This window comes from Pagrus major, chromosome 23, assembly GCF_040436345.1.
Source record: "Pagrus major chromosome 23, Pma_NU_1.0".
NCBI lineage: Eukaryota > Metazoa > Chordata > Actinopteri > Spariformes > Sparidae > Pagrus > Pagrus major.
The window spans coordinates 21,370,472-21,442,560 of record NC_133237.1 but is presented as its reverse complement, the minus strand read 5'-3'; the positions used below and the strand labels follow the sequence as shown (position 1 = coordinate 21,442,560).

General features: G+C 40.2%; 1 protein-coding gene across 1 annotated transcript; it reads left to right on the top strand.

Moving 5' to 3' along the window:
- Window positions 1-33,935: 33,935 nt before the first annotated feature.
- elfn1a (extracellular leucine-rich repeat and fibronectin type III domain containing 1a) lies at window positions 33,936-36,308 on the top strand. Its single transcript, XM_073495166.1, has one exon. It carries the CDS (start codon window positions 33,936-33,938, stop codon window positions 36,306-36,308), a length of 2,373 nt encoding a protein of 790 aa, XP_073351267.1.
- Window positions 36,309-72,089: the final 35,781 nt, after the last annotated feature.

Here is a 72,089-nt window from a genome sequence, read left to right as displayed (position 1 = left end):
AATAAAAAGCAAAAGCAGTACGCTTTCCGCCAGGAGTTTGCTGAGTCATGACAATTCATCCTCACAGCCACTGACATTGGTGTCTTAGCGGCTGCAGAGTAAAGGCGGAGCGCTGTACTGTGATTTATTGAGTGGGCCTACTGCAGAGGGAAGCGGGGAGAATAAAGTGCTCTCACCTGGAAAGTGAGGCTCACTGTGGTCAGAGGAGATTTGCAGAGGCTTCGCTGCTCACATCACTGTAAAAGGAGCCAATGAGGTCTGAATGATTCCATATTCATGAGCAGTTTAATGAAGAGTCGCAGGAATAGAGTCTGCGGAGCAAAATTGATTCCTAACATTTATCAGTGTTGAATATATGAATGGACATGAGTGAGTGTGCAGGAGGTTGACGTGCTGACCACCTGCTTTAAATAATGAACATAAAGGGTGCGATGCAGAGGCTGTAAACTGCCTGAACACACTCTCTGTGTGAGGGCACTCTGCACGCTGCGTCTTCGCTGGCCTTGCAGGTTTCCGTGTTAACATATGTACTGCGCAGCCCCATGGGCCCGACACTCCCTCTCCCCTGAGAACACTGAGCATCGTGAGTTGAACCGGGTGAGATAACTTGTGCCATTTTTCATGTCAGATCGTGTCCCAGATATGCATCACCTACCAGGAAATGTAGGATGCGTTTCCCATCTCATGCTTGGATATTTGACATATTGCAGCCACTCAGTTCTACACAGTGAAAATTTCAATCTGCACTGGTTCAGGCATAATAATAAACTTAAACATGAGGCTTTAACAGCACTCTGTCATGCTGACAACGTCTGCGAACGACGCTAAGGCCTTAAGGCTCACCAGGGATGCAGCAATTCCAGGCTTTTACATCTCACAGTCCTCTAAGTCTCCTCTGATCCCATCAATTAAACTGCAAGCCCCTCTTTATGGAGCGCTTATACCTTTTGTCCTTTACACAGTAAAGTCCACCTTCAAAGCTATCCACATAACCTGATTGTTACTTGATCAATCTGAGCAAACTGACATGAGAGATTATATTTAAGGGTGAGGTTCACCCAGGGCGTCATGCAAGCTAGAACCGCCACTGCCAACATGGTGGCTTGTTTGAAAACTTTGTCTTTGTGACGTGTTTCTGAGGAGATTTTAGGTGGGAAATAAGCTGTGCAGTTGCAGAATCTGTCTTCATTTTAACTCAACAATGATTGGGTTTTATTGTTTTTTGGTAGATTCCAGAGGCGTCGGTCGTGCTTGATGCCCCTGATTTGCGTAAAGTAGCCAGATTTCAACTTTATGCAGATTAAGAGCAGACAGCGCAACACCTCATCTTTCGAAACACAATGTGCCATGACCAGAATGCATTGCACTGCTGCTTGAATAGACATTGAATGGGATGTGTGGAAATTGTGGACGCATACCTTGAGAATCACAGTTTAAATTCAAGTCCACTGACACCACTGATGACTCATTTTAAATGAATGCTGGAGCTGAATGCAGGAGATTTTTCTCTGCTGTATGTTTTACCTAAATCATTGCAGTGGTGCTGGATTTGTTGTGCAGTTGCTTCTTGATAGAGAAAGCCGCTGTACAGGAGCGTCAGTGCAGGGCTGTATGGCTCCATATGTCCACCCAAATGCCTCCAGCTTTCACTCACAGGAGTATCAGAGAAAGCGTATCTGATGAAGCGACCTCTTTGTAACTGCACAATTATGCGAATTACAGTAGACTTTGCGGTTACACTACACACTCAAAGACCAATTACTTGCTAACAAAGGGTCCATAGATCGTCATTAGCAGTAGCTTATTAACTCGTTCCAATTTTAAATAATCAGAGATACTGAAGATTATGAGTGCTATAAAAGGATACAGTACTGTATGTGCGTACATGTCTTGATACATCTTCAGACTGAAAGTGCACACTGTAGCATGAATCCTTTCTGTTCATGAAAAGAGCCGATGTGCATTAGTCTGTTCACAGTGTTCACATGTTCCCGACTGTTCTTCTCCTAGAAGAGCAGCACACAATGCTCTCTTTAACTGGTCCTGCCCTGAAGAAAATCAGCAGAAAGCAATAAAGGCAGTGGAGTAAAACCGAGCCGAGCCCCTGTTGTACTTGTCATCCTTATCATTCTACCCCACTTATTCCAGATAATAACAAATTACTGCCTGTGTCACTCAAGAGATCTGACTATGACCGAGAATAAAAGTCATTATGGTGCTTCACAAGATGTTCCTGATGAATAATCCTGGAGAGCGAAAACAGACATGGGAGTACATTAATGTCTTTGTCACATGCATGTGTGCGAGGCCACTCTCGGGCACAGATTGCCATTCTGCTGCTATTCATCACTATTCAGAGCTGGCCTGGAAGAAAGAGGAGTCTACGTGGCAAAGATCAGGCATTAAATGAACGATTCCCCGGGCTCAAGAAAACAGCCCCAGAGTTTGTGCCACTTAATAGCTTTCCTGCTTCTGTGCCCCACGGTCCAGTCTGTTCACCAAGCACAGAAATGGCTCGAACAAAAGATTATGAATGCACCTCTGAAATGAAGTGTCAACAGTAGGGTTTCCTTTAGTGTGGCAAAGGTTAACTGTACAGCTTTTATATGTTAAAACAACCCAAGAGGTACCATGCTGAGAGAGTCAGGTCAGACAGAAAACTATATATGTAATAAAAATCCTGACAAGAAGCATTGTGCTGCACGGTACATTTTAAATATGATGATAAATACCACCAGGAAAAATCTAAAGCAGTGTAGTGAAACAGCAGGAGCAGCAAGTGTTTAATAAATAATGTGCTGTTGGTTATTTGTTTTTCCTCAGTGAGCTGCTCTCAAGTTCAGGGTCTCCGTCCGCAAAAATGTGCCAATTTATGAATCTGAAAGGCTTTACATTTTATCCACGTTACACTGGAGTGAATAAAAAACAGTATTCCTTTTAAAGGTGCAATATGTAAGGACAGGTGTCTTGTCAAATTCATACTCAAAAAAATTAGGGGCCAGCATACCACCAGAATAACCGCTAAATGCAGCTACCATTGGCTAGTTAGCTTAGTTAGCCATGCAGCAAGCAGTCCAGAGTGGGAGCTCTGAGCCCCGGGGAAGTGTTGGTGTTTGCACCGCTAGCACAGAACCTTTGGACTGAGACGAGTTGAGGCTAGCTGGTTAGCATGCTAACCTCAGAAGATATCTCTGCAACACAAAACTGTTATTTCCTAACATTCTGTTGATCATTTTTAGAAAATGTTGAATGTTTTTGGCTAAAATTTATATATATTTCACCTTTAATTAACAATTTAGAAAATCTTTGTTTCTTTCTCTAAGTGGTAATGGCAGGTGTCTTTTTTGGACCTCACTTCCTGCAGATCCAAATAGTGCCACCTATGTGGCATCTTTGGATTTGTTGTTTTAAAAGTTTCATCATCTGTGGTCATCAATCTTTTCTTTGTTTGTCCGGCCGTGCAAAGACCAGAAAAAAACGTTCACAAAAACAGTACATAAATAGAAGAGCGAGTCTGTTGCGGTAGCTCTGCCTTGCGTCTCTGGTGGACCAACCACTGCTTGGTGATGGAAAACCATCACTAACCACTTGTGATTTTTCCCAGGAAATGTTGCCACAGGCACCCAGTTCGTAAAATTGCAAAGGCAAGGGCTTTCATCAGTTGGCAATATAGGCTCATTTGGTGATAAATAGTGATTTAACAGACATTCATTTAAGTGAAAATCTTTAAAGGTTTTTCCTCAGAACTACAGAGTGAGAAGATGAGAACAGACCTTTGTGGTTTTATGTTAAGATTTGTTATCAAACAAAAATACAAAATAGTAACATTAAAAAGATGGTCCTCATGTGCTTACAGGATGCAGGGTGAGGTGAAAATCTTACAATGAACGAACCCTTCAGCACAGAGCTGCCTGTTAATCTCCATTTTGTTATATTTTCCATAAACAACACAATTATTTTTGAAATATTAGAGGGATGGTATTGCAGTTTATCTCTATAAATATTAGTAACGCTTGGGAGAGTCTCACTTTTTAATACAATTAAATATAATATCCAGCATCCCTCACCACTGCAATAATTGTCATGCAGTCCTTTATTTCTAAATGAGAATAAAACTTCTAATCTTGAATACATCTTACAAGAATACGCAATCATACAGTATATACATGATTATTAGGTTCCAAGTTACATTAACTCTTGTTACAACATCTAAGATAGTTGAACCACTGCAATGTGCCTTTCAGCTGAATATTTCATCCGTTTTATTTAATTTTAGATAGGGTAGCATGCACAATTTAGCTTGAGACGTTGTTAGACATTAACCTTTACATGACAAAGTGGCAATTTCTTGCATAAGCTTTTGTTTAATCTAAACGCACATTTTCCTTCATGTAACAATACCTTAAAATGTTCCATTTGTTGTAAAGCGTCCACACACTCACATTTTGTACTTTAGCACGGACGTCTGCGACCAGCCATGTTCTATTTTTCTGTCGAGCCATTACAACATCATTATGTGTGCTCTAGAAAGCATGCAATGCTGCTTTAATATTGAATGAGTGAAGGAATAGCACACCAGTATCTTGCTTTCATGAAGCTATCAGGAAACCCATTCTGTCTCCAAATGTGTTTTTTTTTTTTACTGTCGATAGCATTTGCTATGGTTGAGGGTACAGTAAGTATTACTGCATGTCTATTTATAGAAAGGCAATTTCAAAGTTTACTGTGTGCATAGGCATGCACACCGGCAAGTGTTTATATGCAAGTATCCTTGTGTGTGTGTGTGTGTGTGTGTGCTGTGCATGTGTGGATGGTGCTTTGCTCAAGGCTTGTTGTTTGTGTGTTCAACAGGCAGCACATACTCTCATATTCTCCATAGGGGAAACTAGCTGTGTTGCTCCATTTCCATACCTCCAGGCTCAGCTGAGACTGAGTCACTCAGATGTAAAATCAAGAACTTAACAAGTTGAGTATTAGAAAATAATATGTAAATCAAATAACTTTATAATAACCCCCCAGTTCAGCTACTTTTTGGTCAGAAAAGCCTGACTGCTGAAATAAACTGCATTTAGAATCCATCCCAAAGAGGGACAGGACAGGAATATTTTGCAATACTTTCTCTTCTAACACGTTATTGATACACCAGTGGCAAAAATTCAATTTTTTTATTTAAAAGTTAACCAGAATCATCAACAGAATGTAAATAAATAACAGTTTTGACTTTATGTCAAAGACATCTTTTGAAGTAAGCATGCTAACCAGCTAACCCTAGGCCTGTTAACCTCTTTCTCCCAGCAATCAAAAGCTAGCTGCACAGCTAAGCTAACGAGCTAACAGTTGCTACAGTCATGGATGTTTAAACAGAATACAGTTAGCAGCAGTTAGTAATACGCTGGCCCAATTTGTTGGGAGCAGGAATTCAAGGTGGCCAATTATTACGTATTGCACCTTTAACATGCAGGCTTAGGTGTTAAATAGGCACTATGCCCAGACTTATTGTCTCATCTCAGCTGTCAAATTATGTGGAACTGGCACCACAATATGCACAATATACCAATATTGATGGTAATTGTGATATTAAAAAAATTAAATATTGATATTGTGTTAATAATACACATATGATAATATTGTGTAAACGATCCAGCACCTCTTAAATCATATCTTCTTTTTTTTTTTCCATTCTCACTTAATCATAGAAGGTGGCAGGAATGCACCTTGACACAGGTCGATACCTGCTAGAAAAAGGGGGAAAAAAACAAAGAAGACAACACAGTGAGCTACCACCACCGCATGTGACTACCACTGCTACACAAAATCATCACCATGTTAGCTACTGTTGCTCTCTGTTAGCGGAGCGGAGAGAGGCACTGAGACAAGGCAAGTCCAGCAGCATTAAACAATTTAAACAATCATCCACAGGCTTGTATAGGCAACCGAGAGAGAAGGGGAAGGTCTCATTGTTCACTTTAGGTTATAATCTGCTCACATATGGCCAATAAAAAAGTGGTTAATACATGTAAATTACTACAAATTGTTACATAGAGCCCCATTAAAGAAGAAAAAGCACTTTGATTAGTAAGGTTGGAGGAGTCAGTAACATTTCTGCAGAGTTGAGGTAATTTAAATGCAGTTTGTAAATCAGTGTCTCGCCATCGTTCAATAAGTGAATTCCTGCTGTCTGCTTTTTAAGGGGTATTTTTTCCTTCTTCAGTTATCGTATCATGAGTAATTCTGTATCCTCACCCCTCAATCCAGCACAACCCATTGAGATTCTTTCCACTGTGTTCAAGAGAAAATACATTCTTTAAAATTCAAAAATGTTGCCAGTTGTGACGCCGCCGACCGAGATTCAGAAACCAACTTAACAAAACTGACCCACCCAGCAGCGTTCATGACACTCCTTTCACACACTTCATGGAGATACTTTTAGCCGGTCTGCTGCTCACTCTGTGCAGTCTGTTGCTTGTGACTGTGCTACAAAGATTTGTTCTGCTTTCATACGCCCTCCTCCACCCCAGCTGCCACACTTTTTAAGCACTGCAAAGTGAGGTGCTCCTTGATTGGCAGCACAGGCTCAGTGAAGTACATAACAGGAGATGTATTCACCACCTTAACCTCGTCATCCTGCCAAGACCAAAAATTGTCTAATTTAATACATGTTACTCTGACTCAAATGTACCAGTCAGGGAGCAAGCCATGTGAACAGTGTTGTCCTCTGTCATTTCCTCACACTGAGATTTATTTCTGCCGTTTGGCCACCGGCCATTGAAAGTTAATACATAGCGTTACGAGATAATGTGAGCCTGTCAGCGTGATGTCGGCTTATGCAACCTGGTTTTATAATCATGAAAGACAGAGATAAGAAATCAAATTGAATGATGTGTTTTGACATAGAGCAGAGCACACTCTCCATTTCAAGCAGGTTACCAATCAATGTGATTAATGCTTTTCTTTTTTACAAAATGGATTTGGATTTAGATGCATTTTGAAGCCACAGGAAGCCGTCTACATCCCGACATAGCCCATGGTACCAGGGTCAATACATTTTAAAGGGCACTTTCTCTAAATTGCTGTTGGTTGTTGGTAACACCTGATGCCTGCAGGGTTCACCCAGGAGAGCAATACTTGAAATGAGTCCCACTGAGGCAGAGGGAGAGCTGAAGTCACATGTGTATCTAAACATTTTGCACCAGCTTTATAGATGCTTCCAGTGAAATTATAACTCTTTCATTTTCAAAATTGTTTCTTCAAAGCTGGGCTCAAAATGTTTATTCCTCTGAAGAAATGTATGAGTATGTGGCTGCTACCCTCTGCAAAAGATAATTCAAATGTGCGTGAGGTGCATTGATTAACCTTATAAGAGCTCAAGAGTACAAGACATTTATAGTTTATCTACTGACATGGTAGATCAACAGAACATTAATCAACAGCCATTTAGATATTGAGCCAAAATGCCAAATATTTTACGACTCGGCTTGTCAAGTAACTTAAATTATATTAATTTAAAAGTGTTTTACTGTTGATCAGATAAAACAAGACATCTGATGACGTCAACTTGCAACAGCTAGTGGCCAGGTAATGAAGCAGTGTTTTATTTGATTTGATTGATAGCGTGAGGTTGCAAATGTCTTTGTGATATTACCAGAGAAATCAGCAAAACTGAAGATTTTGGAGATTTCAGCCACTACCCCCCTCTTTGACTCTCTTCCACTGTCCTGAGAGGCAAGGGGGCACTTGAAACTGAGGGGTAGGGGTAAAAACTAGGAATGGGATTGGGCTTTCGTTGTTTTAGTACAAAAGGAAGTGCTACAACTAGCCCAGTAAAGATGGATTGGTTCATGCTGATGGCCAAAATGACCCATGTACGTATTGTTGAATACACAGTATGTCACATGTGGGACAGAGGAATGGCCAATTGTTGATTTTTGAACACTTAAATGTAATTTTCATTTAGAAAATCTCACTCGCTCCCATCTTAAAGAGGCCTTTACTCTGAGAACCACTTAAGCACGCTAATCTCTTCGATTAATGAACAGGCACAACTAGATGATTTGCCTTTTCCTCACAGGAAGATGAGAAGGGCACAGATGATTTGACTCAGGGTCGCTTATTTTATGAATATTTGAACTGCTTTCTTTATTCAGATAGATTATACAACACTAGTCTTGAATAGCAAATCTCCACTCAAGGCAGTTATACCACAAATTAAAATGAAATTAGCTAAAACATCCTTTAAATATTGCTACACTGTGATCCTCTCATAGAAAGTTGACGTGGGACAGAATAAATTGGCACTGATTTAAATTCCAAACAGTTGCGTCAAGCTGTGGACCGCAGCAAGCTATTTTTGTCCTCATATCCATGTGCGCTCCTCTGCACGTCAGCAGCTGAGCAGAATCAGTCAGATCGGTGCCAGTGCTCAACCTTTCAGTGCTCTGGGTCAGCATCCTGGAGTTATGCCAGGGATTCCAGCTCCTCAGGACCATATGGGGTCTGTTTCTTCTCACCACCTCTACCATTCTTCCCCTCCTGCAGTCCTGCCTCTGAGGCCACAACCTGACCCACCCTCACGTGCATCATGTCTTATGAAAAGCAACACAAAGGATCAGTGTCTGTGGACCACAAGAGAGCGAGAGAGACCTCGATGGATACTGCTCCAGTTCTCCAGAAGAAACCATCAATACTTCACAGAAAAGGGATATTATAGATTCACTGTATATGTTTAGTTCGTCGAAGGAATCAACGCAAGAAAACAGTTGTCTCAAGAAGATGCATTTAATAAGATCAATTCACTTAAAATTCCAGATGTTGGTCTGAAAATCTCCAACATTATTTTTTCTGTAGTACATTGGCATCATTTTTTTTAGTGTGTAGGATTCAAGGAGCTTTAGGAGCAGAATGTGATTTTTATTAAATATAATTATATTTTTATTAGTGTATCATTACCTGAAACTAAGAATCATTGTGTTTCCATTACCTCAGAATGAGCCTTTTGTATCTACAGACACAGTGGGTCCTCTTCCACACAGTCTGCAATGTTGCACTGCCATGTTTCTACAGTAGCCCAGAATGGACAAACTAAAGACCTGCACTAGAGAGGGTCTTTTGCATTTTCAGGGGCTACCGTGAGGAAGGAGGCGAGGGATGTTCAGCTGGTTGCAATCTATCACCACACTGCTAAATGCCACTAAGTCATACACACTGCATAAATGATAATATAAAAGCTCATCCAATAATAATATTTAAAACGGGCAGTTATCACTTATTATCTTCAAAACATGTTTGGACTATATATGTATATGCATATGTATAAGGTATCTGTTAATCTGGACTTCAGTGAGCTTCAGTTGAAATGTTAGAAGAAGAAAAAACAGCAGCATAACAAAACAGTAACTGATTTTTTATCTTAAATGATGTTGGACCGATGTTATTTACATACCTACAAGCTTCTAAGTGTCTCCGTCATGGTGGGTTCCAATGTGACAGACTGATCATTATCTCAATGCTGAACAACATTCATGAAGAAAAATCATTTTCTTCCATATAATGAGCTCTACCTTAAATTCCCTTATGGAGTCACTTTGAGCTCATCCTTCATTTATGGCGATGGAGCCCGTGTGAACACGTGTGAATGTCTTCTGTGAGAAATTCTTGAGCAACCTGTCTGTTAAAGCCTGGTGGGGGGAAATAAATAAAGTTCCCTCTTGGTTGAAGCATGGCAGGCAGGGGCAGCTGCAGGACTGACCCTGCCAAGGACAGAGAGCTTCCCATGCCTGCTCAATGCCGTAAAATGGGTCATTGAACAGCTAAATGGAGTCATTATGACGAGTAATTAAAAGAATACTGCTGAAGACTCCCAAACTCCCCTTTTCTTTTGGTTCCGCTGCTTTCTGTGTTGTCACGGGCCTTTGCTGAAAGGCAGCTGCCTTGGGCCACTTAAACTATCACCCCTTTCACTGGAATGCAAATAGCTGCCTTAGCAGCTAATTGAATTGCATTATCTATTGTCCTCTCATTTACTGGAAATCTAGCCATTTTGCAGATTTCCATTACTGATTGTTGGAGATTGAATTTTGCCCGTGCTTTTCATCTGATACAGCATGTCATACACTCTGAATCACAAGGGATGAGAGCACAGAATTGTTTCATTAGAGGAAGAACAGTAATGTGAATACTGATTGTGGAGTAATCTGGAGCTCGTCTTGTGCAGATATTAATATGCATGTAGGTGGGAATATTGCAGCTTTGCGTTGCTGCATTGCTGAAAAGACTCGGTAAACAAAATCATAAAAGCAAGGATGGAGCGCGGATAAGAGAAGGAGAAATCATGTTTCATTTTTATTTCACTTATTGTAGTGAATACAAAAACATCAATCTCCCTTTAGTTCAAAGCCTCACCTTCTCTTTATTTTAACTTCCAATAAAAATGCATGAAGATTTGCCCATGCAGCTTCCCCCTGGGCTGTGTGTGCAGCGCATTCTCATTCACTTTACGGGGAGTCATTAAGATGATAGGGGGGGAACTGATGTTTTGATTAATTAGTAAAACTAACTTTGGCAAGACCGGAAACTGAAACAGAGGATTTCATTAGCTTGTGCTTGTTAGATAAGGTTAATGAGGTGGTTCTGATTCTTGAAAAAAAGGAGAGAAAAAAAGAACATTCATGCTGCTGAATTCATTTCGGAGACTGCAATGCCAAAAGAAGGTTATCCTCTGAAGAAGCATCCTTTTATTACATGCCCCCTTAAGAGTGGCCTTCATGGACTGGATTTAACATGTTGACGTGCATGTTATATGAAAATGTTAAAGGTCCCATATTACAGAAAGGGAGATTTTCCTGTCTGTTTTATTGTAAAGCAGGTTTAGGCGCTAAATAAATACTGTGATAGTATCACAATTCTCAATCCCCGTATTCAGAAACTGTGCCTTTAAACGAGCCATCAGGACTTCTGTACGGTTGCGATGTCACAACTATACAGTCACCACCCTCAGCCACGCCCCCAACATGGCTGTGGTGGTAAAAATACCAGCAGAGTTGTTGCTGAAGCACAGGGGGCGGTGCTTGTACTTTCGAGGAGGGGGGGCCTTAAAGAGACAGGGGCTTAAACGGAGCGTTCAGACAGGGGGTGAATAGAGGTGCTACAGTAGTGGGCAGCATGAGAAAAATGATGTGTTTTTGAACATTAAAGCATGTAAACAATGCTAGTAGACACCAAAAATAAAATATGAACCTGAAAATGAGCATCTTTTGGGACCTTTAAGTCCTTTGTATACCAGTCAACATACAAATACATATCAATAACTATCTCTCTCCTTTATATCTTCCCTCAGAGTTCAAGAAGAGACATCAGTGAACATCTGCACTGCTGGAGGACACCAGGGATGCTCTCTCACACTGTGGACTTCAACCTAGATTACAGAGGTAAGTGTAGTTATGTGGTACAGCCTGAGTCAACTGCATCTCTTCATGAGCAAACGCCCCCTAAGAGGATCACAGAGAATCCATCGCTAATCTCCTGGTCAATACAAGTACAGTGCCAAAGACAAGTCGTTCAAAGGACACGCCAACCTGAGGATGGTCAGTCTTTACATCACTCTATGTTCATTAGTGTTGTGTTCAGGTTTCTCTGTTTCCAACTCCTCTTTTTCATTTAAATCAGCATGTTGGCACCAGGAACTACAATGTTTATTATAGGATTAAGAAGGCAATATGGAGTCTATAAAAAATTAGTAGGAGAGTTAAAATGAAATGCCACTTTCAACAACCTCACCGGAGGACAAATCACTTTGAAGCCCAAATTAATTGCTGAAAATGAATGAAAAGCCTAAAAACCAAAATGTCAGTATTTCAGTCAATTATAATTGGTTCAAGTTTATCATCACAGTAAGCAGTACCTCGGCAGTTAGCTCCAAGGCCTTCAAATAGGAGTAAGAACTTCTTGTAAACACAGATTTTTAAAGGATAATTGATTAAACAGATTTATAACCATTTGACCATAAATGGTAAAACAACTGCTTTATAAATAAAAAAAGTATGTATTTCTTCATGAATAATACTGTTTCATAATAAGTAGGAATGTGTTTATCGCAGCATAAATGTGAACTAAAATGTTAAGCTTTCATATAAAAGAAAAGAGTACCTAACGAATTACCGCTAAAGGTCCAGTGTGTAGGATTTAGTATCTAGTGGTGAAGTTGAACCAACAGATCATCCCTCGTCTCACCCTCCCGTACAGAGGCCGCTAAAAATGTGAAAAACATGAAAGGCAGTCTTTAGAGCCGATGTTTTGTTTGTCTGCTCTGGGCTACTGTAGGAACACGGTGCTGCAATATGGCGAACTCTCAGACGAAGACTTGCTCCCTCTAGATTTAAAAGGTAACAAAAACACAATTCTTAGTTTCAGGTGATTATACACTGATGAAAATATATACTTATGAATAATACGTTCAATTACTGCCAATATTCTAATACATTTCTGCCCATAAAGTCAACTTAATCCTACTCACTGGATCTTTTTAAAGATACTTCTGGTTCTGTCTCCTTTTCTTCCCACCTGTGATGAAGCAACAAATGAGTAGGCTCTACAGTGACAGGAAGAGCATGTGAACTGCACTGAGCTGTGTTACATGTTATCAGGAAGCCAATCACATAAGGGACATGGCCTTCAAATTTCATCATTGACTCACTTTCTCAAAATACATTTTCCTAATGCATGCCCACAACCTTTTCTATTTGACTGACTCATGAGTTACTCAACCAGTCTGTCAGGTAAGGCAGAGCGGATGAGAAGTGGCCCATGGCTTCATTAAAAGCCAGTAAACACAACATATCAAGGCACTGCTCCCTTACACAAGAGTTGTTACATCAATGTTAACAGTACCTGCCAGCCATTTTAGAGGGTCCACTTTCAGCTGCATTTAAGAAAATGCAGAGATAAAAGTGTTAGATTTAGAACACCTACCTCTGCTGGCATGAGAATAACTTAAAAAATACATTTCAGTTTTGTAGTCATATGTATACATACAGCCATTCCCATCTGAGATGTATTTTAAGAAGCAATTTGTCAGCTATATGGCCAGAATTTTAGTTTCAAACATTCAGTAAACAACAGAGTGTGAAGAAACAACAGTATTGACACTATGTCAAATATGTCTTATGTCCTGTTGTGCAGAGATATCTACAGAAGTCATAGAAGCAATAGTCTGATTGTTGTTTCAGCAGAGATATAAAAGTGGCAAGCTTGCTCCTCTGCCACCTCATGCCTCTTCTGTCCCTGCCTGCTGCGTCTTCTCGTCCCCCGAGTCAGGGCCTCTGTAAATCGCCTCCATACTGCATCTCCTGTCTTCGAACTGGCATCTGTTGGTCTCAAAGGCTGTGCTCGGTCCCAGTCTTGGGAGGCCAGTTGACTGAGCCCAGTTGCTCGCAGTCACTCCCCCTATCATCCGAGGTTGCGGTGCAGGCAGACTTTCGCATTATTGGCTCCACAGCTAACTGAGCTACTTGCTAACAGTAGCTAGTCGCTGCAGTCAAACATAGCTAAAACAAAGAGGAGCAAGTCCAGCGTAGTGAACAGCAGTAAGCAGTCATGCAGCCCCCAGAGTTTTGGCGCAACCATCGAAAATGTACTATTTCTTATGAATTATACCTTTAAATAAAATTCATAGCATGTAGCATGTCCACTTGTCCAATTTTTTAACTCCTCTCAGAGTTTTTATGTATGTTTAAAGTTTACATAGAATCTTTTTTTTCATCTTTAAGTTTCTCTACAGCTACAACTTTATGAACAGGTGTGAAAGGAACAATACAATCTCTGGGAATGCTGACGTAGCTATAAACCTCTGTCTCTTGTCCAAACTAAAGCCCCAGTGCCCTTTAAACTAAAATAGAAACTACATTAAACAAAGAGTTGCAATCTCAAAGAGGGCCCAAAAGAGGAATCTATACTAATAATGATAATGCTGTATGGGAAGCTACGTAGAAATAATAAAGAATCAGTTTTTCACTTGGCAGATAATGTATCATTGGTTCATGTTTTATTCTATCAGCTTGCAACAAGACAGCGTATGAGATCTGCCTGAGGCCTTAAATGGATATTGGATCTGCTGTTTTAGTGTCATCACTAACCAAAGAAATCCTCTTTAATGTATTTTTTATGCGTTTGTGTTATAAATCTTTGGATTTCATGTTTACATAATTTCCAGTTTTTTGTTTCAAATGGGAGCAGCTACTTCTTTGATTGTTATTTAAACTACAAGTTGAAAGACAATCAGCCTTTGTTTGTACGAACATTTGTATTATTTCTTGTCAGTCATATAAGGGAAATCATACTTGGAAAGACTCCAAACATCAAATCCCTATTGGACACATCAGAAATGTCTTTGACTGCTGGATCAATTGAATGACTTTGATTTAATCCACGCTGCCTTTCAAATATGGCCAGAGGGATTTTTCTCATGTCCAGAAATATTTCTACACCAGTTCTTTGGGTATAAATATAAAACCACATTATGCATAGGGAGCACAACGAGCCAATATACGCGCACTATTTATTGCAATCCTAAAACAAGTTCTGGCAGCCTGTGAAAGAGTGGTGCAGTGTAGGTTTTTAACCACTGCCATTAAAGCTGACGATGAAGTGCTGCTGCTGATGAGGTTGAAGTCGCGAGTCTGTGGGTTCAGAGCAGGAGAGGGACCACAAAAATCCCAGTTTAATTATTTTATTTTTAAAAAGAGTGTCCAGAGCAATATTCTTTGAGGGGACCTATATTTCAAAGTTTCCCTACAGAGATAATGTGCTTTTAGTTCACTGATTTGTGCAAGATGTGAAGGGAAGGTCCTGCCAACACTGGGTCTGTCTATCGATTTTTATCCTACATCTCTCTAACTGTCTTCTGTAAGGCTTGTTAGTGCAAGTGTTCTAAGTCAGAACGACTGAATAGGTTGATTGCTCCCAAACGACATGGCCGTAATACACCCCAATCGCCAGAGTGAATGTTAGCCAAGTGAGTTTCTGCAAAACCACAGATACGTTAAGACTTAACTCTATGTTGCTACTTAGGTTCAACTTTCTATTTCTCTCTCATCACAACGCTGTGCTTATGGTCTGCTTAGGTTTAGGCACAAAAAACACTTGGTTAGGGTTAGAAAAACACAATGGCTGGAGGTGGTCCATCTACCCGTGAAAAATGGCTGGCTTTGGTTGCCAAAAAAAAAAAACTGCTAGAAATCTCCCCACAGAGTTGAACTGCGGTTGCTCACTTGGCAGCCTTGTGGCTTGTAATAACCTGGCCTGGTCAGCGATCATTACAACAATCGATGCCCCTAAAAATCTCACAAATAATGCTACCCCTTTCTCTTCATCTGTGTGACAAGTTTCACTCACAAAGATTTCACCAAAGAGCAGAAAGAAGGATTTCATACTGCAGTGTTTCAGGTCCTGCTGCCAGAAATCAGCGGACCAACAGAAAATGTAGTGGTGTCAGAAGGGGTGTTGAAGGACCTGAAACTATTTGAACTAACATGAATAGTTCAACCGCCAATGACATATCATCAAAGCAGCGCTCAGCCTCTGATAGTCTCTTTGACTTATTTTGTTTGAGTGTGTGTGTGTGTGTGTGTGTGTGTGTGTGTGTGTGTGTGTGTGTGTGTGCGTTTAAATTTTTTATCAATAAAATCAGTAGAAGTAAAGAGGTTGGCCTTGGGGTCAGAATATCACAAAGTCATTGATCACTACAATGATTGTTCTTACGTCCAGGTCACGGCTGCTTTAAGCTTTAGCCCAAACATGCCGTATGGTGCCAGCTCCTTTGGTCAACTTGGATTCCTAATTGATGGCACTAGAGAAGAGTTATTTGAATGGATTACCGTAAAGAGCATCATGGATTAGCCTGTGAGAGACATGGATCCTGGGGGAGCCTTAAATTGGTCACATAAAGTGATTATAAAACATCCGTATGGCTGGCCATTATTGGGCTCCTTTCTGATCACAGGAATTAGACCCTTCCTCATCGTTCGCTCAATGCATCGTTATCATTCTGGCCTGTGCGACCTCACGTTGGCTGCCATGTGCATGTTGGCTGCTGTGGTGTTTGTCGGTGCCCAGATGATCAAAGCCTGCAGGATGGATGGAACTGGCTGTAAATATAGCATTGCTTTATGTTGCATTACGTTGGGGAGTTAGCTATCAGGATGTCAGTAACACATGGTGACTATATAAAACCAGCCTGTCTTTTTTTAGGCAAGATCAGTGCAGCATACCACCACTCTTCATGGCAGCACAATCCATATTTAAAGGCTAAATGACTGGTTTACACATCTTGATTAATGATTCATGTGATCACATTATTACTGGGAGCTGCGGTGCTCAATCAGAATAAAGAAAATCCGACACTGTGCCTCCTCAGTGGTTCTGCTGAGGTTCTGTATTCCCAGAATTGAACTCATCCAATTGCCTCGCTGTCATCAGTCCTAATGTACCGTAATTTTTAGTGATCACTTTATTCACTTGATGCTCCCTCAGTCCATTAATTTCTTGATGAGAGTGACTTCTATCAGAAATATGGCCACCAGAAGATTTAAGGCTCTGCCCTGTGAAAGATGAGCGGAACCGAATCGCAGAGAATATGCCTTCAGTAAACATCCCGCGCAATTAAACTGCAGAAAATCTGACAAAGGCTGAAAAAAGTGATTCGTTTTTGGCTTTCCTGGTACTGTCGCCAATAAGATTAGACATTTTCTAGACATCTCATTTAAAATATCCAGTTATGTTGGGACTAACAGCTGGTAAATGTTTCAAAGTCTTGATGAACATTTCTTGTGGTTATATGCTACAATCCTTTTGTTTTTGTTTGTTTTTTTACAGTGGCTTTAGTCTCACATTATTTGGGGTTTCAGAGACCCAAATTCTGTATGTGTGCAAATAATAATCTACCTTTTTTGAAATATATATCAGAAATTTTATTCTGCCCTTGTTTAAACCCATATGTAGATAAGTATTCAACCCTTTCACAAACTGGGCCTAAACAATACAGAAATGACCATAAAGCATTATTACACCAAGAACAGAACTGTTTTATGTTTCAGTCGCTATGTGTGCAATGCATTAATAAATATATATTCCTTTGTTGATGAAATAGGTTTTCACAGACAAAGAAATGAACAGCGTGTTATCCTGCACAACAACGGTACTTTTGTTTTCAGACAACGAAATTCAGACAACGAACACTACAAATACACTTATTTAGGAGGGCTATGCTGTGTAAAATGTACAGAAGTAATGCCTAAAATCATGTTCATACACAATTGTCATAAAAACGGAGAGGGTCTCAAGAACCCCAGACTGAACATTAGAGGGTAACCCTTTACAGTAACCATTAATAAATTGTAAATTCATAGTTAAACTATGAAATGCTTTATAAACCATTTATTAAGCAATTTTAAGGTTTATTAACATCAGTGGAAACTTTAAATGCCATCCCAATACTGTTTATAGATGAACTACACAGAATTTATTAACAAAGTGTTATAAACATAAGTTGCCATTTACAATAAACAATTGCTTGATAATTGATTTATAAAGCATTTCATTGTTTGTTAACAGTCAAAAAACTATTAACTAACATTTAATTAACTACAACTTTACCATTTATTAATTGTGGCTATTATAAAATGTTGCCAATAAGGGTTAAGTTACAGTAAGAAAAGATTACAGCCCACGTGAATTATCACACAATGAATACACGTAAAATAAACTAAAACTACACTCCCATGATAGTGCAACTCAAACAAACCTTAAGCAAGTTAACCCAGGGCTACATCTTATAATGTCATCTCCATGACTTTAATCAAACTTTGTTAATGAAGACCTGCACCGGCAGCCAAGTTGTGACTTCGCAATGAGAAAGGCAATCATGGAGAAAATGAATGAAAGCTTGCAAAAAGAGGCGGCTCACTTTTGACAGACAGCTGTCAGCCACTCATTACAGACTCCCTAATGATTTTTCTTCCACACCACTGATAAACTGCTGTGGCACCTTTTCTCAGCACGACAGGAGACTCTTCTCAAATCATGACACCTCAATTCTTCCCTCTTATTATACGCCAGTCAGTCAATCAGACCATAATCACTGGAGTGTAACTGTAGACTTTTAATTCAATGCACCAACAAAACAATGTTTAAAGCGTGCAGTGTTTGAACACACACACACACACACACGTGTTCTTGAGTGGGAAAATAGGAGATAATTAGGGATTTGGTTTATCGTTTACGGAGAAGGATTAAACACCTGAGGCCACTCACCTTTAAAGAAGGATCTCTGGCCATCTGCTTTTATGTTTCCTCTTGTTAAAAGACGTCCTTCGCTTTTGCCGTGTCACTTTAACATTTCTTTTGTAAGACACGATCTAATATGCTTTTATTATAGCCTGTAAATGAGTCTTAGATTTCATAGAGACTATAAATATACCAGAACAAATGGTGGTAGATGAATTTTATTGACATTTGAAGAGCATGTACTATTATCCGTACGTGCACTCAGTTGTTCCCCGTCTTGCATTATGTAAATGTTACGTGACTCATCGTTTTTATACGGGGGCTAAAACTGAAGTGAAAAACTGTCTCAGGTACATAAGCTTCCTATTGCACTTCAAACAAAGTTTTCTCTGGTGTGAAGTCTAAAAAGATTGCAGGAGATGTGACAGCAGGTTACTCAAATGAGAAAACTGTCACCAGCATCATTTGATGAACCATTTGCAGCTACTCAGTTTATGAGCTTTTAATCTGTCTGACTGCCGTCCTCTAACTGTATTATTTCACCCTCCCCCTGACATCACTTCTTTAAAATAATATTTATGATTTCCATTAAAACCTGCAACATTTAGTTACTTCTATTCAACAGGAAGTGGCCGAACCATTTCAGGATTGACTCGTGTTTGATGATGTGTCTTTCAGTACCTCTCCATTCCCCTCATCCCTTCTGAAAGATAGCACTAAAGCTGGAAATTGCATCGCAAATGGATTATAGATTGGTATCAGTGTCTGACTGTCCAACTTGGGTGGTAATGTGTCAGGATTGCTGCACAGCCCTGACAAACAATCACTCACCTGATGTGTTTTGAAAACCTTGATAAAGGTGCAATAAATCCCGAATCCAGCTGATATGAGTGAATCAGTCAATAACGCTGTCTTGAGTTTCATTTATCCACCATCATTTATCTCTGACTGTGAGCAATCTAGAATTACCTAGCTCTACTGTACAGCAGGTGCATTTACTTATTAATTCACCTGCAGCAAGTGAGAGGGAATGAAGTGATTAAATCAACAGCTGTAACACCCTGATACCTGTATACACACAGCTGTGGGTGATTCATGAATAAAGAAAACTGAGTGACTGAAGGGTGAGGTTACTGCGTCTAACAATAAGCAAACTGCATAAACATAAACACAAACAAAAAAAGATTTTAATTATTAGTTTACATTACGTGGTGTCATTTTGATAAATGGCTCGGTTATGAATGACAGGAGTGTAAGAAGAGGATGGGTGTTTGAAAACAGCAGTGATGAGTAACGCCTGCACATCGACTCTGAACCACAATTTAAATGTACAATAAGTTGATCATATCACATACATACCAACAGAATCCATCCTGACTCAAATCCTGAAGAACGATGATGTCAAATGACATTCATTTTGTATATTCTCAATGTATTTGAGGTTTGTTTTAACATAAAAACATATCGTATGATTGTTTCTTATTGTTTTCATCAGTGATGAAGTCAAATCATCATACTAGCAAGAAGTATTTTTCTCACTTTGTCCACTGCTTGCTATGTCACTGTACCTGGCTATTTGATTTGAGTCATCTCATTTCATGAATTTTATGATTAAGCACCATTTGCTACAGTTGATTTCAAGAAACTAACCTTGCATTGATTTCAATAGATTCTCTTTTAAACATGCAACTTTTACAAAACCACACATTCATTTAACAACTCGGTAAAATCTGAGCACGTCGGTGTAACTGACCTGACTGAAAGCAGTCAGAGCTCGGTAAAAGAACACTTTTCATCTGCAAAATGATAAATCACATCACATAAGGCGTCTGTCCAGCATGTAATATATCTTGTCATATGACCTTTTCACTTTGTTGTAGAATGATAATTGCCTCTCCCTCATCTCCTTAGTACGTTATGACACAGATGACATTTATTGACTATCCACCCTTGTACGAGTATTTTACAAGAAGTGCATAAGGCAATATAGATGAGGAGCATCTGTGATAGAGAGGTAGCTGTTTCGTGAAGAGGATTGTATTCTCTATGCCGTTGGAAACCGTTCAAGTATTTTGCTTCTTTAAATAGGAAATTATTTTTTCTAATAAAATCTCTTTCACACAGTCGGCTGGATTTTTCAACCACTGTTTAAACTACAAGATTGTTCCTTTGTGAAGAAAAATCCGCAAAGCAAATCTCCCTTTTCTCCCATGTGCTTTTGTGGAAGTAAATTCAAATGGACAACAGCAATAAAAATGCAAATTCTGACACAATGTTATCAGAGCAATTTATGTCCGTTTAGCTCCACTAATGTCCATTAGCATTTAAAGCCTTTATTTATTGCATCCTCCAACCTAACTGGGATAAAAGTCCTCCCAGTGGTCCACCTGTCATGTCGCGTTCAGATCTCCTTCAAGTCTGCAGTCGGCTATCTGTGGTGCACCAAAGACCCTTTCACTCCTTTGATAGTCAGGCACGAGCTCTCTGTTGCATCCTCTGCCCCTCATTGAGGCAGAGAGAATCTGTCCTGTCAGAAACAATAACTTTTCTTTTCAAGGCAGAGACAGTTTTATTTCTCAATAAATCTATCGCAGAAGGTGGTTGTATCCATTTGCCTCCCCCGTGTTTCCTTTCATTCCTGCACTCATCATAGATGGATCAAATTGAAGCACCGGGAAAGTCAGACTTTCTGACATCCTTGCTAGCACCGATTGATTTTTTCGGCTGTCACCTTGTGCGACTGTAACACTGCTTTTGGGTATAAAAAGGAGCTCATACTGCAGCTTCAGGATGGAACATAAAGTCATTATTCACCTCGAATCAGATGATAATCAGCTGATGTCCCTGAGCGCCAACTATACTCCCACACATCTATTCACACAATAGACTAATGTATTAAAAATCTTTTCCTGTGATTCTTTGTGGATCTGTTGCTACTATCTGCTGTCACTGTTAACCGCAAGCTTAAACTGAGCACCAATGGATGGATCACAGAACAGACAGAGATCCAAAGGCCCAGGAGGTCAGGGCCTCTGTTTGAAGTAACTGTCAACATTTGTTGTTGAAAAGTCAATCAAATGACTTCTATGTATTATATATTCTTTTCATACCAACTAGTAAGAAACACGAGATGACAACAAAACGACCAAGAGATGCAAAATGAATGCAAAAAGATGTGAAACAACTTTAACGAGATGCAAAGGACTACAAAAAGCTGGTAAATAATAACATCTGCAAACGTGAGACGAGTAAGAGATGCAAAATGAACTCAAACAGACACAAAACAACCAGAAAGAGATGTAAAATGACCAGAAAGAGATACAACATGACTACAAACAGACACAAAATGAGCTCAAAGAGAAGGAAATGACTACAGAGATGTGTAGCAACCACAAAGACACAAACAACTACTACAAAGAGATGCCAAACAACTCCAAACCACGGCAAAATGACCACAAAGAGATAACCAAAAAAAGACCAGCAACACATGCCAAATGACTACTGAAGGATGTGAAAGGACCACAAGGACACACAAAACGACTACAAAGAGATGCAAAATGACTACAAACTCATGCAAATTGACCTCAACGAGAAGCAAAGCGACTACAAAGAGATTTAAAGTAATCACAAAGACACACATTCACAAAGAGATGTGAAACAATAATTTTTGGGGGGGGGGGGGGGGGGGTGCGGGCACATTATCTCATAATCCGTCATTGGCACCACCCACCACCAATAGCCTCCAGTCACATTTTCACTTTAGGCTGCTGATGCTTTTAACTGCTAGCCATCATTATTTGGCAAGTGGCTGTCATGTATTAAACACCACCCACCACCTCAGTATTCACCTGCATTCAAATGCAGGTGGTGCTGCAGCTACTGTCTGCTAACAACTGCTGTTCATCTGTTCATCTCTTTAATCCAGGCCCATTCATGAACAAGTGGTTAACCTTATCATCATTTCTATGATACAACAGGCGTTTTAACACACTGCTCTGAATGGAGCCATTGTGTCAGGCATGGTGACAATATTTCTGGCATGAGAGTGCAGTTAAACAAATATCAGCAGACTTGACCATGGTGCCATTTTAGAATATTTAGTAGCCCAAATAGTTTGATTAATTTATCCAAACCCTAAATTTGTGGACAGATTTTTAACTCTAACATGTACAACACTTCCCCTTTGTATTCCAACCGCCTCCTGAAAATTGTACAGTCTCGATTTAATGTGTGGTTGTGACTATAAAAATGTCCATGAACAAATCTCAGACTCATTTAAACATCATGCAGAGACATGCTGGAAATAAAGGCGCAGTTATCACATGGTAAGTCATCAGGGAGACAGAGCCTCGCATTAGTTCAGGCAGGCACGGACGTCATTTTATATTCACACATTCCCGACATCCTCTATTCCTTGTTCACGACCTGCAGTATCTCTCACAATGGCCTGCCCATATTAACATTAGGTGCTCGGTCTGCATATACAACAATGCTGAGCTCTGCATCCTCGCTGCTCCTCTGCTGCCTGCTATCAAAAGTTTAACTCCCTCCACCTCCCCAGCCTCTTCCTGAGTAGCATTTCATACTATGTGAATTTGTAATGTGTTCACGTTGTAAATGTTGTATGTCTCAGGTTTTGTTAAGGGAAATGTGAGCATAGGGATGTCTGTGTCATGAGCAGAGTCACACCGCCAGACTAAAATGCATAATGCTGCAACAAATAGTTCGACACCTTGACGTCTTGATCAATGATATATTTAAAGATGGACGATGTGTGTTCATTTCCTCCAGCTGTACAAAAATGAAGACAAATTATCCTGGATATGACCACGGCCAGAATGCACTGGTGACATAATTTGGAGCCATCTTGTACTGTGTACTTTCAGGTTTTAGTTTTGCCCTTGTCCCATCGTTAACATGCAGGGGGCAGGATTTACGACCTGTACTGCAGCCAGCCACCAGGGGTTGATCAAGATGTTTGGCTTCAATTTACAGAGAATCGCTCTCCTGGCAAAAAAGCTTTAGGGTTTTCTTTTCGGTTATGCGACCCACTGAGTTTCTTCCCCACAGTTGAATTTTTGGCTGCAATACCGCAAGTGACCTCCAGGCAAAATTGGAGGGAAGACTGAATGCCACCGCTACATCCAGGTCTAAATAGTTGCTTCATTATCTTTATATACAGTAAATGATTTAACTGAAATCGGGTAAACCTGAGTAAGTAAAATTCCATGGAAATCAAGCCAACTCTCTTCAAGATGTAGATGATTTGAGTAAATCTCATCTCTCGGTCCTCTTTGAGGAGATAATCTCAGAGTGATAATGTCCTCTTCCTAAATGTGTCAGATAGCGTGTGGGGTCAGACAGATATAAACATTCAGCACGTAGAACGGCTGCTCTGCTGTTCACAGGTTGTCAATCAGAACACTGAGGCAGGTTGACCTGTCAGTCAGCAGCACGGTCCTGCAGTGGAGCGTAATTGAATTAGCTCCAGTCACTTTCTGAAGGTTAATTGGTGGGGAAACCTTGGCTGAGCATGGCGAGGTAATTGACCAAGATAAGGAGGGCTGTCTTATCACAGATTTTGTCAGCATGTGTGAACTTCCATCAATCCTCTAAATGTAATATATTAAGAATTCTAAATATAAAGATGTTGACACTCAGCAATCCTGTTAAATCCGCCTGAATCGTGAGTTTTCCATAAGTTTCTGTCACGCTCAGGGCTGCACAGCAGCCTCCACTTTAGATCCACATGTCATGAGTCAGCAGCGAGAGACATTGCTGGCAGATGCTTTGGCTCGGAGGCCAAAATAACGTGCCGAGTTGATGGTCAGTTGATGGCCTGGAAAATTGCATTTAAACCTTCAGGTGTTATTCCAAGTTGTATCTTACTCTCAAACGTACAGAATTAAATTAAACTCTACTTTGCTCCTGTCCCTTTGATAAATGCTCTCTATAGCCCAGTTCACTTCCCCCCCTGTTCAGTATGCATCCTGTGGAGCTGAACTTCTTATGGTTTTGTTACAGAACACAGTCCAGTACAGAGATCGCAGCATTAATGTTGAAAAAAGAGCTGTCGGAGGGGTGAGGGGGATGCACTTTTACTGCTTTTTGTTCTCTGCTAACTGTTAATTCTCCTACAGGGTTTCACCGTTGCATCTGTTTCTATCTGTGCAGTGTGATTCCACGCCATTTTCTATGGCTTATCATCTTTATAAGAGGTGTCACCCAAAGTAGGGCTTTTAGTTTGTAATGAGATTTTTTTGCTCTCGTCTAAGCTTGAAACGCACTAGGTCATGAGCCTGCTGAAGGACTCTTGATACACTGAAGAACAATAGAGTGAGATATTGGGAATTTACAAGAGATGGCAGGGCAGTAAGTCATTTAAAGTTTTACAAAGTATGACACCTGTGTGGAATACCAAGTAGTAAGTGGGCTGAGTGTAACTTTTCAGCAGACTGAGAGGCAATGTCTCATTCAGGATGCCTGTGCAGATCTGTATCCGCCCAACCTTTGCCTTGTGGCCTTAATTACCCAAAGGGATGTGTTATTTGACATTTAGCACTAATGTATCATCAGCATTAATTGAGATCAACCCACACTTCAGCAGTACTCAGTATCCTGGTGCTAATTTGCAGCTAATTAGCAGGTAGGCTAATTGGCAGCAAAGTTATTTTTTTTCCTTTATTGATGTCTGCAAACTTTAAATACATCTAGGATGTTAGATTACTGGACAAGATAACAAAAATAAAGGTTTATACGTATTCTTTAAGATTTGTTTCCATGACACTAATGGTACAGGCATCAAGCAGAGATGACGTGTGAGGAAAACACAGCTCACTCAGGAGGCACTTCTCTGTCCCCCTCCCATCAAAAAAAATGTTTTCTTCTTGCTTCGACAGTTGAATGTTTGAGCTTCACTGTGCAGATTTGATGTATGTGCAGAGTTTGAGACTAATGGGATGTTCTCACATTCATTGCTGGAAGTGTAAAGTTTCTCTGCACTCATTGTAAATCTGATTTTAAGGGGCGGGCCTACAGGCATGATTTATGACATCACAAATAATTTGAGCGCCAATCCTGGTCCAATATTCAGCTTACAAGCGTTATGTGGAAACTTTAACACTTACAATGGACTTTACAGTAAGGGAGGAGACATCTTGTGACCAGCAGTTAAACTTGTGAAATCCAGTGCCCTTTCTGTGCGCTGGTGCCCCCTGGCCCTCAAACATCCTGTGTACGCCACTGGCTTTAACACAATTAATAAACCAGCCTGTCAACCAAATTTATGTTTTACCGCATACATAAACACTAAACTATTAACAGCAATGCATAAATCATAAAATCACCAAGTGTGGATTTGCAGCAGCTGTGACCAGGTATGCAGAGGCATTCACATGCATACAACAGTCGACCATGATTGTAAATTTCAGCCTCATAGATAGAAGGTTGTATCTTTTAATTGTAATATCCAATGGGGTGGCACAATATGTTTTCCGGCCTTGTTCATAAGAAGCTTATTTTAAAGCACTGGAAATAAACATATCATTAGAAAGAATTGATGAGGTATTATTTGACCATAGATAAGATGTTGTCTGAACATAACAATAAAACCAATAAATTCAATGAGGTGTTGAAGTACATTTATGAAGCCTTATGAGCCTTATGAGATTAAAAGAACAATTGGTGACACGGCTGGAAAGGGAAGGGGGGAAACTGGTGGAGAATACAGGACAATGAATTAAAGTAAGGTGTATGTGTGCGTGTGTGTGTGTGTGTTGATGTCATGTTTGTAGAAGGTGGGGGGTTGGCGTAAGAGGGATGTGCTATGTGTAAGATGTATGAGCATGATATGAACGTAAATGACTCTTATGTGTTTTATGTCTTGAGTGTGTGAGTGTATTAATGTTTCATGTTATCCTGATGCCCTCCTAGGGTAGTATAAATTGCCTAATGCAATATATTATTGAATATGTTTGTTGTTAAGGGATTGTAAACAAAACCCAGTGGATGAGAGCATTAAGTTAAATAAAGAATAAAAAGAGTTGTGGTTGCTGTAGGGTGGACACAGCTTTGTGGAGCTTTATGGATCGAGTCAAGTCAATTTTATTTATTTAGCACCAAACGACAACAAACATTCTTTTCATTCAAAACGCAACACCCAGGTCAACGTGTTAATATTTGCCCCTTTTCAGGCACGATGCTACGACGTGTGTTGTAGTTAGAGATGCTGGCTTGTTAATACTTTTCCATCCTACTCTGTTCATTCAGCGTTTAAAAATCGCTCAGTCAGTGCTGAGTTTGAAAGAAAGATGAAAAAGGATGCAAGATGTCTCACTCCTTAGCAACTTCCGTTAGTAAACTAGTGAAAAATGTGTCTTAATTCAGAATTTTATTGGTTAAAACCTTTTAAAACATGTTTTAATGTGTTTGGATGTAGTCTGATCCGCTGCTGTCTACTGTTTTTCTGCTTTTCCACAAAGGCTAACCCAGCCCCATGGCAATGTGACAAAGTCAATGCTTATTGTAGCCTTTACTCAAAATCTTGTGTAAGTATGTGAATTCATTTAGAAGTTATGCACCTTTTATTATGATGAGCCCTTCCCATTACCACGCCCCCTTTTAGCCAATTGGCATGAACAAAAACACAGTCGAACATTCTCAACCGCTATGCCAAATTTTAGCCTCCTCGGACAAAAACTGTGGGGAAATGGTTGCAGCTTTAAAAAAAAATAAGCAAATTAGCGTTTTCGAATCCCCTACATTATGTGACTCCAAATACAGTCTTATCACTACATTTATCACTTTATTCCAGCCTCAGGAGGTCATATTGAGATAAATACTGTGCTGAAAGCTTCTTCTGGCTCCGTTTTATATGAGGAAGCAACTCCAATTGTCGTGTGGGAATAAAAGGCTTTGTCTGGGAAAACAAATGAATCCAGTGCATCGAGGTGGCGTACAATACTCCTCAGGATATACTAACTAAAAACTCCATCTGCTGTCTGAAAAAAGACACACCGAGTCCAAGGAATGATTTCACCCAAGCCTTAAAAAGTGCTGAACTTTTAGCAAACAGTATTCAATGAAGACAGCGTCATCAATTCTTATCCAGGCAATATTCCCTAAGTAATTAATGTATGAGTTTAATATCCTCTGATATAACCCAAGCATATGTGCCCTCGTTCTCCCTTTCTCCAAAGCAATTCGGTACCTCAATGAGCACAATGTTTTCCTTCCCCAAGAGAAGTAGTTCCATTTCAACTCAATTGATTCTCCACTTCTGGTTTCCCATCTTTACTTCTTTTTTTTCATTCTTCCCCAGCAAGAGCTGCATGCATTTTCAATGACATCAAATAAAGGGCAGTCATTGGTATGGATGAGGGGGGTCCTCGGAGATTGAGGCACCTTCACCGTCACAAAGCACAAGATAGGAAGCTCGGGGGGGAGAAACAAGAAAAAGCGGGGGCCCTCAAACTGTAAAAGCCGATCCTTTGATATCACGCTTTTGTAGACACTCGGAGATAGAACAGAAAAATATTCATTTGGTATGCACGGTGAAATTGCTTGGACAGACACGCTGACAAACAGAAGGGGACTGAGAGGGAGAGATAGCCAGACAGGGAGGTGAGGTGCATACTGGTTGGTTCGCATACAATATACGATTGTTTGAGTGGAGGGAAGATTTTTGTTGTTGTTGTTTGTTTGTCTTATTGTGTCACTCTGGAGCTTCTGTCAAAGTTTGCCTTGAAGCTCTGGCTCTTGTGGCGGGTGGAGCGGCACTCCAGAGGCTCTGAGGGAGAGAGGATGACTCTTCTGCTTCGTATTTAGAGCCACCTCAGCTAAAAGGTTCCCCTTAAAGTACTGTAACCTGTCACTATCACCTGCTTCAACCCTTTCATTTAAGGCCATTACAGCTGGCATTTGACTCTGAGTTCTTGACTTGAAATTTTGTTGCTTTATACGCTTCCACAACTCAGATGTAGACCTCAATTTCTGCACTTTTACAGCTGCGTTTGTGTTTTTCATAAGAAATGAATCAACGATTTACTGAGCTGAAGTATGAGGAGGCTCTGAGTAACTGGAAGGGGAAATACACATGGCTGTGTTTGAATCATTCTTCAGCAGCAGGGTTTCAATAGGTTATCCACAGAAGAGGAGAAGAAAAAAGCCTTCATTACCCAGTGCATAAAGCCTAAATGGAAAAGAGACTGTGGAATGGCTGCCTGTGTCTGATAGGGGAATATACTCAGCTCTGATGCCTTGGGTGTTCTGGCCTGCTGCACTCAGGGCTAGTACTGGACTATACAGATTGCTGCCATTATGGAAAGTGGGTATGTGGTGGCAAACAGACCTAAGCCCTCTTCAGGCAACATACCCAGGCTCAATTGAAGATCTGACTGTACAGTATGATGCGATTTGCATGAAAACAAAGCAGTAAAAATTAATTTTAATGTAGTTGGTTGCTTTGTTTATCCCCCCAACAACTCCACACCGCGGGCATTGTTTTTGTTGACATATGTGTGGATACGCTGGGACACGAGTGCAAGAGTTAAGACACAATGTTTGAATGCAAAATCAACATTTTGCTACAGTATGACCTCTCAGTGATATCATGTATTTGTGTTTTGCCTAACAAGGGGGAACTAGCCCGGCTGTAATTTATGCAGGGTTTTCAGTGGCGTGGCAGTGAATCAGTTGGAGGCTCACTAGAGTGAGTCACTGTGGACAAACACAACACAGCCAATGCATGCTAAATGAGAGGAGACTTCTCGGCTTTCACTTAAACTTCCATTTAGCCGCTGAAGGATCTCGCACCAGTGCCACGCTGTGAGCAAGTGGAGGTCAAGTCAGATGAGCTCAGTCTGTGCCATGCGGTATTTGCGATAAAGGTCAGAGACTGGGGAATAATAACGAGACAACGTTTTTCTTTAAGAGATCCTCGTCGTGCCAGATATTCTGCAGAGCTGTATTTTTCATATTCATTTCATGGAACATTTGATTTGGGAGCTCTTTTCCTCCCAGGGGCGTTTAGAGTGTTCTTTTCTTCAACGCTCCTCTGCCGCTGCTCTTTTGTCGTCATGAAGGTGGTTTTGTAATGGCAGCCTTTGGCATTTTGTTGCAGTGTGTCCTCCACCACAGCATTTATTTCTCCCACTTCTCTGCACTCAAATAGCTGACCAGTGCTTTTACTTGATCATCTCAGCCCAATTGCATATAATTTCTCGGTACTGTGTGAACCAGAGAGAATAACAATTAAAGGTTTTATATGCACGAAAATTGCCCTTCCCTTGGGTTCAATGCGGTCTCTTATGTGCCTCTGAATGAAACTGAGGTTGAGCACTTTTTCGTGCGTACTGGTACAGCCTTGAAGAAATCTATAGTTGTACAGGACTGAAATCTGTGACAAGGTCTGCCCTCACTTGTGGAACATTGAAAAAAACATCCTCATAAAGGACTGCCACTGCTATAAGAGTTTAATGAAATGAATGAAAGAAGACATACAAGCCTGCCCATTTAAGCAAATATAGGCTAAACTATGAGCTATAGATTTTTATATAATAATTATATGATGACTCAAATCTATTTGAAACATGAAAGTGAAAAGAGAGTTAATAAAGAGAGGTCATCTTAAACAGGAAGTGACTGCAAGCCTGCAACCAAACACAATCCTCACATGAAATCTGAAAGTAAACTGAAAGTTACTTATTGGAGTTGGAGTTGGTTTGCAACTCTTTGTCTCCTCATCCCTCTCCTCCACATCTGGCTCATGAGATAGATGTGTGAGGTATTTGTATTTTATTTGTTTTAAATGCTGGCACTCAATTTAAAAAACAAAAATTATAGGTCAACAGATTTTGCAGAATCATCCAATGTCAGCGGTTATTGACTGCAGTCATGTCTCAGAAAAAATGTGTAATGAACGTGCCTGTTCACTGACAGGGGAATTCATTTGTTTTTCCTACAGTATCTGCTAAAAGAAGCAAAAGAATGAGTTTGCCACGAGGTGTCTAAACGTAGCCTTAAAAAAACAGTTACAGTTAGGTTGAAATCGGGGTCTTGGTTAAATATTCAAGGAGTCATTTGTGATACAAAGCACATTATTAACATTTAACCAAATCCACAAACCACAACTTTTGTTGCTTAAACTCTCCGTTGTCAGAGTCCTGTTCTCTGTGCACCTGTCCTGAAAGTCTCTCCATGACCTGCACGGGGTATAAAAACAAATCATTTCCCTTTCCTCTCTTGAAGAGATGTTGCAACTGAACATACTTTGGTATGTTCCGGCGATCACCCTCAATCAAGGCACTGTCCTCAGAACTGGTGCCGGTCCCCACTTTTATCACTCCGTTGTGATGTATGACGTGGAAAACCCGCTATCCTAATGTGATTGTAACGTGATAAAATAAACTCAGAAAAAGGTCAAATGACAGCAGGAATGGTCTTTAAGGCCATGACGGCAGGTGGGGTTTCAACTTGAAGAATATTCTTTCTGCCATAAACTGTCACATTTATTCTATTCCAACAGTGATTGTCTCTGTTGTGTGGAGCCATGTCCTCTAACACGCAAAAGCACCTTCTCGCCCACCATGTCCGCCCCACAAGGCAACCTAACTGGTGAACAAAAAGACAAAAATAGATTACTACACATATCAAGACCTCTGGAGATGTTAGAGCTCTTATTGTTTACAAATTAGTGGTTATGACAAGATCACTTTTCATGATAATCCTTAATATTTCTGTGGTTGCCTCACAGTAAACATTGTTCTCTTTGATCTACTCCATAAATAATAAAAGGTCCCATATCATGCTCATTTTCAGGTTTACACTTTTATCTTGGGTGTCTACCAGAAAATGTTTTCATGCTTTGATGTTCAATAAACACATTTTTCTTTTCATTGCTGCAGCACCTTTATTCACCCTCTGTCTGAATGCTCCATTTTACTGCCCATCTCTTTAAGGCCCCTTCTCCTGAATAGCCCAGTCTGCTCTGATTGGTCAGCTCTCACAGGCCTGAGCAGGCACTGCCCACTGCATATATATTCATCAGCTCTGCCAGTGTTTTTGCAACCAAGGCTGAGCAGGTGAGGGCGGTGACTGAGTAGCTGTGACATCACAATGTTACAGGAGTACTAGTAGCTTTTTTAAAGGCACAGTTTCTGAATACCGGCTGCATTTCTCCATGGATTGAGTGTTTTGATACCTTTTATAGTATTTATATAAACACCAAGACCTGCTTTAAAATCAGAACAAGACATACAATCTCATTTTCTACAGTATGGGATCTTTAATACTGTCAGCATCACTATAAATTACACTATATAATGGCATTGAACAGAGGAAATAACTGAACAAAGTAAGGTTGTTTATATTTATGAAGGCTATTATATTCTAACAGCATAACACAATACTCAATTTGATTTCAGAGATGTAAAAAAATATAATTTCTTTTAGAGATAATGAGGTTCCATTGATTAGAACGCACTGTCTTGTAGCAGTCATATTTAATGACAAGATTTCTAGATGAAATTCTTCCTCCGACAGTCGGAACACGTCAAGTATAAACATCCCTCTTGCTGCATGTTAAAATCAATCCGACAAATTGCTTCATAAGACACGTTATTATTGCTGCAGTCTTGAAACCACCACTGCATAACTGTGCGGCAGGCGGCGTGATGTTTTTTTTAATTTCCTTAGCAGCAAGCAATACGTTGACCCTTGAACAATTAATTGCTGAAATGAAGGCTGTGATAATGAGTGATTTGGAGATGTAATAGCGTGAGGTTGTGCTCTGAATCCATCTACACAAAGAGCTATAATTTCTACACTTTTAAGCAACATTGTGTGAGTTTTGAAAGACTATATAGAACATTCATTACATTTTAGCAGCATTTACCATTATCCTGTAATTGTCACATGTGGCGGTTAAGGAAAAATTGCATAGGATCAGGGTCAGAAACACCCGCCAAGCAACAGTTTGGCGAGTAAATCGCTGAAGGCTATCTGCCACACTGGAGGGTAAATTGTTGTACTAAAATAGCCGTGTCAAAAATATATATATATGCTGAGAGTCTTTAACATGACTGCTTTTTGCTTCTGTCCTCTGCTGTGACTTTGGACATTTACACATGGGAAAAGGGGACTTCATGGGGCATTCAGGTGCATTTCATAAACTCTGAAATCTGAGATTTGTATTTAGATCATTTTATTTATTTATTTTATTCGATGTTGTGGTTTTGACAGTGGAAACACATTTTTATAAGCAAACTCAACAATATCCTGAAACAACAAGTACCTCAGCTCTAATTTTCATGTTGACTTATTGCAGCATTTCCTTACTAATTAGATGCTAAAATCATATCCAATATGCATAAATTGTGGCCGGTAAAAAAAAATATGCTTAGCTGGTCGATTCTTGGCCATTAAGTCAAGTCTTTTCGGACACTGTTTAAAACGGCTTTGGATATAATTATCTGTAAGATTTCAAAGTAAGAGAAGAAGACTGTTTTCAGCCAAGCCCAGCCACAAATGATATCACTGAGTGGATTTATTGGTACTATGTTATTGTATTGATAAGATAGGGTATGGATATTGTATGGATATGTATGAGCTTGTAAGGATGTCATATGCTGTATTTTGTATTTGACAAACAAGAAAGAAAACGAGACGCGTCAGAAAAGAAAATAATTTTATGATTTTTTTTTGCTGCTGCTGCCTCCACTGCAGATTAGAGAGCAAGAGCTGTTGCTCCCATTTTTCTAGCATGTCTCCCTTCACCAAAGATCTTAAATTAATTTGGGATAATCCAGTAATCACACCTTGTGCGTGATTTCCCTCTTTTATCTTGAAGAATAAGTGCTAAAAAAATATTTTAATAAATGCATGAAGGTTTTCAGAGGAAAATCCAACATATATTCATCCAAAGTGTCATTTTATTAGGTGATGGCTAATTGATTTAATACAGTTTTTTAACACTGGGCCTCCCTCAGATGCGCCTGACAGTCCTCAGGTTAATGGTGTGAAAATAGGGACCCTGCTTTTCCCAACCTGTCAAGTGGTAATTGGCCAACAGCTTCCCTAAATTGCAGTCTGCCACGGGGACTGCAAACACCTCTTAAATTGTGTACAAAATAATTAGTGGGACATGAACAAGGAGAGCATGCAGTACACATAAATCCAAGGCTTTGAGTGTACCTTCTTAATACAGACATGTGCAATATAAATACATTGTTTATCCTGAGAAAATGTAATTAAAGTCAACTATGTGTTCTTGTCTTTATGTTGCAGGTTATTCCTCCGTGCACATGAGAGAGACTCAGAAGGGAAGACGGTGGCAAAAACAATAAAATGAGACCATTTAATGATGGTAACCTTTAAGGAGAAAAGCACAAGCCAGCCTGAGATGGTGAAATCTCTTTCAAGCATCACCACAAGCTCCCTGCAGGCAAACCTCAATGAAAGAAACTCAGTGTAAGGGCGAGCACTCGACATTTTTCTGATTGGTACATGGGGACAACACCATCCATCGATGAAGAGGAGACAAATAAAAGGATTGTTTCTAGTCCATGAGAACAGTTGAACATCCAGCTGATTTCCCTACCGGATCACCTCAGCTGTACTGATACCAGAGCGGTATCACCTTCCTCTCATTTTTTTTGGCCCTGCACATGACTCTCAGAGAAGCACCAATGGCCTGCAGCTTAGGCATGGTGATGAGTGCCTTGTTTTGGTCTGTAGCCATTGTATATTTGACTCAAATTGGCAGAGTCAGCGGAGACTGCTGGTTAATTGAAGGTGAAAAGGGCTTTGTATGGCTTGCAATTTGTAGCCAAAACCAACCACCTTATGAGGCCATCCCCCAGCATATTAACAGCACCATTGTGGACCTTCGTCTGAATGAAAACAAAATCAAGAGTATCCATTATTCTGCCCTTAGTCGCTTTGCCAACTTGACCTACCTGAACCTGACGAAGAATGAAATCTCCTACATCGAGGACGGGGCCTTTTCTGCTCAGTTTAACTTACAAGTCCTTCAGATGGGCTTCAACAAGTTGCGGAACCTGACGGAGGGAATCCTCAGGGGTTTAGGAAAGCTGCAGTACCTCTACCTCCAGGCAAACCTGATTGAGACTGTGACACCCAATGCCTTTTGGGAATGCCCCAACATTGAGAACATTGACCTCTCCATGAACCGAATCCAGCAGTTAGACGGGTCCACGTTTACAAGTTTGAACAAACTGACCACCTGCGAGCTGTACACCAACCCCTTCAACTGCTCGTGTGAATTACTTGGTTTTGTCAAATGGCTCTCGGTTTTCCCCAACAGGACGAACGAGCGGATGGTCTGCGACTCCCCACCTGGCGTCTCTGGTTATAGTTTGCTGAGCCAGAACCCCAACAATCCAACATACCGAAATGCGCTTCACATGCTCACCACTGTGTGTACTGATGACTACGTGACACCATTCATTCCCATGCCCACCGAGTCCACGACACCCCCACCGGACTCGACAATTTGCGGGCTGGAAGACTGTCCCTCAGGCACAGAACCAGACGAGCTCATCATCAGTACAACCTACAACGATGTGGAAGTAAACCCTGTGATGAAACTGAAGCAAGTATCGAACACAGGTGCCACCATCACGGTTCAGATTCCTCATCCCTACAAGAAGATGTACATCCTGGTCCTGTACAACAACAGCTTTTTCACAGATATCCAAAACCTGAAAGATATAAAGGAGGACATTGAGCTAAAAAACCTGAAACCCCACACTAACTACACATACTGTGTCGCTTCGATACGTAATTCTCTTCGACACAACCACACTTGTCTGACAATCACGACTGGCCCTTGGAATGGAAAGGAGAGAAATGTGAATAATGCAACTGCTACTCACTACATTATGACAATTTTAGGCTGCCTCTTTAGCATGGTCATCTTTCTGGGTGTGGTCTACTATTGCTTGCGAAGGAAGCGTCAGCAAGATGAAAAGCACAAAAAAGCAGGTAGCCTGAAGAAAAATATAATGGAGCTCAAATATGGACAAGAACTGGAAGGAGGGACTATTTCTCGAATGTCACAGAAGCAGCTGTTGGCCGGGGACAGTATGGCACGTATGCCGTACTTACCATCTGCAGCTGAAATGGAGCAGTACAAATTTCAAGAGATAAGTGATACTCCGAAGATGATGAAAGGAAATTACATGGAGGTGCGGAGCATGGATCACCATGAACGCAGGGAGTGTGACATGGGAATGCCTGGGAATAGCCAGGGGTCAGTGGCAGAGATTTCCACCATTGCAAAAGAGGTGGATAAAGTCAATCAAATCATTAACAACTGTATAGATGCTCTGAAGTCAGAATCCACCTCTTTTCAAGGGGTGAAATCTGGAGCAGTGTCCACTGCAGAGCCCCAGCTTGTGCTAATATCAGAGCACCCACAGAGTAAATCGGGCCTTCTGTCCCCAGGGTATAAGGACAGCTACCACCACTCTCTGCAGAGGCATCGGTCCTCTGATGTCTCGCCAAAGAGGCCCAGTACTGCCACTGGCGGGCCAATGCGAAGCCCCAGGCCTTATCGCTCTGAATCCAAGTACATAGAGAAAACCTCCCCGACAGGAGAAACCATCCTCACTGTAACACCTGCCGCCGCCATCCTGAGGGCTGAGGCAGACAAGATCCGCCAGTACAGTGACCACCGGCACTCATACCCCGACGCTCAGATAGAGGAGCTTGAAGGACCTGACGGCCACAAGTCCTCCATGTTGGAGCCTCTTACTCACTCCCGCTCCAGAGACTTAGCATATGCCCAGCTGCCATCTCAGTACCACAATCTAAGCTACTCCTCCAGTCCCGAATACTACTGCAAACCTTCACACAGCATCTGGGAGCGATTCAAACTGCACCGGAAACGGCACAAAGATGACGAGTACATGGCTGCGGGCCATGCGCTGCGTAAGAAAGTCCAGTTTGCAAAGGATGAGGACCTGCATGATATTTTAGACTACTGGAAAGGTGTATCAGCCCAACATAAATCATAAACTCTTTAGGTGTTTTTAAAATGGACCACACATTGCAGAAATGACACAAGAACCTCATCTGACAATTGAATCAATGGATACTTCCATATTATAATCAACTACTCACTCACGTGTGTCACATTCTCTTTTGACTGTGAGGAAAATGGGGTAAAGATTCTTTAAATTTGTCATATTATGTAAAGCATTCAACGGGAAAACTTTTATCTATTAAAGAGAAAATATATTGCAAATTAATAATATATATGTTACAATGGATTATAGGTTTTATGGGTATCGCATGGCCAAGTCCTGTGACAGTGGATTTGCTGTTGTGTAATATGAAACTACTATATGAAGATATGTCTACTGAAACCTCAAGGTTTTTTGAGGAACTACCTGGACCCTTCATTCAAAAAGAACTTTGTTTTCTTCCTTCCCTGCATATATTTAATTCAACAAAACTATGTACAGATATGGGTTTCTATATTTGCAATGTTTGCTGTGTAAATGGAAAAGTATTAGTGGATGAATCAGGTTTTATCAAATGGAGCGCTGTTCATTTAGAATAACTTGTTGCTGAAGGGCAGCATATCCCACTTTAAACCTGTCAGATCATTTGTCATTTTAACCATCGCCGCCTGCTTTATTTTTTTATTCTTTTCTTTTTTAAAAAAAAGCTTTTACATGCATTTACACAAGACACAGACGGATTCAGTTTTAATGTCCCTTCAAATCACACAATGCAGTATTCAGTGGATGGACTCTGATAGACTTCATACAGGCAAGCTGCAGTGTATTCGATGCTGTAATGAAGGTCTCAGTCATCAGTTTCATAAACCATCATTTGTATCTTTAGTACCAAAGTAGAAAAAGCTGAAATGTTTACAATATTTCTGCCTGGTCTGGGAATCGTATGAATATTGAGCAGTAGGTCCATGCTGACTTTTTTTTTTCTTTTTCTTTTCTTGTATCAGTTACTCCTTCAAAAGTGAAAACATTGGGAAATGATAACATCCACATTTAGGATGTGATACTGAAAGCCTACAACTAATCACTAACATTTCAAGGGGAAGGCAGCTGCTTTCTGTCGCCTGTTGTTTAGGTAGAGACAGCTGTCTTTCCCTGCAGGAGAGCCCGATGGATGAATGTAACAGATACATATTCTGATCTGTCTATGGCAGCTTTTATGTAAGGACATATTTATTTGATGCTATTAACGACTGTGTTTTCTTTTCCTTTGCTTCAGTATTTCTTCCAGTGTATTATATTGCATTATGTCTGATCCGATAAATGCAGGAAAGTAGTTTGTTATTCGGATGGGCCTTGTTGCTTGCTGAGAGGTTTCATTTGATTTTTACCTGCTAGGCTGTTGAATCTTTTTTGTATATTATGAAAGCTACGTACCAGACGAATATCAACATGCTAGAGTAAAATTTGAGAATGTGAAACTGAATCCTCTGACTTACTGGCTGTGAATTTGTATATCATGAAATTTTTTGAGTAAATATGAAACTTAACGCTTTTTCTTTGTAAGATGTTTATGTAACTTTTTCCAAACGGGCTCATGATGTTTCATTACATATTTATGAATGAGCAATTATGCTCTTACTTATTTGAAGAATTGTAATAATGTAACTCTAAATGTAGTGTCAGTATAGGATTTGGGTTTATTAAAAAGCAGAGAACAGCTCTTTAAATTATAAGCAGTTAAGCCTCACTTCAGCTATTTTGAGGGCTGCAGAGATATTAAAAGAAATTCTCAATTGCTGTTATATAAAATCTGCTGAATTGAAAACTATTTCCCAAAGTAGCTGCAGGTCTTCTTTCCATTTTTCCTTCTGTGATCTCAGACAAGTCATTTAAATTTAGTGCAAATTTTAACCAATTTACTGCATGTGTTCATTCAATCCTGTCACACAAATTTTAGATGTTAGCTGCATTAAGATAAACAGTTGGTCACACTAATTGTCCAGTCCTGTGCCATTAAAACTCCAATTTCATCTTTTCCTAACGCTGTGCTTATGATGTGCTGTGGTTTAAGCACAGAAACACCTCTGTTAGGGTTAGGAAAACCTCATGTTTTGGCTTCAAATACCTATTTTCGTCACCACAAACACAGCTGCCGATGTGTCACCTGGAAAATGGCCCAGCATCTGCTTCAAAACATCTAGTGGTTTCACACCTACAATTGTTGAAATGCAGTTTCGAACTGCAGTCACTGGCTTGGCAGCCTTCTTGCCTGTAACTCTGCCATCATCCCCTCCACCTCTTGACGTGATAGTAGGATCGGAAACAAGTAATGAGAACGTGATAATGACACGTTTTGAAGTAATGTCAACATAGTCTGTGAAAGATAAAAATGTGAACATATTAGTGGTTTGCAGAAACTGCCAACACACCCTGGCAACTGGGCTGCGTTTTCTGGGCTGAGTTATTGCAACCTTCAGTTTAAAAATTCAGATAAACCAATTGGCACTTTATGATGTACACAGTAGTATCTCCAGATGACACACGATGATCCACTTTTTTAAGTTCTCCTCAATAACACTGGATAAACTGTTCTTTTCCATTTTGTTGCCTGCTACATTTCATCTAACTTCAATTTTGGGCACATGGCACATTTTGCACATATGAATAGCAAACACTTTTATATCGATGACTGAATTACGTGAATGCAAGACAGACGTACTCTATGTTCTGTGAGTTGAGGTGAGGAACAGAGTCTGCGATCTGATAGCAGAGCTGGCCCGAGGAAATGACTTTATCTGGTGACATATTTTTTCATCTCAACTCTTTTTCCTTCCATTAGACATCGAGTGTGTAAGTATAACTGCAGGCATTAGTTAGCCCATTTGTATTTTTTCTGTGTCATGAAGCAAAGTCCATTTCATCTAAGTGTGTCATGACGCCATTATAATTCATTAATGTGAAATGAAGCATTCATGAGCCTGATGTGTTATGTAAGCACTTTATAAAGTGTTAACTTGGTTGTCTGACTTAATATTTCAACCGCCTTAAGATTTTGGGATATGTGTACAAGTGTAAATTTTCCTTTTGTTTGATTTCAATGTTGATACTGTTGACAAGTCTCCATTTGTTGTTATTTTTATAAAAGCATTTCAGTATCTTCTGAGAGCTGTCAGGTTTCTAGTTCATTTAGCTATTTAGCAACATGTTTTTATACTGCATATTGTAGCACTTCTGTGTCTAATAAGAGTTTAAAGTGTTGATAAAACCTTTAGAAAGATCAACAGTTGTTGTTCAAGTGCATCAAAACAAACAAGAGCACAAAAATGTGTTTTTTTTATTTTATTTCTTAATACTATGTTATCTGCTTTCAGACAAAGTACTGTGAAATAAAGTTAAGGGTGCACATCAGTATACACTCGGCAATTTTTTTGATGACTTTTGGCCAGAATCACTTTAAGGCCTCTCAAACGTCCACTGAGCCCTCGATCCAGCTGTTCAAGCTCCATTCACAGCTGCCAGAGATGATGACCTCTGATACTTGACACGAACATCTTGCTCAGCACTCCTCGACCCGCTTTCTTTATGAGCCGGGTCTACTTTTTTTCAGAGGATCCACTGCTTATCAGGTTCTTCCATTGGACATAAAAACCATGATGGCACCGTGACTTAGCAAATCTTGGAACCCGTCAACTACCATCTGATGATGATTTTAGCTTCTGGGTCTGAGGTCATTGTTTTGGGGTTTCCGGTATAGTCAGCAGATATCCGGATAATGGATATCGGGGCCAAGACATCTTATGTTCGCCGGTCGTTGTTTACAATCCGATTAGCAACTTAAGACACGAGAATGAAGTTGAAGAATGAAGTTGAAGACTTTTAACTTATCTGCATATGAATGATGATATTTTCTCAAATAAGCTACTTAAAAAAAAGCTAAATTGCATTTCGGTCAATGCGTTCTGCTTTTTTTGTTCCCCACACTGACTTTCTTACCTTCATGTAGCGTGATTGGTCAATACTAGTCAGACTTCAAATGCACTACAAACATAAACCAGAATGCTTCCGATACCAAAATCTCATCAACAGATTCTGCATACTGTACATTTCTGCTTATAAAGATTATGACTAAGCTAAATCCCAACCAGAACATGACACGGTGGACCTTTGTTAGGAGGCTATACCTCAGCAAAGTATGTACTTTTTATTCAAACCATTAAAAACAACATTATGATCGCCGGTTGAATAAAATATTTTATGGTAATGAGCAAAAAGAAAAATACAGACCTCCTATGGAAATCTACCCGTTGACATAGCAAAGGAGAATATGTCAAGACCTGCCCTGACATTTTTCTGCATTAATTCACAGCTTTATGCGGCAAGGTGCTCCTTGCATCTGCCCGAATGCCTCTAAGTTTCAACCGTTGCCATGGTAATCAACGTCGAAACCGGAATCCGAATGCTTCGGATTTTTTGAGGAAGTTGACACCATAAAAAAGAGGCAAAGGACGGATAAAGACTAAACGAGAAAGTGCATGCACATGATATGAGCACACATCTGCGAGTAGCAAAACCTCCTCACGAGGGAGCATTTACGCCCCAACATGCTGTGATGGGCATGAGCTTGACCCTCGACCCTCCCTATGTGCCCGCTCAATAATGATGTCTCCCCTCCTGTCCTCCTCCATCATTAGACTCCAAAAGGATGTAAGTATATAATGATAGCTGCTGTTGCAGCCTCTCTACTCCCCGCAAAGCTTACAATATTTGCAATTCTTACTGAAGCTTTGAAGCCACAAAAATGATATCCGGAAGTCCGAGTGCATCTACTCTCTAGATCCAGCCTCTGTCGTAAGCATGAACCTTGTTGTTCTTGAGTTATTTAACCACATTTTCTGGTGTATTCATTATGTGAGCTTGCAAGGGAGGTGGAGTTTTTCACCCCATCCATTTGGGATTTTGCGGCTCATCATCATATGTGCTTTAAAGATGACTTTTAATACAAATCAGTTAAGCTTGCACCAATATAAACCACCAAAAAGATGGCATCATATCCTTTCATGTACGTTACGCCTGCCAGTCTCATTTTGATGTAAACTCTGAACCAGCAGACTCGTTTCCATGCACACCTCGTCATACATTTTAATGTGATTAGGTTGATAATGCAAGCAAGTACTGAACAATTGGATTAGGATCCTATTTTTACAAAACCACCTTGTGTTTTCTGACTCCATGTTGTTGCTGTTTGGTGGTGCAGTTTGATGTATTTCCACTGCTAACATTTCTGACAGTGTATTTTTTGAGGCATTGAGAACATAAATGTAGGGCCTGGATGTCATCTTTTTCACAATCAGAGCCGTGGTGTCTCCCTTTGCCTTTACACTCATCGCACTGGGGAAAAAATAGCAGGAACACCTGAGGTAGCTTCAATAGAACACGACACAATGTAGCTGCACATTGCAGGAGCTCTGCCATTGTCGTGATTGCACGGCAACAACTATAAAAGAAGTTAAAAGGCTGCATTTGAAAGCTTCTCTCATGTCCTTACTGCTACCTTTGACTAAAAGCAAAAGACCAAGCCCATTCACAGAGTCAAAATGATTATATTAAAGATTCTGTGTGGTTCCTTCTCCTGTTTCTGCCTTCTGGATGCATAATATGAGCAGTAAACAGCTGCAGGGGTTACTGATTAATAGAGGTGAGTAAACAAGCCAAGGTACACGTCCAGACTGCATGCAGGAGCAGACCAAGGCTGTGTTTTTATTTTTCTCTTAAGGTCTTACTGTCTCATCTAGTTCACTTACATTTTCTGTCCTCAACAAACCACTGCCAATGAAAGTATATGACATCCGGTAATTCTCCTGATGAACAACAACACTTCATTCACGTACTGTCCATTACCCAGGAATTGCTCATTACTACTTCCCTAAAAATGCAATGAACTTCGACAACAAAGCAATAACTATATTGCCTTACTGTGCTTGACTCACCTCAGCCATCAATAGCTTGTTTACAGTTCTGCTTTTGCTGCCTTTCTGTTGCAATTTGCTTCGCCTGGAGGGAAATGAAGGGGAGAGGCTGTGGAAGGCGTCGGCTTTGATTTGTTGTTACTCACATCACTGAACAACAGAGGTTAGCATTAAGGCAGAAATTACCCACAGACTCAACCCGTAACTTCTCACTTAATCTCTGTGTGGCAGGAGCAGTGCTGGACCAGTTCTATGGTTGGAAAGTTTTACAGCTGTGCCCAACTTAGGACTTCCCTTGTTAAATGTTATTGACTTATTGTTAGAAAAGTTAGCTATTAATAATGATGATAAAGAAACTTGGACCAAAAAGTGGAAATGCTGTTGCTCTGATGGATTTTCCTCTCAGCCAAGTTCCAAGTCAGTTTTTCTCTGGAGACCAATAACGAACTGGAAGATAATAAAAACACAGGCTGTGGCCAAACTCCCTGTCTACAATATGGTGCAATTTATTTAGTGTCCAGTATTTTATGTCCGTGTCTGTGAGTGTGCATATTTATTTACTATATACTGCCCTCCAAAGAAAATCCAAATGTAAAACAAAACATTTTACATTCTCTTAAAGGGCTCCCAGTGCAGGGGGAGGTTTGGTAAATCTTTAACAATGTTTCTACAGCTCTCTTTGACCAAGAACGGACTGGAACAGCTAAAGATACATTTTGGTGAATAGTTAACTTTAGCTAAACATAACAAACATTGTTGCCTACACTAGACATGTTTACATTTTTAGTTCAGTTATTTCCCGTTTTATTTTCTAGGTTCTCTCCTCGTGTGTCATGTTTTATTTTCCACTTCGCATCTTTGTCTGTTTTCCTGCACTTTGTCCTGCTCATCTATGTTTCTGGTGCTCTGTTTCCCTCCTGTGTTGCTGTGCTCCACTCCATCCTGTTTTTCCCTCCACACCTGCCCTGCATCAGCCTCATTAGCCCTGCCTGTTCCCAATGACTTCCCCATCTTATCAGCTCCTTCCTTGTGTCTCTCCAGCTGCACCTCATCTCCTCGTTAGTTTAGTTTGTATTTAGGTCCTGTGTTTAGTTCAGTCTTTGTCGAGTCATTTGTTGTTTTAACCCTTTTCTTGTCATTCTTGTCTATTGCCAGTTTAAGTGAAGGATCTGAATACTTCTTTCACCACTGGAAACAATATTTTTAAGTATTTCTTGGTGAACACTCATCCAACACCCCACCTCTGCCTCCATAGCAGCCAACTGTAAAACCCAGGGAAAACCCTGGTGTTGATGGCATGCACGGTATAAAATATCAATGTAATGCCTCACATCGAAATTACCATTGTGCAACTCGACACCTGCCAGTGATGATTACTTGACATGACTTACAGTCCAAAATATCAATTCACTGCTCACTATTGAGTAAACTATTGAGTGTCCATTCTGTAGGGAGTACTGAATGAGTGGACGTGGGAGTGATCTGGGACGAAGCCACATTCTTCAGTTTAACAAGACAAGAGAAGCAGCCCTGTGAGGCACAGCGGTGCTTTGAGCTAAATGCCAACATCAGTGTGCCAGCATGCATCTTAGTTTAGCATGTGAGTATGCTAACATTTGCTTAACACAACGCTGGTGGGAATGTATTAACTTTTGCACATAATTAGACATTATCCAAAGTATTGAACAAATTGAAACTTTGACTTAAAGAATGTACAACGTTGAAATATGTGGATATGGGGACTGAGAATGTTTTTATATGTGTGTGTTGAGATATTTCACAGGATAAATGTAAACCTTGAGCTGGTTGGATGTCCTAAAAGAAATTGGGCAATCCATCCAGTTATAGAAACATTTCTCTAAAATCAGTCTGCTAGCAGCCCCAGAGGAAAAGTCAGTGGATCTGCTAAGTGTGTACAATTCATCTTCTGGGGACCATGAATGTCTGCACAGAATTTCAAGGCAATCCATTCAATAGCCCTTGAGATGTTTCAGTCTGCACCAAAGTTTAAGACTAACCAGCCAGTGGATAGACATTGACATCCCTTGAACTACACTACTAGGTGAAAAGCCTATATGGACCTGGGTGAGCAGGGATGTTTTGAGCTTTAAATCCATCCAAACTTGAGACTTGTCAGAGACTATAAATATACTTTGAAAACAAGACTACACTTGTGATCCTAAAGCATGAGCAGTGCTCACAGCCTGTTTGCACGGCACTGCTCTCTCTGTTTGAAAACAACAGCTCAGTCAGCACACAGCATGACTCATGAATCATCATCAAAATCTAATTAATGGAGTGAGCACTGTGATGAAGTTTCAACACCTCTGACCACACCCAACACTGATGTAGGCTCATATTATGAATATCACAACTGCTGAATGGAACATTAAAATTATATAAATGTTTTAAATCATCAAAATGTTTTGATTGTATGTCTCCATGCACCAGTGAAGTTGTAGTTTACACCCATTTCTCTCCAGACTAATTTTTTTTAATTTAATTTATTATACTGTTTTAATCCCACAAGGGGAAATTCTTTTTATCACTCACGTTATACATGCATGCACACCCACACACACACACACAGTGTATAGACGCAACGGCGCCCAACGAGCAGTGTTAGGGGTCGGTGCCTTGCTCAAGGGCACCTCGGCAATGCCCAGGATGTGAACTAGTATTCTCCATTACAAGTCCACATCATACTTTTTTTTTTTTTTTTGGTCCGAGTGGGACTTGAACCGGCCACCTTTGAGTCCCCAAGCCAAGTCCCTACGGACTGAGCTATGTATGCATAGTAATGACCTTGAAGGAATTCAATAAAAGTAACAGTAAGTGTAGTTCATGGTGAAATGGGAGTTAGAACTATATCTGCATGCATGATTCCAGTGAATACTTTATGAAGCATCCTGTCTTCACAATATTTTAGATAGAGAGCTTTAACACATGGTGCAACAACAATCACCTGAAGCCATATATCTGTGTTGGGCACAGATATATGGAAAGTAACTTGTTACATCAAAGGATAACAGCTATACGTTGAATGAAAACCTCTTGCAATTCCTTGCACATGTTGCTGTTTATATTGTCCAGAGGATGTACATATATCTTCCTTTAATGTACTGACTCGACCGACAACTCTGCAGACCAGCGATAACAGGCGTCTCAACCACTCCGCCCCCCATCACTATGTAACTTCAGTGAGAGGGTAGGATCACAACGTTATATACATGTTTACTTAAAAATACAAGTAATAAGTTTTGTTTGTAGTTAGCACAAATTGTGACATACCTGGGATTTCTATTTATAACAGTGGTGTTGCACTCAGCAACCATGGAGGGCGCCAGATTGCACAAGGTGCAAATTTCTACATAATGTTGCTTTAATAATAACAGATTACTTGAATTGCAAAACTAATGCATTATGTCACTTGTTACAATAAAAAAGTAATCTGAGTACTTTGTAACTTGTGACACTCAGTCACCCACAATCCTCCAGGTCCTCGCAGCTACTGTAGGTGCAAAGACCATGCAGAGACCCAGCTTTGAGCTGCCATTGGTTCATAGATTCCCTCTAAATATTGCATGAAGTCTTGGGTTATGGCCAAAGAAAAATGTTTTGTTTGAATGTTTATCATGCAGGGAATAGTGAATGTGAGAGCCGGTGAGTGATTTCAGAGACAGCACAGACTGAACTCTCTGGTGCTGTGGACTCCATCATGTCACAGTTGAGGAAACAGGGCTCTGTACACTGATCACACAACTGGGGCTTTACCCAGGGGTTTATGTTGATCCTGAACAAACAAATATTTTAGGGGACACAGCGTAACAGCTAGATAATAATGACAAAAAAAAGGTCAACCTAATCCCCAGAACACGTTTGTTTACGCCGTTTTCTTCACTGACAGAGCGACGTGGTGCAAAGACAAAAGATCAAGTCAATGGTTGAGATGGAAAACAAGCCACATATATTACTTTCATCTGGAGACATTTTTAAAAATCCCCTTTCACTGTAGGAAAGATTGCTTTTTGGACATAAACACCCTGCCTGCCATCCTTTAGCAATGGAGACCCTCTATCTCTGGAAATGGCACACATAGTGCATTAATCAGCTGTCAGCAGAGCATGACTACGGCTCCTAGTTTAGAGCACTTGAGAAGAAACACCAAAAGTTCCTCAGCTTGTCAAATCCAATGTCTAATTGGATATGGGTGATCAGCTATAAAGAACAGAGCATCTACAGTGGGCTCTAAAAGGAGATCTGCGCAGAGATCAAAGATGAAATAGCTGGTATAATTAAGAGATCAGACTTCTTTAAAGCTAATTTGGAGGGTGATCAAATGAGCCAATAGCACTTCTCTGGGGAAAAATCGCCTTGCAAATTAGAGAAGACAGTAAGCCAATTTTCATGTTCAGACTTTAATTTTGAGTTTCTACTAGAACTGTATTCACTCTCTGTCTGAAACGCTCATGTCTCTTTAAGACCCTCCTCCCAAGAGTGTGCTCTGATTGGCTAGCTCACACAGGCCTGAGCCAGCACCACTAACCATCTTTCCTTTCTGCTGGTGTCTTTAGCGACTAGTTAGCTGCATTTCTACCATAAATAGAACTACACCAAAAACTTCAACACCACACAAGTAATAATATCCATTCTCTTGACTGTCAGTATTAGAGCATTAGTCCAACATCGCCCCAGACTGGGAATAGTCACACTAGCAACATGCTAACGCCTGATTCAACAAGCTGACCCACAAAATATAAACACTGAAACAACATAAAACATGGCAAAACTTACAGTTTCTTAGTTTGAAGTCTGGTCACGGATGGCCGGTATTGATCTTTTCTTGAGCTTGTACATGTCAGGTTTACAAAAACAGGATCCAAATGAGAACATGGGCGCAGGCAGATTCGCAACAAAAAGCTTAATGAAGGCAGAAAACCAGTCCAATAATCCAAAATGTGATAAAGAAAAAGGCAGGCAACAAAAATCTGGATATGAAGAGAATGCTAATGCTCTAATGTCCATGGCAGACCTTCATGAAAGGTAGCTTTCTAGGCCTAGGCAGCCCTTTGAGAGTGTCTGGGTTGGTAGGTACTCCACATTGTCATTATGTCCCCTTTAAATCTAGAGTGTGTTTAACTTGAAAAGTTACAGTTTACTTTGATATTAAAAGTATTTACATTAAGCAGTAACATTCTCCACATATAGCTTAAGGTGTTATAAGCCTACCACTGTGACTTATCCCTCAAGAAAGAGCATTAGGAATGAATCTTTAATGTTTTTACCAGGAGGCGTAGAAGCCTGTGATCTATGAGCACCTTCATGTTGATGGGCTGAAACTCTTCACTCTTGTTAAAGGAGATTTATGCTGATGGAGGGTACCAACGAGCCGAAAAGGCCTAGGACTCGCTCATTAATACACGGCGCAGCAGCGGCAGTGATCGCCAAGCAGAACAAGTGAATGATCCTTCAAATGAGCGCTGTGCAGAGGCAGGTCACAGAGACCACCACTCAACACTACTGGCAGAGAAGAGAAGAAGAACTGCTGAGCGCATACCCATGTTGGAGCAGGAGAGACCGTACGGCTCATTACGATATGAAAGTGAGAGCAAATCAAAGAGTCTTCACACAGTGGAAAATATAAGACGTGAGCCCACACAGGTCACATGACTTTTGTTCCCGGAACTTTTGCTTCTGGCGATAATGAGCCTGCCTGTCTCTTCCCCACATCTTTGGCCCTCTTCTTCTTTTTTTCCCGCAAAACAAAGACTCCTCTGATCATGGCCGACTACAAACGAGAAGAGGCTGAGCACAAAAAAGAAAAAATCAATGGTTCCATACTTGGGGAAGATAAAAAGCTTTTAGGCTTTAATTATTTCCCCCTTGTAGCTTTATGAATTTGCTTACAGCACCACTCAATTCAGAGGTGAGGACTTCCTTGAGCGCACTTGCAATAGGCTGGATCAGTTAATTTCCTGCCACCACGGTTAAAGTAGCAAGATAATTATTAGCCTGTATCAAAGACTACACTCACTCAGACACAAACTTATATTTCAACATCTATAGAAAGATTTTGAAATCCAGTTTAGCTCAAAGGAAAGCTGTTTTTTCCTTCATTTTCTCTTGTTTTGCTTGAAATTGATTAGTAAGTCAATAAAATTAACATTTTAACAAAAAATAAGGTCAGTGAGCAATATCAAAGCAAGTGTACTTGTTGTTTTTGTATTGTATACATATTAAATGAATGAAACAATAGGCTCTTTTCATGGAAGACATTTTGGATATCACAATAAGAAAAGCTTTAAATAATAAAATCAGTGAAGGCTACATATGATTCAGTTTCCGGGTCCTGGTTCTGTTCATCACTGTCAAGCTGTCACAGCGTAATGGGACATTTAAATAGAACTGAGCCATATTCAATGACATTAGTGACACCTGAGCTTTTCCTGTTTTGACAAGTCAAAATGTCTGCTGTCAAAAAGGCCTCAATGAACAAACAAACACTGAATGTATTTTTTCCATGAACAACCTATTTTTCTTTATTATCTGTGATAGGCTACCATAAAAGGTAATGGATACTGGTGGATACCAGACTGTCTCACCTCACTGTAAGCTGGACTCTCAAGAGGAACTCTGTTCTCTGTAAATATAAAACCTGCATCACTATATTCATTATTTTATTATCTCTTGTTTTATACCAAATTGTGTCTTAAAATAATTTTATTAAAATAACTACATGCAGCCTCATTACTCACAGTAAAGCAAGTTACCTTGGTGATGTATAAGTACTTGCGTAACAAAAGTTATATCATTAACATACATGAAATTATGTAATATGACTTTAAAATCAATCAACCCTGACTCCTAATCACAAGCAGGATGATAACCCCGGTCTCCAGGGGAAAAGTGTATGATCCATCTAACCCTTTTCTCAGTCTTTATACTACTGCCCTGGAGGGGCGCTTCAGGAAGTGACGGGGTAGAGGGGTACCCACAGTGTCAAACTTAGAAGCAAAGGGCCACTGACCGGGCTGCAGTATTTGACAAGCTGAGAGTGGTCCCAGCAAGTTTTCGAAAGGGTCAGTTTTCAATGACCTAAAATACTGTTTTTAAAAAAGCCAAATCTCATAGAAAAAGTTTTGTTTTAAGAAATATCCATCAATGTCAAAGTCTAACACCTTAGACTTCAGTTCAGCACCAGTAGTAGTATACAGCACCGTCTATTAAAGGTGTCCTCTGTAGTTTCTGACCCCTAGAAGTGCTCTAGAGCAGCAAACCTTTGAGCTGGTCCTTGTATTGTTGGTTTTTCTGAATGCACGTGAGGAGGAACATGTATGTGCACATGCAGAGGACTGATGCCGGTCACAATCCTGCCAATGGTTTCACATTTTTCCACCAATCCGCACATGGCAAGAAAACATTTATGTGAACACTACAGGATTCAAAATGTTTCAAAAGTCATCATCACACACAGTTTTATGAGGAAGGAACTGCAGTGAATTTAAAACACTTTTTGTTTAAAGTTCCAACTTTAAACAGCACTTTTCGTGGTTTAGTTTTTTTGTTTAATTTTGTAGATAACATCCTCATGTGTCATGTTTTACTTTCCACTTCCTGTCTTTGTCTTTTTCCTGCTCGCCTGTGTTTGGTTAGTTAATCAGCCCCTGTGTATGTAAGTCTTTGTTTTTCCACCTCTCTTTGTTGGTTAGTCTAATTCTTCTGTTCCTGTTCCCCAGTCATGTTTGCCTTCTTGTGTTCCTTTGTGTTCTTCTCTGTGTTCCCAGTGCTTCATTGGCTTGTGCTTTGTTTAGTTTTTGGATTTTTTGTACTTCATTAGTTGTCGGATTTGCTTCCGCCTGCTTCTTCTTTTTTTTTTTTTTTTTTGTTGCCTGCCAGTTTTGTTCTTTTGATTACAGCTTTCTTTATTAAAGCTCGTTTTTTATGTTTTTCTACCTGCCTGCCTCGCTGATTTGCGTTTGGGTCCTTTTTTGACACACATAACAGGCACAGGGTGCAGAAGGAACATCAGCATTTATTTGAAGTCCTATCTTGTGACAAAGCTTGCCAGTGATATAAAGTCATTTTCATTGGACTTGACATAAAACTAGAGTGTTAAAAATAGTGTTACAGCAGAATAGATTCATGAAAAATGCATCAAAGATTTCACTATAACCCAGTGAGGAAGAATTCTGAATCTCACTGAGGGACTACGTCATTTTGTGCGAGCTGAGCAGCAGTTCAGATTCATTATAGAGGAGGAACTCGCTGTGTTGAGTGAAATGGTGTCCCGCTGCTGCGTTCTGTGTTTTTTTTGTGTGTGTCAGTACAAGATCCTGAGCAATGACGTCACACAATGAGATTTCTTTCTGTCACACTTTGTTGGCGCTTTTGTCCCAGCTGGGAATTCACCGTCGTCCTCAGTGTGATGTCTCTTAATCTCAAAACTCTGCAATCACAGGGGCTTTTTTTCTTTCCCTTTCCTGGGGGACGTGATTCTGATTGCTGAGGCACTTGTTATTTCCTTGAAGAGGCTCTGGTGCATACTACAGTTCTCTAATCTGTCCAGCAATCATAAAGTCTCGGGAAGCTGTCACTGATTGGCCTGATAGTGACATCATTTCTGAGGATGCGTAAAAATTATTTCCTGTGAATGAAAGGCCCTTTTTATTACCACCATCAATTTATGTTCACAGCATCCCATGTAGTATTTGTAAACACTGAAACATTTACAGTACAGATTGATTTTCAGTGCTCTTGAGGACAAAGATGGAAAAAAAAAACACTCAAGCCATCAATTTAAGAACATTTTGTTTGCAGTAATTGCATTTCTTTACAGCATAGCAGGTCAGCCTTTATCTGCATGAGTTACAAGCAGTTCCGAAGGATGTTTTTTTAAATTATCAGCTCTGAAATGTGTTGCCTTTGACTTGTGAAATGACTTTGTGGTGCAAAGGAGAATGCAATTAGTCAGAGGCTTCATGATTTCAAAAAGCTTAGATTGCAATCCATTATAGCCTAAAAGTATTTCAGGAATTCTCTGAATGCTTCACCCCTTGCATTATTTTCTCTCTTTAGTGAGAAACAATTCTCTATTATCTAAATTCTATTGACTGTTTAATCACACAAAAAAGGGGAAGGAAGCGCCGTAATATTTCTCATATTCTGCACAAACACCAAGTATGAATCCCAGCATTAATCCGACTGCGATGGCAACAAGTATGGAGACATGAGGAAGTGAAGAAGCTGATGAACATGAATGGAACATCTGCACAGAATCAAAATGAAGGAGACTTGACTGCTTGTATCAGATACGATGCAGAAATGTTTGGGAACTGAATTCACATTAACACGTTTCAGATCACTCATTAATTTCCCATGCCCACAGTTCAAATAGAGGTCAGAGTATTTCCCAGCATGCATTGGGCGAAAGGCCCAGAAACAGCCTGGAAAGGTTTCAGGTCCATCACAGGCCAGACAATTACAGACGGAAAATTAAAGGGATGCTTTAGAAACTTTTGACTTGGCTGCGTGTGTGTGTGTGTGTGTGTGTGTGTGTGTGTGTGTGTGTGTGTGTGTGTGTGTGTGTGTGCGTGTGTGCGTGTGCGTGTGCGTGTGCGTGTGTGTGTGTGTGTGCATGTGTGTGTGTGTGTGTGTGTGTGTGTGTGTGTGTTTGGGAAATTATTGAACATGTGTTAAGACTCAGATTCAAAGCCCTGGTTCTTGGTGATAATAAAATGTACAATATTAATATCTACAGTATTTATTCAGTAATAAATGAATGCCAAATTACAAAAACTTGCTCTAAGTAATGCTCTAAACTGAATTGATATTAATAATTCCAAATAGCCTAGAGCCACGGACCAGTTGAGCAATAATAAGCCGGATAAAGCGTCCCCTTCTACACAGGAACAAGACCAAGACTTGTGGTTGTTTAGCAAAGTTTTGTTGTTGTTCTGTGTCTCTTTTTGGTTGTTTTGTGTCTCTTAGTCATTATTTTGTGTTCCTCCGTGACTATTTTGTGACGTTGTAGTTGTTTTGCTTTATTTTGTGGTTTAAGTCTTTCTTTTTGCACCTCTTCATTTTTGCAACTCTTGTAGTAATTTTCCATGTCATTGTAGTCATTTTTGCATCTCTTGTAGTCGATTTGCATGTCTTTTGTGGTCTTTTTGCATTTCTTTTGCATCTCTTCATAGTTGTTTCACATGTATTTGTGGTCATATTGCACCTCTTTGAGATCTTTTTGCATCTCTTTCAAGTCAATTTTCACATCTTTCTAATCTTTTTGCACATTTTCTTAGTCGTTTTTCATCTCTTTGCAGTCAATTTGCATGTCTTTGTTAGCTTCTGCACCTCTTCATAGTTGATTTGCATGTCTTTTTTTGGTCTTTTTGCACCTCTGTATTTTTCTTTTGTATCTCTGTGGAGTTGTTATACATGTCTTTGTAGTCGTTTTCCATCGTCTTATGGTAACATGTAAACTGCATGCAAAATGAATGGCCTTCATCCCATTCATAGTATATTTCACATGCTATTCCAACCAGTGAAATATGCAACTCAATTACAACATTTAACAACATTACACTTATACGTATATTTGCATTTTAGCACTAAAGAATGATTTCTGTCTCTGCAAGAGAAACTTCTTTTGAAGGATAAAGAGTGAAAAAGACAAGTGATAATTTGGACTGAACCTCCTCTGCATTCCCCTTAACAACAACACTCCTGCTGAATAGAGAATGAGATGCATCAGACCAGGGAATGGAGCGTTAGTATGCATTGTGACTGAAATCAAGCTTTGTTCTTCATTTTACATCCTTGGCATGCAGAGAAACCTGAATTCTACGGAAATAGCTCTTGTAGGTGGCTGTGCATAAATTCATTACTTCTAGTAAAAGCAGTGACAGAGATCCAAACCCGCGATGCTATGTGAGAGGAATAGAGGACTCTATCCAACAGAGGAGATCAGAAATAAATGATGCTGATGTGAAATCAAAAGAAGGAAAAGGCCTCCAGCTTTTCACCCTCTTCTTTGATTGATAATGGGACAAAAGTCAAGTTTCACAGTCAGACAGTTTGTTTTATTTTGTCTCCTTTGCTGTGAGCTTGAGTGCTTGTATGGTCTCAGCGTGTCTGAATGGGTTTTCTGTGGCTGCTCTGGTCTCCTCCCACAGTCTAAAGACATGCAGGTCAGGGGAAAGAAACTCTAAATCGCCTGTGGGTGTGAACGTGAGTGTGAATGTGTTTGTTTGTCTGTCTGTATGTATTGGCCCATGTGATAGATTGGCGACCTCTCCAGCAGCGTTCCCCACCTCTCACCAAATGCATGCTGGGATAGGCTCGGACCCCCCACAACCATGAGTAAAATCAGTGGGTATGGATTGAGGAAGGGTGTGAGCCATCTACAATATCTGAAAATGCTTTGTCTACAGTGAGTGCATCACACGCAGATAAGCTGTCAAGATTAATTTGTTATTTTATCATAAAAGTCCTTCACGGAAGACAAAGAACGTTTCCACATTTCACCGTTGATTGTTTTCTCAAGGTTGAAAATGAGTACTAACGGCTCAACTTCTATACATCTTCTTATTCTATGACTTAAAGGAGACCTATCATGCTTTTCCTTTCCTTTAGTCTGTTATATGGGTTCTTGTGCAAGTAAAAGGTCTTGAAAGTTAAAAACCCCGAAATCCGCACCAACGAGAGCTCCTCTCTCCTACAGAAAACACTGCTCCTGAAACGCCTCGTCAGTAGTCCCGCCTTTAATTTCACAACTTCGTGACATCACACTACGTCACTTAAATTCAAGGTAGAAGTGAATCTAACAGGAAGCTGACAACATGACGTAGCTGACCGGAGACATGTTGAGAGGTGCTGGCTCAGGTGTGTGTGAGCGGACCAATCAGAGCAGACTGGGTTTTCAGGTTGGGGGGCCTTAAAGAGACAGGAGCTCAAACAGGAGGGGGCATACTGGATAGTATGAGAAAACTGATGTGTTTTTTTAGCATTAATGCATGTAAACCTATTCTAGTAGTAAACCAAAATAGAATTATGAACCTCAAAATGAGCATAATGTGTCTCCTTTAAAAGCCACAGAGAAATTATTTTTGAAGATGTCATGGAAAACTTTCCAAATTACACACTATCCAAATTGGATCCACAAATCACTCATTCATCTGTCCAGTTTTTAGACCCCTGTGGCAGTTGTCGAAGTCTGCAGCTGACAATAAACCATCATCATCCACTTACCTTCAAAACCTCTGCAGCTTTGTGTTTGTTTATGTTTGCGAACATTCTCCCCATTTAGCCAAAAAAAAAAAAAGCACCTCCAGACGGAAGGTTACATTTTTGTGTAAATAAATCATGAGTACATGGTCAACCTTGATGGGAACACTTAGTAAGTGAAGTCTTCCAGATACTTTCAGTGTTAGAAGCAGCTGTGCCATCTGCGGAGGGGAAAGATTCACATTTGCTAATATTGTAGTTATAGAGTTGTATCAAATTAATGTAAATATATTATAATATTGTAAGTTGTAACAGCTGCAGACCAAACATTTCTTGGGACTGTGTCATGCTAATGAGACAGGAACTTCTTAAAATTTCTGTAAACATATGCAGCACATTACTGAATCACCGCTGAAGATATAGAGCTCAACAGTGAGGTTCTGGAAGTGAAAATCCCTTTTATATTCTGAAGGAGGATGTTGATTATAGCCGTATTGTTGTAACCATCTAAGAAAGACTTATCCGTACCTATGAGATTGTGTAATGATGGTAAACAAGGCTGTAGAGGCCATTTAACAAAAAAAAAGCTCCTCCAGACAGAAGGTAACACTTTGTGTAAATAAATCATGAGTACATGGCCAACCTTGATGGGAACACTTACTAAGTGGAGTCTTCTAGATACTTTCAGTGTTAGAAGTGGCTGTGCCATCTGCAGAGGGGAAATACTCATGTTTATTAATATTGAAGTTATAGAGTATCAACCTTTTTTAAAAAAGTTTAATTTGAAGGTAGCTCCTAAACTATCAGGGGCACCAAAACCTCTTACTGCTGCTCACTATATACTTTGCTGTAACAATTAGCTGCCTTTAGCATGTAGGGCAGTTAGCCATGGAGCTAAATGGCACTGGCTAGATGTTGAAATGCACCTGATCAGGATTTGAACCCCCAATCTCCTGCACCAAAGCACAGTGGTTCTACCCACTGAGCTATATAAGCATGTCTCTATATATTATACAATTATTTTATGTTCAAGTATTTTTATATGTATTTATATATTAATTTTGGTACATAAGGGCCACCATACATTTAGTACTTATATAACAATTCCAGGCGCAAGTGAATACTGCCCAAAAGTAATTTTTCTAAACATTTGTACACTGTGGTTGAGAGCATGACTCATGGCTCCGTTTCATTTAGGTATTTCATTTCCTCGCTGGCTCATTAACATATAATACTGAGACACCTGAACGTAACACCACCAAAAACCATCACTAACACTGTCAGTCACACCTGTGCTTTTCCTGCCACACGTATGAGACAAAAGTTTATCTGTGAGAAAATAGATTCAGTTAATGACAAACATCACTCCTTTCTGCATTTCTGTCACGTGCATAAGAAAGTGAGAATAACAATCTAAACACTAAAACTATTCAATGTCACTGGTGCCAGGGTAGCGCAGGATGTGATTAAGACAATTAGATCCACCTGTTCTCTGCTGTCCCCAATGATCCCCAACTCAACCACTCACTGATTAGAGGCTGCAAGCAAAACAGTCTCTACCTGACTTTCATTTGAGAATCGTATACCCTCCAGCTCCTGTATGTGTTTGTCCAGTCCCAGTGATTGATCCCCATCCTCCTGAATTATCCCTCCTTTATTTTCCTCTCTGTTTTCAAGCCAATTTGCCCGAGATGGGCTAGCTGAGAGAGTGGGTCAGATATCGAGCTGCAGGAGGATATATTCAGTAAAAGCATGCCAGAATTACTTTATACTGAAGAAGTGCAGACAGTAGTGTGTCCGACTCGGCTGATTGATCTTGATTTGGCTACTTATCAGAAACAGATGGACAGAGCAGCGAGACAGGTCAGGGGAGAGCTGCAGGAAGGAGGACCAGGTTCCAATTTTGCCCTGAAAGCAAACAGCTGGATTTGCTGAGGACATTCATGGTCCCCAGATGATGTCTCCTAATTTCTGGGGTCATCCAATGACCTTTCCAGTAGCAACTTCCATCCAAGACCTCACATAACTTGTCATTAAAACGTACTGAGCTCATTGAAGCTACAGTTTGGAATAAGATCACCCTCTAGCACTACCATTATGAGCAGATTCTCATTCAGTTTCATGGCACATTTAATGTAGTACTAAAAGGATTAAGCGATTACGCAACAGAACCCTGCATAGAGCTGCAGCAGGTAACAGAGTTCACAATATACTGTGGTATGAAAACTGACAATTATCCTGCAAACCTGTAAACTCAATTTTTGTTATTTTGCCATCTGCGTAGCCTCTCCTGCAAACCTCTAGACACAGAAATATTATCCTTTCTTATCAGGGGCTGCATCTATGGGGGACTGTTAGTGGAACCTTACATTTAAACTTGTCTTTAAGTAACACCACTGTAGGTTTGCTCATCATCGATCTTGTAACCCGTGTTATAGTTATCTTATTCCCAGCTTTAATATAGTTTATAATCCTAAGCAATGTCATTTCAAAGCCACAATCGATAAAGTAATCCTCAAATCTCTGATTGTCCCTTTACCTGTACCTTTACTTGTTACTTGTACCTTTCTTTAGACACAGCATATGTCAAGGATGTGTGTGTATTCAATACAATATGATATACTCTATTGTCCCCAAAGAGACATTTGTCTAGGACTCAAATGTTGCACACAAAAAGCTCCCTCTATAGTAGTAATACTTAAAAAAAAAAAAACACACAACAACAACAACATGTAAACATATTGCTCAAATTATACAACCAGTCATAAGAAAACCGTGAAGCTGTTACAGCCTCAAGCAACATTATATACATTTTCAATTGAGGCAAGTGTTTAAAGCAGCAGAATAGAGGGCCTCATGCATAGACCGAGCCAGAACAGGATGAAGAAAAATTACAAAATCAGCCGTCAAATTAACAGGCTTACAGTCAGGCATGAGAAGGCAGCTTGTGAAGGTTCCTCAGAAATTAACGGGCCGGTGGGAAAAGTGAAAAGAGGCTGGAGACAGAGCCAGAGGGGCGTACTGAGCAGAATAAAAACCACTGACGCAGCCGTCGTCACAGCGTCGTCCACCCCTTTTCCTCTACAACTGTACTCCTGGTCAGTTCTGAGCATATATTTATATGTTAATGTTGCAGAACACGGGGTCGAACGCTGACTTCCTGTGCAGAAGCAATCCATCAGACGTGTAGGTAAGAATTAAACCCACAGTGTACTGTATGTCTGTAAATGTCACAGTAAGAAGCGAGTGTCTGATCTCCTCCAGAGGGAAAGAAGGTCCCATTGTTTTCACATTTATTTAAAATCTCAGTGACATCGGCTGTCAAAATCCATCATTCTAAATAACACATCAAATGTTACAAACATTCCTTGAATACCAAAATCATTGTATGAAAATCGGAGTGTTGGTGCTGAAGATCAACATGAATCTTCCCCTTTACATCAAGGTCTCAGTGTGCTAGTTGTCTGTTGCAGTAAAGGGATTAAGAAACAGCAGTAACATCAGATTGAATATTTAATGTACATTGATTCATTATGTGTTTTAAATATGTATTAATAATAGGGCTCCTACTAACAACCACTTTGATTTATTGATTAATCTGCTCATTATTTTTATATTAAAACAGTTAATCATCTGGTCCAGTGATTCCCACAGCTGTGGGTCATGGCACCATGGTGGGCTGTGACAGGTCATTTACACTAAATAAATATAAAGTTTTAAAGTTCGATTTAATATTTACATTAAAAAAGTCATGACAATTGATTAAACGGGGTATGTAAAAGACGTGTTATTTTTACTTGATCTGACGTATATTTATCTGGTGTTGTGTTGAAGTCTTTTTTTTCCATTGATATGTGCAGGAAACACAAGCTATTTGATATCTAACAGACTTCAACACAACATCGGCACACATCTTATATCGTATCAATGACGGGATCACAGTTGTGATTAAAAGTTTGGGTGGGCCCAAGAAAATTTTCCGAATTTTAAAACTGGGTCACGTCAGTGTTGAGTTTTTGGAATGGCTGGTTTGGTTGTTAAATGTCAAAAATGCTCGTCATGATTTCCCAGAGCCGAAAGTGACGTCTCTGAAGTCCTCCTTTTTTTGTAACCAACAGGCCAAAACCCAAAAACTCTTTGTTTACTATCATAAATGACAGAAAAGCAGCAAATCCTTACATTTAAAAAACTGGAACCAGCGTATGTTTACTTAAAAAATGACTGGAACAATAAATCAAGCATCAAATAGTCGGCTATTACTTTTCTTTTTTTAATTAATGGATTAATTATTGCATTTCTAAACGATAAGGCACAAAATAATATTGCCCTTGCTGGAGTTTTTACTCATTATGAGACTCTCAAACAGCTGACATATGCTTATTAGTAAAGCAAACGAAGAGCAGTGGATAAGTTGTCAGGAGGCATTACAGTCAAGGCCACTCTGTTTTCCCCGGAGAGTACCTGCTAAAAGATGTAACATCATGAACGATGCTTGTTCTACTAGTTGTACAATCCAAAATAAACAGAAGTGATACTTAGCAGCAATATGTACAAGGTTTTAACCTTGACTTTGCTCAGGAATACCCTCCTTAAGTATATCATTAAGTTTCATTAAGAGTCATAAAGAAAAATAAAGACGACGATGATGATATAATTTTCTTGTACAATGCTGAGATAGATTCAGCTTTTGTTTTTTATGAATAGCTCGTGGCCTCCTGCATTAAAAGTAGATGGGATCCACTGGTTTAACCTTAAAATAAAGTCAGAAATCCAATTCAAGGATTGAAAAAAATGCTGTTTTCAGCCTCACAGCGGTCTATACCTACTACTGATACAAAGTGGGCAACAGGATGGAAACACTCTTCACACATGTCCAGTCAGTGACAGAGCTAACAAAGACAAATACCTCACCTTCACGTCTCAGAGCAAGAAGATGGATTACAGTAGCACCTCTGACTTGCAGGTCTTTGTACTGAGAGGAAACATGAGCAGAGATTGCAAACTTCACACGGGAACTTTCTTGGACTTTTTTCTGTGTTCAACATAATTAAATATCACATTTTTATCCTGACTGTTTACAGCAATTACTGAGAGTAACTGGCATGGGGAATGATATGCGTGTGCAGTAATATCTAAAATCAAAACCCATTAAGCAAAGTTACAGATCAACACACTGTGCTGCATTTTAACGAGATGCACCACACGGTGCATCATAATAACAACAGGAATACTCCAACAAGGCCCCGGTCAATACTGGTCGCACTAATTAACAACAATGACACTGAGAGTCTGGACTTCTGCTAATATGATGTGCAGTTATTGACTAAGTCTTCCTTATTAACGTCAACTGCGTCCAAAACACAACCATGGACGGCTAATTTGCTTTTAATTCATTGTTTGGGTCAGAGTGTGAGTCACCGAGGAGCTCTGACAGCTTTGTCGCGCCTGTCAGCTCTCTCCACAGAATAGTTTCATATTTTGGCTCAGTCTTTTCAAAAAAGTGTAGGTGGACTGAGGTCCAGAATGTGGTGACTATGTGATGCTTTTAGCAATCAGTCCAGCCTCTCCATCATTTGAAATGTAACTACAGGGAGAAAGACTGTCGCTTCGTCTAATGCACTCTGTATTCCTCAGTCTTAAGCAAGTGAAATGCACACATCAAAATAGATTTTCACCTTCAGCACAGCGCACTTGAATTCATAAGCAGTTTCCAGAATGTAACCAACTTCTGAGAAACCCACATTTCCTAAATGTTTCAAATGCACCGTGGAAAGATATTAGGTAAATACATCTCAGATCAAAGCCTCTGGCGCCACAGTGAATAAAACTAAAAATGTCTGCGGCGAATAAAAAGCCATTTCTATCTTCAGAAATGTGCAGAAAAAAACTTGATAACTCTGGTATTATTCTTATAGGGTCACATCCCATTTTAGATCTAATAAATTTCATTACACTTTAATACCATGGCCGCCATGAATACTCAATTCTGAATGACTCGAGGGATGTTGATTAATTTCAGATAACAGCATATAGCTTTGATGGAGTGGTCTTATCACTGTTTCTATATTACTGGTGATGTGAGCATGCTGTGAAGCCATCGTGCTGATGCAAAGGAGCAACATATATGAATCCAGAAAATACCTATGTTTCTGACATTAAGACAGCATTGCAGGATCTGCCCAGGTTGTACAAATATATATATATATATATATATATATATATATATATATATATATATATATATATATATATATATATATATATATATATATATATATATATATATATATATATATATATATAACAACTGCCTTCTCTTATTAGGACTGTTTGCAACATTTGTTAAGTTTGGAGGCATTCAGTACATTTACCTGCTCTCAGTAATGCCGGTGCAGACACTGAGCAAAACAGACTTTTTAAGTAATTTACAACATTACATAAACTGACAGGCCCACTTAAATCCTGTTAAACAAAAGAGAGTAATATTTTTATAGATCAAGATAAAATTGTTGTCATTAAGACCTGTTACTATCATCCGCCCTGAGTAATCGGATCGTGAGTAGACACCTGGCATTAACATACGTCTTGACATGCGTCTCGAGTGACCACTTATGATCTGATCTCACTTCCCCGCTCAATGTGCAAATACAGTACATCACTGGGACAAGCAGATTCCATTTTTTTTTTCTTCTGGTATATCTTAATGTATAAAGTTTGCCGAATTAACAAGAAATAAAGTTAAGAATTTGTTATAGACAGTTTCACAAAGGTTATAAAGGTCCCCTTAATGCAACAACTCACAAAATTGAGCATTTTTTTAAGGGAGTCTGGTGACTTTCTTCACAGACGACAAAAATGTTGCTTTTATTAGTTACTGTTTATCGTATTTGTAAAATTTGACATGTTTACTGTCAATTTGATGCATTTACTGTAAACAGTGAAATCAGTTAACACAGTGTGGTCAAACAGCTGTTGGGAGGTAAGACGCACTTCAGACATGAAAACAGATAGGCTGGTACAGCTGTGCATCATTTTAAGTCAAATATCTTGGAGTCATTTAAGGATTTCACTTTGAACTAATTTTTCTTTTTGTTTTTTACATGACTGTCTTCTTCATTTCAGTGTATTGTGCACTTTGTTGTGGACACTGTTTCAGCAGTTTATTCATCTGCTGCCAAGTTGGCTGGTAACCTGATGACTCTACTCGCTGCAATTAATTTTTAAACATGTTTTAGAGGGTGGGCTGGTGCTAATTTCAAGCCTTGATGGGCACCCATAAACACTGTCTCATATAGCTTCAAAATAAGCTCACAGAAACCAGGGGGGGTATCATGACATTTGTTTTGTCTTGTTTTGCTTGAAATCATGGTGTAGAAGTGGCAGCCATTTTTAAAACCTTCTAAGGCAGGATGAATGCTTTGTATTTGATGCATTGGGAGTGAGAAAGGTCTGTTGTTTTTCTGTCACAGGTCTTGTGTAATTTGGAGCTTGCAGTTGTTATGTACTGTAGGTTTTTGTCTGTGTGTAAGGGTTTGTTTGGGAGCATGAAACATTATTTATGTACGTTGACTTACTTCAAAAACAAATTAATTAATTCTCTGGTCAGTGCCCTCGACTTCGATCTGTAGTTGGTCCTCGGGTGCTGTATGTCGGCTGCCCACTGCTCCATCAGGATGGGTTAAATGCAAAAAGAACCAGTTTCACCACATTGTACATTGTACATGTGATAAAAATAGCAATTCCTCTTCTCCTTCTTACGTAACATAATGTAAAAATCAATCCTGACTCCTGGTCACAAACAGGAGACCAACCCCGTTCTCCCAGGGGGAAGGTTCGATTTATGACCCATCCAATCACCCCAAGTTCAGATTGTCTCGCTCTTTATACTACTGCACTAGAGGAGAACTTAAAGAAGTGATGCTAGAGGAGTAACTACAGCTTGCCCCTCAAAAATCCCGAGTCCGCCACTGGTTCGAGCACTTAAATGCACTTCAAAGAAAGTGGCTTCAATATATGAAATATTCTAAAAACAGATAAAACTTCATAAGTAGCTAAAGTAATATAGAAATCTTGTTGTTGTGTGTTCATGCTTTTCCAATAACATCTTACGAGTTGCATATCTGACAGATGACTGATGAAGGCCTTAGTGATCGAAGTGAGTGTGAACAAATATGCATGTTTTATTGCAGATGAGAATGCAATTAAATTAAAATGCATCACTTCATTCGGCTCCGATCTACAGGGGGTTCATGTACAGCGTGGTGTTACACAGCATGTTGCCTAACAAGACGGTCAAAGTACTCATGGCTTTATAATGAAAGGCCATTAGAGGCATAAAAGCATAAAAGCACAACAAGTCCACCCACTCTCTGAAGCTCTACTTGTGAGAGTGTTTCTCGTGGGGTGATTACAGACTGTCAATATGTCGGATGACCTTTGATAGAGTCGTTGTCTTGGCCAGATGTTTGCTAACACATATGGCTATGGTTCAAGGCAGAGGGATCATATTTCTTCTCTCTCCGTGACATTTAAAGCTGTAAAGATTCATAGTCGTTATCTAACGGTCTGACACGAACCAGTCGGGGCTACGGACAGTGCTCACTTGCCTTTTTACAGCCTCTCTCTTTTGCTTCATGGTCACTTCCCACGTCTCCCTCGTGGCTCCTGTACCATGATCTAACACCCACTATAATAAAAGGCCAGGATATTGAATTGTAGGATGTATGCGAGCGCTGGTGGATGGGACTCTGACTCGCAGATCTGATGATAAGGCACAGCGGTGTTTATTTTACCCTGCGTAAAATAAACTGCTTAAGCGCATGTGGTGGAAAGATGACCTTGTTTAACTGAATCAGTTTCTAACCTCTATGCTGTAAAAGTCTGGCTTGGCAGCTTGTGCTTACGGAACAAAAACTGACTGGGGAGTAAAAATTACAAGGTTGTCTGATTCTTATATTTGAGCAGATGACCTCGGGTCAACACTTTAGAGAGCCAAAGAATACAAGGCCAAAGACTCACTCAACTCTGCAGTGATTTAACTTAGCAGCGTGCACATACAAAATTACGTCTTGCCCCTTCTTTAATGCTTACTGTGTAGTGGATGTCTGTCTTCTCCGGAGAAACAACAGTATTGATCATTTCTTAAAACCCCAGATGTTTGGCGGGGCAAAGGTGGATGGAAAGGCTTGACGTTGATACACCACCACAGTAACAGTTAGGGAGGAGGGTGGGTGGATGATTGATGAAAACATGGGACTTTGAAGCTGGAGGCAGTGCTGTTTCTGTCTCCTACAGATCTGAAAAACTGGTTCCTTTTCACGGTAAAAAATAAAAAAGTTCCCTGACCACAACAAGAAGTTGTTTGACTGAAAGTTACACTTAAGGACTTCCCAATCAAGTTTTATTGGCTCTGATCTCAATCTGAGTCCTTTAATATTGATCTGCTGATCCAGCGCTTATGAATGTTGATTAATATCTGACTCACCTTATTATTCACGAGCTACTTGATCCAATTTTGAAGGTCCTGATTCCAAACAGTCAATAAGCTTAAATTATTGACATGATGAATGGAAATGTGTGCCTCCTGAAACCAACATGAGGCGGTCTGCTAGAGCAGCTTGTCCTCATCAGACTGACCATATCGGTCAACTGTGAAAGCATCATAATATGATCCGTATGAATGTTTGTTGTTATGGCAGCAAAGGAGGAAGTCGAACCTTGCAAGAAGGCTGCATAGCCAGTGATTGCAGCTGGAGGCTGCGTTTTGACATTTTTAAGTGTGACACCACCGGATATATTTGACGTAGGACCATGGCGTTCCAACATTTGTAAATGTGACAATACTGGATACTTTGAAGGAGACCTCAGGACAATTTCCAGCCATGTTTGTTGTGACCAAAAGAGATATTTCAGGCCAAAACATGATCTTCTCTTAACCTTAACCAAACCTAACTGCAAGTGTATGACAAAGGTCCGGTAGCCTGTCGCTGGCACGCTGCAGCAATCATGTTGTTTGCCAGTCACTGGCAATCGACTTCTTCAGTCATTCAGGTATGAGGATGTGTTAGTTAGAGAGAAGACGGATGGACAAAACACTCCATGATGCAGTAAAGTAAGGGTCAAATTAGTTATCGTCTTTATTTTATCTGATACGATCCATTATCTTGTTATAATCCTTGAGATTTTCATTAAATCAACACCTGTTTTTGATCTTGTCTATTGCCTACATGTTTTAGTATTAGCTATTCACTGTAATTTTATTCAGTAATTATCTTTCTAAATAGTTTTTAATTGTTAGTGGTAGAGTCTGCCATTCCTGCAGCGGATTAAAATTGCCCACCACTGAAAACAATGCAGCATGTAATCCAGAATTAAGTAAATACAGGCTTTAGTTTCATGTGGGTGGCAGGTCAACAATATCTTTAAACACATATATTTCTTCATACTTCAACACACAAAATGACCCTCTCCTCTGTTAGTCTCTGCCGTCAGTGGGTGCCTGAAATGTTATTTTTCTTTCTGTAAGGCACAATCAAATACATAAAACTACAGCAGAATATATGAAAAATAAAAAGCGGAGCAGTTCTAACACTCGACAGTGACTGGCAGACTGGACTAACTCCTCTCCCTGAAATGACAGCTTGACTGGCATCACTTACTCTCAGTGTGAGCTGCAGAGCTGTAAACCTGACTGACTAGATGGGAGATGTGACAATCAAGACCCACCAGAAAGAGATGTAAAAGATGGCTCAACACTCAGCACTCAACCTTATTTAGTTTGTTTGTTTTCATTAAAATCAGAACAGAACTATGTGTGATGCAGAATGTAAGAAGAAAATCTGAGCTCATACTGTATATCATTTTCACTGCAGCCCTAGAATAATTTCATTGTTTCGAGGTTTTAGTGTTTTTGTTTAGATGTGCAATACTCTGTGTCTTGAAGCGTAATAATAAGAATTTTCATTTTCCCCAGTTGTCCCTAATACTCTATAATACATTTGGAGGCAGCAGGAAGCTACAGGCGAGAGAGGAGGTCACACATTTGAATCCACACACAGCCTGTTACAATAAAAACAAACGGGGGGGAGGCGTGCTCTGCTCTCCTCTTCGTCAGTGACAACTGGCAAAGTGCCCTTGAGCAAAGTATGAACATCCCTAACTGCTCCAGTGGAGCTGCTAATTGGTCTAAAGTAGACACAAGAAAGCGATGGTTCTCTTGGGCAGATCCCAGATGTGACTGTTTGTAAATGTCGATTATTCACCTCGATGCTGTTTAAAGAAAGGGCACAAAAACTTTGGTTAATAAGAAAACCAAAACAAGTGATTTTCTTTTTGTATAAAATTAAAATAAATGATCACACAAGTAATTCAATGCATAAGGGACTGTACAGAAATGATTCGGGTGGGGAGGGGGGATATATCTTACTTCGTGTTATAAAAAAAGCATCATAAATATTTTTTTGGGATCCTGTCCTTGACTTGAAAACACTTCAATCCCCTCCAGTATCTCAAATTATTATATTTATGGTAAAACTCATTTGAAAACAGCAAATATTACTTTATGTCAACAGAGCTGAAACTATTCGTCATGGATAAAATGTTGACTGTTAACCAGAATTTTTCACATTTTATTGTTAAAGCTGAATCAGTTGTTGTGAAAATAATAAGCAGGTTGATAGATGATGAAAATTACCGTCAGTTGCAGCCCTGTATGAACCCAGTTAATACAGCCACAGAATAAACCAGCTCTGTGGCTCCTGATGGACTTGAGTGCAGCAGGTTTTCCCACCATTCCCAGATTCCACTTCCAGACGTCTGGCAGCCAAATCCACTACATGACACCTGAGGTGGAAGGCATGACTGTACATGTTGGACATGTGCCTCCTCTTCCCACTAATCACTTTCATGCATGTGCAAGTTGAGTTGGTCTTTCAGTGTGATATTTGGTTTCTCTTGGTAAATCTAACATGTTTTCTGTTTTTTGCTGTGACGTTTAAATCTACAACAACTGATTTTCTTACCACTAGGGGGCGGTGAAACAAGTTGTGAACACAATCATCACTTTTTAGATTTGATGTGTTGGACTAAGCGAGCAGTTTCTCTGTTTTTTTACAGAGCAACAGATTGATTTGAAGTAGTGAAATGAATTTTAAGCTAGTCGCTAACTGGTGCCGTTTGGTGTTTTAAAAAAAATAGCTGTCTGATAAACTATAATTACATTGAACTGGTGGGTTTTTATATGTATGTCCTCGAGTCATTGGAACCAAAAAATACTCGGTGTGCGAAAGAAAGAAGGTTTGATTGAGACATCACATGTTTCTGGTACATAATGATGGGCAGCAGAACAATACAGCTATAGGCCCACAGGGTCACACTACAGAAAAGACATTTTTCATTTCCTGGGACCTTTAAGCCTTCTGAGTTACACAAGAGTCATTTCAAATCTGCCAATATGATTATGTTTACTATCGGAACATTCGCATCACATTTAAGTACAATGTCTCTCAGGAAATTACCACTGTAGGTTGTTTCAACATCACACAGCTGGCCCACTTTTTTGCACGATGACCTTTTCAGTCCTCATGAAAACCATTTATATTATATTCCCTCAAGCACAGTGGCATTAATTCATGCTCAAACTCTACTCTAAGCTCTGGATTTGAACTCGGTTGCACTCGTCGTAACCCGTCTCACCTCTGCTGGTTCTCTCTCTCAACAACAGTGACAGAAGCCTGAAGCTTATTTAGTTCACCGGGCTTCCCGCACAGCAGCTGACACGGGCGAGGCGGCCGTCACACCTGCACTCACACCAGATTGGAACGTGTGGCTCTGACGAAATGCCAAGTGTCAGCGTTCATGAAACTTGAAGTGCATCGGATATATACTCGATTTCGTGATTCTAATGAGCCTCATGAACTTCACTCGTTGTCTCCCACTAATTATTTGAACATCAAACAGTAAAGACGGGCAAGGCTGCATTCATTACCGCACTCAGGAAGATTAATGGGTTCAGCCGTGATGGTGAACGCCACCTCAGTCAGGAAACAAAGCAACACGCAACAACATAAACACAGTGACACAGCTCTTCATAATGATCTCGAGGCCTCTTTGAAGAGATTGGGTCGTCAGGAGATTGTCTGCAAAGTGATTTATGTCGCAGGACACCTTTAATGTTAATGGAAGATTCACATGAGATAACAGATCCCTAATCAGTCTTTGAAATTACTGAGATGGGAGTGTCTGCTCCATTTACAGAGGCATCTACTCTATTTACATGCTGTCCTCACACCAGAGGCTGCAGCAAAACAAGATAGATATGTCAAAATAGGCTGCACATGGCCATCGGCTTATTGGCCTCGTGATATCGTAAAGCACAGACGCTTTTGCTCCTCTGCTATTTGGGAATGTTTTCTTTCGACCTTTTTTAAATTCTTGAGATGAAGTTAGTTAGAGATGCAACGATAAGTCAATATCAAGTTATTTCAAGCTAAAATGCCCCAACATATTCTGGTTCCAGCTTCTCAAATGGGCTAATTTGCTGCTCTTCTTTGTCTTACATGATCGTAATATGAAATATGTCTGGGTTTAGAATGGGCTCATTGAACATATTTCCTACTTTTCTTTGCAATTTCTTGACAAACATCAATTAATTAGAAAATAATCAGCAGATTAATCAGTAATGAAAAAAACTGTTGCAGCACTGAAGTTCATATCATATAATTGTGCACTTTATGTTGAGGTATGCCAATAATAGTGTGCAAAGGCTTCTTGGAGTACCTTTCAATGAAAATAATGGAATGTGCCATACATACATATATATATATTTGCATTTGGTATTTTCTTAATTTAAATGAAGTAGAAAACTTTGCTTCAAACTCTATAATATTTAATATTCTTTACTTGAAAAGCCACTTCAAAGTTCAAAAGGTATTATTTCTCAATGATTTAACTCTCAAATACTCAATCTGCTTCACTGATCAACAAATCACCCACTGAGGCATAAAGCCCAATGCCCCTGAAGAGACGGTGCCTGGCTCATGTAGTGTGAAGGTGATCTGATCACATATTGACAAACAACCCCCCAAAATGTCATTGGAGTCTGATTTGAATGTTGCTAAACCCTGATTGCTCCTCAGAAGTCTGTGACGCCACATTTTCACAAGCAAGCATCGCCCACTTCAGAACAATGGAAAGAGCTCAGGCTGAGTATGGCGAGGCCCGACTTGGGTTAAACATCGGAGGTCAAGAAATGTAGATAGTGTTAGCGGACGTCATGGGGTGTGGAGCTAAGTGAAATAAAATCACCTCAGGAAATAAGGTATACGCAGGTAGTCTTGTTGCTGCGAATGTATTGCCAGCAAGTTTCCTACGGTACAGCTCTTCTTCTTCTTCTTCTTCTTCTTCTTCTTCTCGCATCATACTTCATTCTTTGCTGGCGTTCATCAGAAGTTGAAATATTCTCAACTTTTCAGCTCTAAGCACAGTCACATCTCTTTTTTAATTCATTAGATTTGATCACCCGGTTGTACATACAGTCCCGCTCCACAGTTGCTTCTCGTCCAGCTTCACAGCTAGAGTACATTTCTAGATATTTTGGCTGTGAAATCTAATTAGGAGACCTCTTGGCTAATGCAACTTCAGCCCGTCTCACACCCGGTAGCTCGCTTTTCACAGTCTGGACCAAATCTGCTGTGATTAATGGAGGAAGACACGGTAGTGATGCTGCATGAATGCACGCAGCCATTCAGTAGGTTACCTATTATGCTACAGTTCTGTAGCATAATAGGTAGAGATGGTGCCGGGCTCATGTAGAGTGAAAGTGGTACAAAAAGCAGAAGGAACCAGCGGCACACTGTTTAGTGTAGCTCCACTTGCTCAACCTGTAGTAACCTGCAGACCAGTTTTATTCAACAGCTATTTAATGCATTTGGTTGTTTTGTTAGTTTAGTGCACACTGATAATGATTTTACGTGAATTTTCTTTATAAGAGTAGAAGGTTGCACATGAGATCACAAAATATTCCACTAACCCTCCTCTTCTTCTTCTGTGTGTTGTCAACAGCATCTCAAGCACAAAGTCAACCACCCTGCTCTGTCCTCAGCGAGCACGATTTAAATGGAGTCTAACCTTGGAGAGAAACTCGGCGGATGTCTTACAGTGAACGTGTTCTACCACACAGACCTCCGGAGAGACCCCTTAAATCCGATGTGACAAACGAAACGAGGGAAATAATGGCGGTTCAAAGATGGTCAACTGTTAAAAGGATTTCAGATCACCCGACTATAAAGATGATAAGATGCCAGGGGATAATAATTTTTCTTTGGGCTGCGTTGCGAGCTGACACGCACAGAATGAAGGCGCTGCTCGAAAATATCATCTCCCCTCATTTGCATCTGCGAGTGCCTGTCCATCAAGATGTGTGTGTGCGCGCTGTGCATTGTTAAACACACACCACAGCAGATCATTTACCTTGTCACTTTCATCCACGCTCAGCTGGCTACTCTCAAAGTGAGGGCGTGCTCGGCGTGTGTGAGTGTGTGTGTGTGTTTTAACTTTGCAGGGCAGTAGCTCTATTAGTGACTCTGTCAGCAACCATATTTCAGCATCTGTATGTGTTCCCACCCCTCTGCTCCCAATAACAAACATCATAAAGTGTCAATTGAATTATGAGGCCTGGTTTCTGCCTACTCATTTTGATAATAGATTTTGCGATAAATCACGCAGCTTTGTTTGGTGAGTAATGCTGCGTTGACAGAGGACAAAGCTCCCGTATATACTCTGTAACCTCCTTCTCGTGTGAAGCGCTAACGAGGCGCCGCTGGATGTTTCTCACAGCAACATGCTACACAGGAGACCGCGGATTGAATTTTTCCACCGCTTCCAAATCTACGAAGAGACGGAGCAGAGTACGTGGTCGGGGGGGTAGCTCGGCTGGGTAAGACAAAACATTAACACCAAGCAGGCAGGGACCCTTCCTGCCTCGGTAAATGGAGCCTGTTTAAAATCGCTGGAAACCCACAACTCTGCTGTGACAGTTTTGTATTGCTCATTCTCCAATTAATAACTTCAGTGTGAAAGGTTTGCGGGCAGTGCTCATTGATTCCGTGTTATTAAAACTCCCAGTGCTCCCCACTATGTCTCTGAGCCCCTCGCCTGCAGACTGTTAAACAGGACCCCCCCTCTCCTGCCGTCTGCTCTTCTAATTTGGGCTGTTTGCTATCGATATTGATTTGTTCTTGATATTCCCTTCAGCTGGCCTGTCTGTGAAACTCTCCACTGTAAGTCATTGCTCACCCACATGTCAATTACTGTGGAAGGAGAGAGCACCACTCGGTCTTAATGAAAGCAGATGGGCTGAGGAGTTGAACAGTTTGCCTCTGTTGCAGATATAAAGGGATGTGTTGAGGAAGTGAGAAAACTGGCTTGTTGTGAAAACTGCACATCTTCTCTACTGCGGCAGACCCGGCTGTGATGCAGTGTGATTACAGCGGCGACAGAAAGTGTTCATCTGATTTAAAATTTAAAAATGTTAGGGCTGAAGGCGATCTATAGAAAAAAAACTAATGTTGAATAAATATGACTTCACAATATTAGATTTGGGATTTGATCAAATTATTCTGACATAGTCTATATTTTTCAGTTAATTCGGTGTTTCTGGAGTATCCTGTGCGCTGCTGATAAATGTGTTTTATTCCCAATTTTGAAGAAAAAAAGAGGAGATGAGAAACATTCAGATCTTAAAGCTATGAAGCCGTTGTGTTAAATATCAATATACACACGTTGATGAACGTAGACGGGAAAGGAGCGCAATGCTATAGCAGCATCCATGCAAATGTCGTTAGTAGCTTCCACTGTTGTTTTCGATTGAACAGTCGCAGGTCGCTGTTAGTGCTTTTCTTTCGTTCGTCCTGTTGTTACTTGCGCTACCTTAGCTTTCTCAGTATAGCTAGCCAGCTAACTTTGTTTTGACCTTCTGAGGCTGAACACAGCTAAGTTACGAATGTGGTGCTGAGACAAAGACCCTTTAAACCCAACACAGGGATGTTTGTCAGCGGTGACCAGAGACAGTTTTCTCTGCTGAGAGAGATCGGGATGATGAGCAGAATCAATACAGGCAAAACCCTATCAATTCCCATTTCAACATATGAGCTTTATTAGTGTTGTTGCTCACAACTTGTGTCTGCTTCCCCAAAGTGGCCAAAAAATCATCTATAGCAGGTTTAAGAATGTTTAAATGGCAATATTTAGTAGAAAAAGCATACGGTAAACATTATTTAAAGCGATATATTTTTAAACGTCTTAAAACGTGCCCGCAGGAATTCCTTATATTCATCTAGGATTTGCAGTAAGACTCTCTTTCCTCACTCAGATCTCTGTGTTCGTGACGCCCACAGAACGCTAAATAAAGCCTTCTATCAAACCTGTGTGCAGCCGGCATTCAAGTCACTCTCCAACTCTCTATTTTGACTGTAGAAACAGCCAGAAAAGCCAAAGGGAAGTTCTGAATGACAGGACGTGGCGGTGTGCCTCAGCTCTGGTCCATCCGAAAACAGGCATGTGAAGCTCGCAGCCACAAGGAAGCAGCCAGCGACTCCAGCGTGGACTGGCAGCTGGAGGCCAAATTCAGATTCAGGTGCAGTAGCCA

Bases quoted from the DNA above. Each gene is read 5' to 3' on its own strand.
- elfn1a (XM_073495166.1), top strand. From the start codon at position 33,936: ATGACTCTCAGAGAAGCACCAATGGCCTGCAGCTTAGGCATGGTGATG.